Consider the following 72,089-nt stretch of genomic DNA (forward strand, 5'->3'; position numbering starts at 1 on the left):
AGGGGTTTTCTAACCCGTACCCACCCATAACTCTTATATTAGTCTCCCATACCCACATTTTCATAGCCACTTTTTTCCACTTCCATCCTATGCTTGTATGGATGTTAGAAAACATCTATTTTATAGCTGTCGATTATATTTATATATTCTTTTCATATTTTAATAATCAGATTCTTGATTTAATCAATTCAATTGGCACTCTAATAATAATTAATTAAAATTTTTAATATATATATATAAAACTAGTTCAACTATTAGTTTTTTTGTTTCGGTTTTATATTTTTTATCAGTTTCAAATGGTTTGTTCAAAAGTTAGTATGATTCTTATATTTAGATCAGTATACCTATAATCATCAATTTAATCTATCGGTTTGGTCCAATTTAAGTAATACTGTTTCCAGTTTATTTTAATTTGTTCTATATTTATGTGGATAAAAAAATTATGTAAAAAATATATTTATAAAAAAATTTAAAACATGAATTAAATTTAGTTGAAATGAAACGAAAAAGTTGAGGATATGAAGAGCTTGTTGTCTTAGATTAAGTCTCGAAATGTATGTTGTTTTAAGATTGATTATGGATTTATTTATTTTTATAAGTTTCATAGAAAACTAAAAAAAAAACACTTTTCTAATAATATTTATTATTTTTTTAAAATAAATTATTTTTAAATTTTTTGTAACTAAAGAGGTGTTAGTTAACTTGTAACAATAACTCGATTTAATAACCTTATGGATGGATTTTCAATTCAAGAATAGAATATGTTGAAATGACAAGGTTTAAACTTGTTCCGTGTAATTCTCAGATCGGAGCTCTATTTATAATATATTTATAAATTATTCAAGAATATAATTCCGGATAATTTTTCGAAATAAAGTGAATTAAGAACATATCTAGGGTTTTATAATTTTAATATATACTTCATATTCTCCAAGCTTTTATTTTTATTTATTATTGGGTACATAACACAATGCTAAACCATGATCACATTCACTTTATATGTTTAATAAACTGTAAACTCTTTTTTTTCTGACCTTAGTTTCTTGAATCTTGATGCTTAGGCGATGAAAAATCCTTCGCCGATGACGTCGCAATAGATGCCGATGGTAATGCGTATGTCACCGATGCTAAAGCCAGCAAAATCTGGAAAGTCGGTGCCCATGGCGAGTTATTGTCTATCATAAGAAACCCACTCTTCACTCCAAGACAGTGGTACAAAACCTTGGTCGCATTGAACGGAATCGTTTACCACCCCGACGGCTATTTGATCGTGATCCACACTTTCAGTGGTAATTTGTTTAAGATCGATCTGGCCAAGGGACATGAAGTGAAGTTGATCGAGGTTGTTGGAGGCACATTAGTCTTTGGTGACGGTCTAGATCTAATCTCTCCGACAAAGCTCGTCGTAGCCGGGAATCCTTCGGGGAGATTGGTGGAGAGCTCTGACGGATGGGAGACGGCTTCCGTGGTGGCGAAGTTTAAGGGGCCCATCCATCGGTTGTCAACGGCGGCGACGGTGAAGGATGGGAAGGTTTATCTCAACCATTTGGTTGGGATGGGGTACCCCAAGAAAACACATGCCCTTGTTGAGGCAGTTTTCTGAAAGTTGGAAAAAAAAGGGGAATAATGGGATTCGTAAATGAAGTTGCAGTTAAGAGTATGTGGACGTTCTACTGAATGTAAAACTCCGAAACCCTTAGTTCGAAATGCCATGCCTTTGCTTCTCCAAAAAATTTTCTTGGAATTTCAGAATGGGTTAATTTTTAAACATCCTCCAACAAAAACTTAAATTCTAGATTGAAATTTATTTTAAATAAAACATTAAATCTATTTTTGTGAAGATATCTAAATTCATGACTGAATTGCTTTCACAACTCAATTAGGACATTAACTTAATTAGGGAATTTATGAAAATATCTCTCCTTAATTAAATAAGTTGAATTATTCGAGGGTAGCAAAATAAAAATATACATATTACAGGATTTGAACTTATGCTAATTAGATTGGTAAAATCTTAAATTTATCACTCAATCAAAATTTTATCTTAATTTATTTTATTCATTTTTATTTTACTATGCACAATGTTTTATCTCCATCAGTTGTATAGATTAATTAATAATGTTGTTAATTGAGTTTGGGTTACGTGTCAACTCAACACTAACTCACAATCGATAATAACACCATAATAAATAATTGTAGTATATTTTGTATTGTTAATCTAATATATTTATGTATTCAAATTTCATTTTACTCACAATTTAATATATTTTTTTTAATTTTAATATCGTGCATATTTTATGTGTTATTATGATTAATTAGTTTCAAACCATACGTTTCATTGTTTATTATATATTATTTTTAAACATACATCTATGTTCTAAATTTGTAATTTCCACACACATATGCATTTGAATGTAATAGGATCTCTAGAAATCATTAAATCTGTAAAAAGAACAACCTATTTTAAATAAAACACTAATAACTCTAACTTTTAATCCAATTAATTGAAGTAGACATTAAACATTATAGAAATAGGTGATAAAAAATTAACTAAAATTTATTTAAAATTCAGCTAATTTAGATGTAAATGCCGATTTTTAAAAAAATTAGGCCTCTAGGCATTTTTTTAATTTAGGAAAATAATTTGTTTTTAGGAGAGAGAAAGGAAAGCATGTTCAGCTGGGTGCGCTTTCTACACAGGTGGCAGGAAATCGCGTCCAGTTGCACACGCTTTCCCTTTCTCTCTCTTAGGGTTGAGTTTTTAATTTTTAGGGTTAGGATTTTAAATATTTTAGGGTTTTAGGTTTTTTAAATTGGTTAAGTTTTTTCGACTAAATCCTCGAAAGTTAATAGGTAGATTTGAGGGGTCAAAGATATGATAATGTGACTATCATCTAAGAAACTCATCCTAGGGAAATCAGGTTTTGGGCTAAGAATGCTTGATACGATCAAGAGTAGAAGTCTCAGTGGAGGTCCCAATCTATAACAGCCCTAACCTTTATCTGTCACCAGAATAGGGTTATAGAGCATTACCAGACTGTACAAAATAAATATGGACATTTCTCCACCTTTATTATTCATATCAAGAATCAATTATATAATACTTATATTGTCCCTTAGAAGGGCCTTCGAAACCCAAAATACACCTTAGAAATGATTCGGGACTAAACTGGATACTCAGGAAATTTTTCCCAATATTTCAAAAATTTTCTTAGGATATACGCCCGTGTGGCTCATACAGCCAAGAGACACGTCCGTGTCTTGGGCCGTGTGGGCACTCGATGTGAGACACACGGCCGTGTCCCAGCCCGTGCCCTTACCTGTGTAACTCTTTGACTTGGATCACACAAGCAACCGCACGCCCGTGTGCTAGGCCGTGTGCTAAAACCTGAGTATTTTGTTTCAAAATTTTAAGGTGCAGGGGACACACGGCCAAACCACCCGCCCGTACGCATGGTCGTGTATCACACACGACTGAGACACACGCCCGTGTCTTTGACCGTGTAGACGAAAATAGGCCATTTTTCTCACCCAATCTTGGTATCAACCTAGGCACAACCATTTACACATTTACAAAACACAATAAGACCTTCAATTCAAACCAATACCAAGTCTTATAACTAACATATCATTACATATATTCAAATATCCAATCTTACCAAATCAACTATATACACATTTATGCATATTTTACTAAATTTACTAAGTCAAATTATACCTCATTATATCTATCAATTAACCATCAACTAACCATCAATTAACCATTTTAAACACACCTCATACATGTTTAATTTACTTATATAAGTTGATTGGAAACTTAAACAAAGTATACATTATAATATTATACAAACCAACTTTACTTAAAAATCATACCAATCCCTATACATGCCATATAAACCATAGTATGTATAACAAAATCCACCGGAGCAAGCTGGATAGTGTGGCTCGATGTGCTGATCCGATCCTCTAATTTCACGTTAATCTACAAAAACATTAAACAACACGATTAAGCTTATCAAAGCTTAGTAAGTTCATTAGGTTAAACATTGATCTTACCGAACTCAATATAATAAATTAAATTGCAAATAAATCATACATTCTTCCTGTCAAACACAACATAAATCAATGAACACACTTCCTTCAAATTAATAACAATAAGAATCAATAAATCTTTCAAATTTCAATTACATAAGTCTTTTACCAATTCTTACTAAATCAAAGAATGACTTACGGATATGAGTACAACGTTTTCTTTGTGCCATAGTCCAACTATGGTCTTACATGTATGTTGCCATAACCTTGCCATGGTCTTACATTCGTAGTGCCATAACTCAGTTATAGTCTTATTATTAGAATGTCATAGCCCAGCTATGGTCTTACATATAAACACTGCCATGGTCCAACCATGGTCTTATGTTTATAGTGCCATAACTTAGTTATGGTCTTATCCGTCAATTCATCCTTTACATTAATGCCATAGCCCAATTATGGTCTTACATATAAATATTTCCATGGTCCAACCACGGTCTTATCTGTCAATTCATCCTTTGTCACAAAACGATTATACTCAATCCCGCGTTTTACTCAATTTAATCATTCAATTGGATTTCACAATTGAACAATAATTTTTATTTTCAACAACAAAAATATGACTAATTACATAATAACATTCATCAATTAGTAAATAAACACTAAAATTTAACCAAACGAACTTACCTGCGCTAATTGTGGAATTGGTAGTAGTCAGGGACTATTCTATTAATTTTTTTTTCTCTCGTTAATCTACGGGCTCTTGATCTAAAATGTAAAATTATTCATTCATTAGCACATATTTTAATTAAAATTACTTCACAATTAATACCCCTTAGTTTTAAAAATTACACAATTAACCCAAATTTTACAGTTTTTACAATTTAGTCCATCACCAATTAACCCATCAAATGAGCTAATTTTTCTCAATTAACATTTTATCTAAATATTCTAAGTTATTACACAGCCTTTGATAAATAGAATTTAATACCAAACCCTAAGATTTAATCTTTTTCACAATTTGGTCTTATAATCAATTTCTATTAAAATTACTTGATAAGATCATCATATAACAAAATTAAAGCCTCAAATCCATGTTAGTTCATCATAAACATCCAAAACTCATCAATGGTAACTTTAAAAGTTACCCATAAAATCAAAAACTAATGAATTAGATAGTTGGACCTAATTGCAAATGTCTTAAAAATACAAAAATTACAAGAAAAAGGCAAGAATTGAACTTACATGAAGTAAAATAAATAAAATATGTTTAAAACCTTCTCCTATGATGTTTTTGGCTGATAAATTGAAGAAAAATAGCCTAGAAAAGTTTAGAATTCAATTTATTTAAGTTAATTTCATAAAATTTACAATTTTTCCCTTTAATCACATGATTTTTATTTTCTTTTCTGCTTATGTCGTCTCATTCCTTTATTTTAGGCATAATTTCTTGTTAAGTCCTTCCTCATTTAACATTTGGGCTATTTTATCACTTTGGCAAGTTTTGCACATTTTTCAATTTAATCTTTTTTAATAAATTAACTATCAAAACGTTAAAATTTTCTAACGAAACTTTAATAATAACTTAATGACACTCGGTAGATATTTATAAAATTACTTATGGCTCGGTTTATGAAATTGAGGTCTCGATACCTCGTTTTCGGAACCTCTTAATAATAAATTCTTTTAAATCACAAATTACTAATTCAAAAGTCTTCTAAAATCATACTTGACTCATAAATAATATTTAAATAATAAAATTTTTTAACTCACTAGTCGGATTTAGTGATCTCAAATCACTGTTTCCGACACCACTGAAAATTGAGATGTTACAAAATCGACTGTCGTGATGTGATCAGGGGTTCGAGTATAACCTGGGCCCAAGTGACGATCGTTACGTGGTCAAGAGTTCAAACTTTTTGGATACCCATAAATGATGTCTTATATATACCAGACATAAGACTGGTGTCATAATTATACAGAAAAACTCTAGGGATTTCTAGTGCTATCAACGTAATGTTTTTCTTTATTTCCAAGCAGTCGATATCTTTAACCTTTCATTCTTATCCGAATGCTGACATTGAAGTCGACACAAGAGGGTTCTCTGGTGGAGAGTGAATGTTTCAGCACAGTAGAGATCAAACTCGGGTCGGAGCGACAGCAATTGTAGTTATTAATGGGTTGTTTAATAATGACAACCGTCGTCGCCCCGAAAAGAGCATCACCTTTACTGCACTCCAATAGTCACTCTACGCTTGAGAGTCCTCTTGCGTCCACAACGATGCTAACTTTCGAATAAAAAGAAAGGTTGAAGGTACCAACTGCTTGGAAATGGAAAAAAATACGTCAATTATAACGGAAATCCATAGAATTTTTCTGTATGATTATGCCCTCAAACATCTGTATGGTATACATAGGGCAACACTTTCGGGTATCCAAAAATTTTGAGCTCATGGCCCCATAACAACCGTCAATTGGCTCATCCGTTATACCTTGTTCCATGACCGCATAATGGTCGTCGATTGAAACCTTCACGTAGACTTCCATCCTTAACCTATAAAGCAAAATCACCCCGGAACCTAAGTTCCCTAAGATAGGCTTCAGAGGTAAAGTGTAACGCCCCTAACCCGTATCCGCTGCCAGAATAGGGTTTCAGAGCATTACTACCACTTGCAAATCACTAAAAAAAATTCACTTAAATACTTATCAATTCAATGCATCAATAAATATATTACCATTCAATCAATGGCTTGGCACTTGCCTAAGCATCAACAACAACACTTGTTAGTGTACTTACACATATTTCATATAAATTCTTATTTTCTCAATATGTCATATTTGAATTTAATACTCGTCTTAACTTACATATTTTCCTTATGTTAACATAAAAAAGATAATCTCATATGTACATGTCATGATACATATCATTCTCTTACCGTTTCTTTAATAACATATATCATTCATTTCATTATATCAACATTTCATGCACCATCATTTCCTTATATCTTAGGTATATTTATTTCGGTAATGGTTCGTATTAAACTTAACATAATTTAAATTCCATGTACCTATACTTATTTCATTTATCTATCTTATAAATTATTTCATACAACTATTTTGTACATTTATTTCCATATGACCAATTCCTGTAAACATTTCACATTACCATTTTGTATAACCAATTCATTTAACCATTTGTTATATTACCTGAATATTAGTTGTTCAACAGATATCTTGGTGTTTCTCTTCCACGATCTTATTTATCTTCGAAATGATGCCATAGTGTCTTTCAACTATGGTCTTACTCATTTTCTGTCATGTTGCCATGGTATCATTCAACCATGGTCTTATTCATTTCCCTGTCACGTTGCCATGGTATCTTTCAACCATGGTCTTACACATTTCATGTCACGTTGCCATGGTATCTTTCAACCATGGTCTTACACATTTCATATCAGGTTGCCATGGTATCTTTCAACCATGGTCTTACACGTTTCATATCAGGTTGTCATGGTATCTTTCAACCATGGTCTTACACATTTCATATCAGGTTGCCATGGTATCTTTCAACCATGGTCTTACACGTTTCATATCAGGTTGTCATGGTATCTTTCAACCATGGTCTTACACATTTTCTATCATAGAGCACACTCCCACGAACCTCATTCTTACAGTGGGATTACCAGTCCAGGCTAAATCCCTGTAATATAAACTCATAGGGTATTGTCGGGATTACCAGTCCAGGCTAAATCCCCTGCAACGACAATTACTCTAATGAGCTTAGATCTGAATTACTAGTCCAGGCTAAATTCAGACCCTAATTCGGATTACCCGTCCGGGCTAAATCCATTTTACACATATTCTTCGGGAGGGCTATATCAGGTTAGGATCACCCGTCCGGGCTAGATCCTTTTTACCGTCAATTCCTTTTCAGAGATCCATCGAATTTTCCTTTCATTCAACCGGGATTTCTTCCCATTTTATCAAATATATCAATGTTTCATCAATTTTCATATAATGAACATTCAAATCATATTCATATCAAAAACATGCATTTCAAGCATTTAAGAATATAATTCAAGTTACACGAACTTACCTCATTGATTGTTCGTGTTTATGATTTCATTATTCTGATATATTTTCTTTTCCATGATCAAGTCTCGTATTTGTGTCGTCCGGATCTTTATAAATAAATTTGATCATCATTTTCATTCATTTCATATTCTAATGTATTTAATTAATGCTCCAGGCAAAAATTACCATTTTGCCCCTAAACTTTTAATTAATGATGATTTCATCCTTAGGGTCAAAAAAATAAAATTCTTGCAATTTAATCCTTATTTCCAGCTATTATTATCATACATATCGATAACAGTCCATGAATTCTATAAAATATCAAAATTTTTCACAATTTCAACACTTTTCAATTTAATCCCTAAAACATGTTTTCCCCCGATCTTGAACTGAATTGATAATTTCGTTAAATTTTGTAATTTAAATAATAAAATAATCTATTTCATGCAATTTAGTCATTTCTGACATTTTTACAAAATTGCCCATAAAGTTTTACTTTTATTCAATTTAGTCCCTAAGCCTAAAACATGCAAATTAGCCATGCTAGATGAATATTCATACATATTTTCCTCCTCCTCCTCTCCATTCCACATCCTTAATTTATATAACATGCAACAAGTAACATTATCAATAATTTCACTATTTACTTATATGTACATTCAAAACTGTCCATTTGCGTCATAGTCACTAAATTATTTATATATTAAGCTACAGAACTCGAAATTAAGATCCGTTAATTTTTCCTGAAACTAGACTCACATGTATTCTTACCATAAAATTTTCAGAATTTTTAGTTTAGCCAATTAGTACAGTTTATTCATTAAAGTCTCCCCTGTTTTGCTATTTGGCAGTTCTGACCACTCTTCACTAAAGTTTAATTATCTCTTTAAAAAGAATTCAAATGATGTTATAATTTGTTTCTTATAAAAACAGACTCATTAAGGAATTTAACCATATAAAGTATGTAACAAAATTATTTTTGTATAAGTTTTAGTGATTTTTCCAAGTCAGAACAAGGGATCTTGAAATCATTCTGAACCAGTCTCACAAAAATAAAAATATCTTAGAATACAGAATGACTTTACTTTCTCTATTTATTTTATATAAAAATATACTCAATAAGATTTAATTCCATATCACTTTTAGCTTCTAATTCAATTTCTATCATTTTTGGTGATTTTTCAAAGTTAGCCTATTACTACTGTCTAAAACTACTTTAGTGCAACATATTGATTACCAAGTTTATAACACTCCTTTTTCCATTTTCTACTATATTTCCCATTATTTTCTCTCATTTCCCTTCACTAATATATCAAAAACATGGAACCATATAAAAGAAAACTCTACATTAACATCAATTCCATGCTTTTTCAACAATATTAGACTTAAAAATATATTGAAATCTTAATGTTCTTACCTTTTCTTATTAACTTCAATCTTTAACTTGATTTTTCTCTCTCCTCCAGCTTCTATTTCTTGAATCCAACTTGATATTCTTGCTCCCCATCATCTCCTTGCTATCTTTCTCTCTTGATGGCTATGGAAATTCTTTCAATTTTTAGGTGAGAATAATGAATTTTTGGTGAAAGGACTAAATTGTAAAGAAAGAAAACTTCTTTTCTTCTTACTCTTTCTCACGTTGGTTTGCATGGAAAGGAAAGATGATGAAAATTCTTCATCTTTCTTTCCTTATATACTAAATAAATAATAATAAAATAATATTAAATATCTCATAAAATATTAATAAAATAATATTTATCTAATTAATTAATTTAAATTATCATCAACATAATCATTACATTCTAGAATTCTCTCTCTTACTAATTAAGCATTTTGCCCTTCATGATCTTTTAGAATTCCATCCTTGAGTCATCATTTAATTTGGTAAAATTGCAATTTAGTCCCTCATAATTCTTCACTTATTCAATTTGGTCCTAATTTATCCATTTTCCTTAGTTTCTAGATCATTCTACCCTTAAAATATTTACACTATTGGTCCTTCAACTTTTCATATTTACACTTTAACCCCTTAAGTCTTGAGTATTTACTCTTAGGTAACAAAACTTTTCTGACTTTTACAATTTAGTCCTTTCCTGAATCAAGATATCATAATTTACTTCCCAATGTTGCCATAACTCAAAACTTCCCTTTTTATCACTTTATTTCCTTATTTTATTATATCAAGGATAATATATTACTGTAAAGATTTTCGGCTATTACATAAAGGTCCCCACTCGACATGATATATGAAATTTGTACTGCTTAGAGCGATATTGCATCACCGACGACTCAAGAATACCTCGAACATTAAGGAAATATTTTTAGTGACCAAAATTGTTAACACTCAGAAATGTTTTATAGAGAATGGATGGAGGGTGGGGGAGAAGATGTTTGAAGGAGGATGAAGCTTGGTGTGTGAGACCCCTTTTATAGGTGTAAGGAAGGGTTGGATTACATAGTAAAAGTTTCCCGCAACCGAAAATGCACTGCAGGACTAGACGAATATATTCAAAACATGCTTAAAATGGCTAAAAAATACAAAGCATCAAATACTTTGGGCAGAAGAAATATTTAAAGAAAACTCCCTGAACTGGGCGTGCTTACTTTAACATTTATCTTTCCTGTTAAAAGTTAAAGTAACTTTGCAGAATACTTGGGGAGCACGATATGAGGTGCAGAATACCTAAAGAGTACCGGTGAGATGAAATTATATGACTTCTAAAAGCGTTGTGAATGATAATACTTGGCACTTGCATCATATCAATTCAACGAATGCGTATATTCATAAACGAATTTCAAAGCACGTATTCTCTTTCTCCCTATATTATTTCTTATAAAAGGGATGTAATTTTCATAACTTAGACACACAACAAATTAATATCAAACTACCAAAAAGGTGTGTTTTGAAATCCATTCTGTGTACTACTTTGGACAATCTTGTACTTTTTTTTGCGTTTGTTCATCCAAGTCGTGGCCGATATTGAAATGAGTCAACGAGTGAAATCTGTTATTTATTATAATGATCAAATCTGTAATACAGAGATCGAGGTTGTGTTTGTAAGAGCGAAGTCCATGGAATAGGCATTCAATCCTACCATTCAATTGCGTGAGCTACAGAAAAAAATCAGTAGGAAAGTCAGGGGATCAACTCGAGGAAGAATTTCAAAGTTACAATGTAGATATCTTGCTTCCGTTAATGAAAGGGACCGATTTTTTTTATGTTATCAAAAACTCAATTGAGTACATTTTTTTTTCATAAAAGTTGAATTGATTTTATAATATTTTACTAAGGACTTTTTAATATTTTAATCTTTAATTAATTGTATATGAAATTATTCAATGAATTCACTAAATATATGTGCGTAAAAAATCTTAAAATTTAAATAAAAACAATTATTTTTGTCACAAGTTAAAGACATTTTTTTCTTTTATTAAAATTTTAATCAACATTTGTTTTCTTTTATTAAGGCTCCGTTTATTTCATTGAAAATGATTTACTTTTCTGGAAAAATTAATATTTTTTGTTGTTTGGTAGATTTCTTAAAAATATTTCATAAAAGTTGTTTTCAATGAAACAAACATACATTTGAGATTTTTTATTTTTTTATTATTTAATTGAATTTATTTTTATCTATAATTTTATAGTTTACATTGTTTTTGCATATATTAAAAATATTATGTTAAATTCAAGTTCATTACAATGCCATTTTTTAATTACATGGCTACCAAGTTAGTATTTTTTATTTAAAAATGTGACATCAACAAAATTGACAAAAAAATTTAATGATGTCAACAATTGGACTTGATTTTCAAATTTGAAAAGTAAATGGACTAAATTCTTGAAAATAAAAGTACAAAGACTAAATTGCAAATCTATGAAGTGTATATGGACTTATGACATATTTTAACCTTTATACTACAAAACATTTATTATTAATATATTTATAATTGTAATAAATATTTATTATTAAAATATAAATATTGACTATTTTCAATAATATGTGAACAATATTATTTAAAATTATTTTTTAAATTTATTATTAAAATAAAATTGAAATATTAAATAATTTATTAAAAAATAAATTATATTTATTATATTAATAATTTATTATATGACTAAATATCAATAATTAAATATGTATGTTTAATAATATTAAAAAATAATATTTTAATATTTTTAAATATTTTTAAAAATAAAATTTATTACCAATATAATAATATTAAGCTTGATTTAAGTTAATTTTTATATAAAAATAAAATTATCTATAAATGATCTCTTTTCTGGAAAATGACTTAGTTTTTACAAAAGGAAAAGTCATTTTACAGGAAAAATGGCTTATTTTACGTTGACCTGTAAGTTATTTTCCGTTGACCAAGCTGTTTTCTGTAAAACAAACACAGGAAAATGTAGAAAATATTTTCTGTAAAACTTTTTACATATAAATAAACGGACCCTAAAGTTATACTTAGTTAACTGAGCCCCACCAATGAGTATAATCAAATTAATGAGGTGACAAAATATATATATAACATATATTTATATTAAAAAATTATATTATTTTGATTGAAATAAAAAAATTAAGGTTAGTCATATTAAAATTTGATATTTTTGGTTTAAATTTTTTTATTACAGATTTTATATAAATAATAGAAAGATAAAAAAATGATAAAATTTGCAACTCGAGCAGAGCTTAGGAGAGTATACCATGTTATAAAATCTAATTAAAATAAGAAAAAAATCTTATAAGAAATCAATATTATTTATTAAAAAATATAAAAAATAATTATGAAATTGAAAAAGGGGTCTGGACAGAAAGTTCGTCTTTTTCTATGGCTTGTAGCCAAATAGAGGCTTCTTACTAATTCTAAACGAGTTAGGAGAGGATTTGGACAAAGTAATGCGTGTCTTCTTTGTGGGCATGACACTAAGGATATTCTGCATGTTCTCTGTGATTGCTCGATGGCTAAGGAAGCTTGGAGGCTAGTTGTTCTTGCAGAGAAGCTTTCCAGGTTTTTTTTTTTTTGACTCCTTGCAAATTTGGTTTTACACTAACCTTTGTTGTCATGATAAGTTGCAGGTTAAGAAAGTTACCTGGTCGTGCCTATTTGGGATAGTTTCTTGGAGACTTTGGAAGAATATGAATCTTTTCATCTTCCAAAACATTAATAGGACGGTATATGAGACCATTAAAACCTTCTCAGTTGGGCCCAACATTTTGAACCTTTTCTAGCCGAAGCCAAATATACTGCAACCAATTCTGGAATTTGTCATCACTTGGCTGATAATTGGGTTTATCTTTTTTTCTAATGGGGCAGTCGCTAGAGATTCAGGAAATGCCTCAGCGGGAAGGGTGATTAGAGATCAAAGTGACAATTGGATTTTAGGGTTCACTCATTATCTGGGTAGATGCTCACCTCTGGAGGCAGAACTTTGGGGCATCCTTGATGGAGTTATTATTTTATTAAGCAAGGGTTATAAAAAATTCCGGATTCGGATTTATAATCTAGAAGTGGTTAAGGTATTGTCCATGGAAGTATCAGTGGATTCAGGCATTACCGTGCTCAGAAGAGTTAAACGACTTTTGCATTCTAAAAGCCAATGGGAAGTATGTCACTAGGGAATGTAATTTAATCGCTGACCAATTGACAAAGATCAGTCTTTCTTGGAAATCACCTCTTCAGCTTTTTGAAGTACCTTCTGATTTGGATGATACGATTATTCAGCAAGAAAAAACTTTTAGAATCTCTTAGGAGGTTTTAAGTTGTAATTTCATTTTTTTTCACCAAAAAAAAAAGAGTCTGGAGTTTTATTGGTTTTTATTTACCTAATAACATTTAATTCCATTTAAAACTCTTACATCTTAATTCTAAGTTTGTCTACATTTAATTCCATTTAAATTTTGGTTTATTATACTATTTAGTATTTAAGTTTGACAATTTTTTCTAATGTGATATATGTATTATTTTTTGGTTTAATGTGTATTTGATAAAAGTTATACTTTTGGTACTCAAAAGTAATAATATTGATTTTTTAATATTTAAATTTGTGTTTTAAGGTTGATTTGATGAAAGTTGATTGTTAATATCATTATGTTTGAATGGAATACATTTAATTTTAATTGTGAAATTGTTTAATTTTTTAAATACAATCTTATGACTATAATTTCTTCAATTTTTAAGGTTGATTTAATAAAAATTAATTACTAATATTATTAGTTAATTATGAATTTTCAACCATGAATTTAAAAACTACAAATGTATAACTTTTGTCAAATACGAGTACTACTTTGGACAAAAAATTACAGATACCAAATTAAAAAAAAAATATCAAACTCAGGTACAAAATGATATATTAAATCTCAAATTTTAAATTAATCTTTCAACTTTAAAACTTTTAATCTATTCATGTTAATTAAGTCCATTTATTAATCTCACCACTAGTTCAAATCTAGTCGGAACATATTTAAAATAAGTGGATAAAATTGCAAACACTTACGTACTTATCAGCAATTTTGAATTTGATGTTCTCTTAAATTTAAAGGCATTGTTTGTTATTTTAACATATTAAATTCAATAGTAAACACACATGTCTTACTATTTCATCCATTTATTTTTGAAATGCTTGAGGTCTAAATAGATGGAAATAACTTATTAACACAATATTTAATATTTAGTGCACTCAATTAAAATATTTTAAAGTTTGGGAGCCAACTTGAAATATGAACCATTATTTGAAGATATTTACTGTAATTAAATCAAAATATATTTAAAAAATATAATGTACGTTTTAAGCTTGAGTCGAAAATAATTTTGTAGTTTTTTTATGAAAAGATAAAATTACGATCAAAATAATATTTATTAATTTATAAAATAAGGGTTTTTTGGTAACTTTACAATTGAGTTGAGACTCGATTAATGGATGACACCAATTTGATCAAAATGTCGAGTACTATATTAGATTTTATCACACCCAAGACGTGGGTGAAAGAATATTTTATAGGCACAATAATTAATTTGACCCTCCAACTTCATAAAAAAAATCATTTTAACCCTCTATTTATATTTTTACATTTTTTCCCTTAAATTTACATTCTTTTATAAAATCAACTCAAAAATAGATAAAAAGTTAACCTTTTTCTACCATGTTGATGTGGCATACACACTGGTTGCCACATGAATAACACATAAGCATTTAATTAATTTTTTAAATTTTAAAATATTATAATTTAAAAAATTAAAAAGTATAAAAGATATTTTTAAAAAATATTTTAGATGTAAAAGATCAATTAAATGCCGATATGTATTCATATGACAATTCACATGTATGTCACATTAATAAAATTAACAAAAATTAACTTTTTCATCTATTTTGAGGTGATTTGACAAAAAATACAAGTTGAAAGATTAAAATAATTTTTTTAATAAAGTTAGAGGGTCAAATATATCATTATACTTTTTTTATATTTTAAAAAATGGATTAATAAAATAATTTCAATAAATGATGGAGAGAGTGACAATATATTTCTATATGGATTTGTTGGGTTTTAATTTTTCAATTTTCAAATAATTTTTTTTCAGTTATTCTATTTGAAAAAAAAACTATTATAATAATATTATTTACTGGGTTAATGTTGAGAAATATTAATCTATATATTATTATAATATTTGAAGTTAATACCGTTAACACCGTTAATAAATATTAAATGAATGAATAAAAATTCTGATTAACATCAATAACATGATTCACGTAGGGTTATTTAATAATTAAATTATGTTATAGGATTGAAGATGTTTAGGTATTTACGTATTAGGAGTGAGGGTGTAGCTAACTTTAGATATTAATCATGTTTTAATAATAAATTTATATTTTAATCTAATACAAATCATGTAGCTTCAATTACTCGAATTGAATCCATGCATTTATGTCAACATAAATACCTCTCTCGAGTATTTAACCCACCCCCACAAAAGTCATCATATTTTCCCACCAAATGATTCCGCTTTCACATTGACCCAGGAATACCCTATTAATAATAATTTCCCAGGCCTTCAAAAATGGACCTCTATAGCAGCGATGGCCAAATTGATGCGAATCGTCTTGTGAATCGACTTAACGATATCCCTCACCGGCGACTCGATGTTAGCCGCTTCCAACTCGTCCTCGCAGGGAGACACAGACGCGGAATCGGCGGAGAGTTCTTCGATGATGTGGTTGGCGTTGTGCTCGGTGATGGCTTCCATGGCTTTCTGATCCGAGTCGATGATGTCCTCGAAGTTCTTGACGCAAGTCCAGAGGATCTCGCCGTATTCGGGGGTGGTGGATGGATCTTTCATGATAATATTAGCTTTGTCCAAGGCTTCTTTCACCTTCTGGTTGGTCGCCTCGATACCCACCCTGAGGATGGAAATGGGATCCACGGCGGTCCTGTCGGTCATCAAGGGAGAAAGCAGCTGGATACAATCGACGGGTTCATCGGTGGCGGAGCAGACTTTCTGAAGGCCGGAATGAAAGTTGCCTGGCATTATGGAAACCGGTTTTGCCATATGGGTATCCAAGGTGATGAAAGAGGGTTCAGGCCCGGGGGCAGCTGAAACGGAGAAGGAGAAGAGACATGAGAGGGACAGGAGGAGAAAGACGTACTGGTTCATCTTCTCAATTGTCTCTTCTCTTCTCTTCTCTTCACTTGGTAGGAAATGGGAGGAGAGGATTTGTGGAAATCAATGGCATATTTTGAAGCATTTTATAGGCATCGGATAGTGCTTCAAAATACCATCTTGGTGCGCATCCGGCGTCAAATCTAATTTTAGTGTTTACCCGGTATGAGTTTGTTGAAAAAATACAGCTCAACAATTTTGTTTCTAAAAAAAAAAATTAAGTTATAAGTGTACTGTTTTTTAGTGAATAAATTTTATATCATTAATTTTATTATTTTAAAATAGTTTTTTTTTAATTTCCAATTGAATTTAGAATTTTTTTTTTGTTAATTTTCTACCTACTAAACTCAATTAAAATTTTTATGGATGTTTGTTTACATTTACATGTATTCATTTCGAGTTATAAGTTAGAATTAAGAAAATATCAACGAAACAATAAAGCCTTGGCACGGTCAATAAAAGCTCAAGTATTAGATATTAAGTATATTAATTTGCGTCTCACCATATACAATTGTGTATGTATAAATCTAAATAAGATAATATACTTATAATTACATCCACAGTTATAGTGGTTAGGTTATTTATTGTCTCCCATAGTTAGCATTCAAATATTAACAACATTTTTTTTAATTTACAAAACTTCTAATAGAGTACAAATATTAAATTAAACAATTAACTCAAATAAATACAACCTAAACAATTAAATAGATGAGACTCAAATATGTGGTCTGTAATATCCAACAACGAAACTAAAATTATACCATGCTCTCCATTAAGAATAAAAATGGTTAGTTTCATGGCCACAAAGAGTACTTTTTTTTGGCTAGCATCTAAGCAGAGGCTTTTAATGAACTCGGAATGTACACGGTGAGGAATTGGGCATATCAGTTCTTATCCTATATGTGGTCATAGTGTTGAGGATATTATTCATGTGCTGCGAGGCTGCCCGACAGCTAAGGAAATATGGCTACATGTGATCCCAACAGAGCAACATCAAAGGTTCTTTTCATTGGTTATTTGCTAACTTTTGTGCCATTTGAGATTGCAAGATCATGGTGTCACTTGGTCACGCCTTTTTGGATTAATCACCTGGTGTATCTGGAAGAATAGAAATCTCTTCATATTCTAGAATGCCACATGGTCAGCAATAGAAGTTGTTAAAGTCTCCATTAGTTGGGCGCAACAATTCGAACTTTATCAAAGTGGATACAAGATCAACAAGTAGAACCCAAATCATAATCTCCATTAGTTGTTAAAGGTTATAGACAAGCAATGATCCAAAACGATAATCTGGATGTGGTTTAGACCTTAAATGATATTGGATTGGAAGATTCAGGTATTACTTTGCTTAGAAGGCTTTGTCGAATCATGAGAACTGAAGAGCAATGACAAATTAAATATGTGCCTAGAGAACATAACACTATTGTGGATCGGTTAGCCAAACTTAGCCTAATATGGAAGTCCTTGAATTTTTAAAACAAGATGATGCGAGTGGTGATTTTAGACAATTGAATTGATGTAATTTGTACCTTTTTTTTCACAAAAAAAAAGTTTAGTTTTATCAAATATTCTCAAATTATTGTTGGGATTTTAAATTTGTATCTAAATGTCAAAACGTTCTAATTGGATTATCAAAATATAAATACTATATCAAGCCGATCATTTTTATTAATCTAGCAATCAGTTTTAGCGTTAAACACTAATTCAAGTCTAATGTAGAGCGTTTTTAAAACATCTTAATTAAATTGTAAATAAGTATGATGTACTATATGGACAACTTGAATGTAACATGTTGGAAAAACATATAATGCCATTAAAATTTAGTAAACATTGATTTTAAACTAAATTTTAATCCAACTAAAAAAATTTAACATTTGACTTTTGGAAAAATGATTTTCAATGAAATTACAATTTTATCTCCACTTAAAATTTTTACTTTATAATATTATATCTAAAATTGACATTTTATCTTCTCAAAAATATTTTTTAACATATAGTAATAATAAACACTATTCAGTATTTCAAAGCACTTATTAAAAATTCTTTTACACCACTTTTCAATCTCAATAATAAATTAACTATTTGTATAATATTTTGTTTTTATGTTTGGTTCCATTGTTATTGGCATGGGAGTGTTAACAATGGGAAGTGGTTAGAAAGATTTTCTTATTTCCACTTTTCTTTATAATTTCAAAAGTTGCTTTTTTTTTCTTCTTTGTTGGTGCTTAATGGTGGTTATTATAGTGGCATGGGTAGTTTTATCATTGAGTGAATCTGTGCTTCAAATGATATATGTCAGCTTATTTCCCCCTTTTTTTTTCTTTTTAATTTTAATTATGGAATATAACTTGAACTTGAGCAAGTTCAATTCAACTATTTGATTATATCTTTAGTGGAATTTGAGTTTAAAATTAGATTTTGATTTAATTCTAATAAAGTATCGAGTTTAAAATTTCGAGTCGAATTTAAGTTCAAATCTTACAATATTCGAATTTGGCTCCGCTTAATAACAATTCTATTAAGAACTCACCTGTAACACTTTAAAGTTTGGGACAATTTAAAATTTGAACAATAATTTAAAGATGCAGGATGCAATTAACCCTAAAAAATGCACATAAAAATTTTGACCAGTAAAATTATTAAAAGCTTTTAACTTCAAATGAGTTCCAATCAATGAAAACCTAGCGTCGTAGGTCTGCTCTTCTTTTTTTTTTTTTTTTTTTTTGGCTTTGTGAAAATGCGGTTATTCTTATTATTTTTCTTTATTGTTCTTTGATTTCTTTAATATTAAGTCTCTAAGTTCGAAGTTTTGTTCCTTCGTTCCTTCTTTAATCATCTTTTCTTAAGAGTTTATTATTTTTATCAAATCTTTAGTTTATTTTGGACCTAAGTCACCTTCGATGTAAATTTGTTGTTTTAGATAATGAAAAAAACCATTTCCTTTTTTGCTTGGAGTTTTGTGTGTGTGTTTTTTTATGTTGTGTAGTAATGATGTAAAGAGAATATGTAGGAGAGTTCTAATGGTTAAAGATTTACAAATGATCACAAAATTGAGATAGATCGTGGTTTAAACATAGAATTTAGTTTAATCTCATTTTGTATTGTTATGTTGTGTAATAATGATGTAAAGAGAATATGTAGGAGAGTTCTAATGGTTAAGATTTACAAATGATCACAAAATTAAATCGATTTTAATTTAAGCTCATTTTGTATTGTTACCTTTTTAGTAAGGGCGTAGGTATAGGGATACTTTTAAATTTTATTTGTTGCATAGACAATTTAGATTTAATATATTAAAAATAACACTCATAAATTTATTTGCTTTGTTTGTTTTTTAATACATTGGATCTAAGATGCTTAAGCAATAGGTATGGACACAATTACGATTTGATCGATATGTTTTAAACATGTTTTATGTTAGATCCAAAATGATATTTTGCAACATTTAGTAGGAGTATTATATATTCACCATGTTTTAGTATATGAGTTAGCAATGAACTAATTTTAATTGGTAATTTTTAGCCACTCACATGCTTGTTTTGAGAAAAGAGGAGGAATATTTTTCGTTTATTTTGAAAATATCTTATTTTTTTTACAAAAGTTTTTACCCATATTTCTAATTTCAAGTTTAAATATAAACTATTCTTTATTTTATGTCTATCTATTATAATACATATGTAATAAATAAGTTTTTTCTCATGTGTGGAGTATGCCTTGCATTTTTGGCTGAAATAAAGTTGACATCCCAGCGAGGAAGAGGCATCATCCCGATGAGAAGAGACTTCTCGTCCCAACAACACGACAAAAAGTGTCCCAACAAGACAACAACCACATCACGACAGGGTGACGTGTTATGCAATTTTTTCTATTTTCTTCTTTCAATCAAATTCTGATTATTTGTCTCAATCGAACTCTGATTAGTGTAGGTTATTTTAATATTATTTGACCTACAAATTTAGCCTATAAACAGACATTTTTCCACCCTAGAAAAATAACCCATAACATATTTAGTATTAGCTTTTACAAGCTTTCAGTGAATTTTATATTTACGTTTTGAGGGTTCTTATTTTTGAGTTTTGAGGTTTAGTTTTATTTCCATCTTTTGTACTTTTCGTTTTTGCCGTTATAGTGAAATTATCTTTACCTGTTGTTTTTTATCCTCTTCGGAGGGGTTTTTTCACGTAAAATATTTATTTTCGATCTTTTCAATTTCTTTGTTATTTTACTTATTCGTTGCTTAATCATGTTTATCCCTAACAAACTAGCATCTGAGTTAGTTTTTTTTTTTGTAATCAACCCATTTAGAGATGGTAAATCAAAGTTTGATATCGACAAGATCGACGACATCACAAATTTCAATTTATGACAAGTTCACATGTGAGCAATTTTGATCCAGAGTAATCTTGAGAGGATCCTTGTAAGAAAACCGGACGACATGGAACAATCAGAATAGGATAGGTTAGATAAGAAAGCTTTATCCTTAATTCAATTATGCTTAACAAATAATGTGTCTTAAGAGGTTTTGAAGGAAAAAACAACATATACGTTATGGAATAAACTGGAAGCCTTGTACATGACGAAATCCTTGACCAACAGGTTAGTATTAAAACATCTTTACACGTTCAGAATGGCCGAATGTGAGTCTATTAGAACTCATATTAGTGAGTTTATTACCCTTCTTAATGATTTAAAGAATCTTGAAGCAGAGATTGATGATGATTATCAAGCTATATTGTTGTTATGCTCATTGTCATCTTCTTATAAAATTTTCAAGGAAACTTTGATTTATGGGAGAGATCATCTCTCATTTGAGAACGTGAAGGGGAATCTGCTGAGCAAGGATAAACTCGACAACGAGTTAGGCCCAAACAAAAAGTCAGACGAGCAAACCTTAGTTCTAGTGTTGGAAAATCATGTTTAGAAAAGCAGTAGAAAATAAATTTAGGGAAAAACCAAAGTTTTAAATTTTTTTTCCAAAATAAGAACTTGGTTGTGATATCTAAAGTAATAAAAACTTAATCAAAATTGCACCTTTTCGATTTGTTTAGGATGAACGCTTCAACTAAGTAGTCTTCTCCACTATACTCAAGCTCACGTCTGCCAAATGTGGGCTCGCTTCAAATAAAAAAATTCACAAAAATTACCAATAGGGTAATTTCATAATTTCTCTAAACTTTTGGGTCAAATTATAAATAAGAAAAATATCTCTATAATTTTTCTGAAATAATTTCTTTAGAGAATTTTCTCCCTACAACTTTTCTCTTGAACTCAAGTGTGTGAAATAATGACACAAGACTCTCTTTATATAGGAAGATTTTAGAGGGTTCAACTATGATTGAACTTAATTACTTTAATATTAAATTAATATAATATTTTTCAAGATAATTATTAGATTAAATTCAATATTAAATCTTATTAAATTAATAGAATATTTATCTAAAAGATAAACATTAAATTAAATTAAATATTAAGATAAATATTAAATTAAAGTTAATATTAAATCTATTAAAATAAAATTATTTTTGGAGTAGTTAATCTAAAATCAAATTCTCTAGTAGAGTCCCAGTAGGAGTGTCATTCTTTCATTGCTCAACCACCAAAGACTCACCGCTGTCGACTATTTGCCGGCCACTGGAATATCACTGTCTTAGCCACCGACACCCCAAGTTGGTTCGATTTCTGCCGATTCGATCCGGACCAGTGACGGCCTAACTGATCCGACCTAGCCATCGTTTGGATTGTTGGCCCGATTTCAAATACCAGACTCGATTCGACCAAGTTTTGGGTCTTGGTTTCAGTTTTGGGCTCTCGAGCCCAATTTACGATTTTAGGTCCAATTTTCAAGTTTAATTACCCATTAGACCAATTGTTCGACTTAAAAATTAATTTCTAAAAATATCATATTAATTTTAATTAATTTGATTAATTTAATTTTACTTGATCAAAATTAATTTTTTTAAAAATCACTTAGATTTTCTAAATTAATTTTTTAAGAAAACTCTTTAATCAAATTCTCTAGTTGAACAATTCTTATGATCGCCAAATTTAATTCCACATCGAATAAATTGACTCAATTAAATTATTTTCAAAGTCGTAGAATTTCCTTCTGATTTAAAAACAATCTGATCGAGCTTTTATTGAGCTAGCGGAGGGACCAATCAGATATATACAGTTAAGCTTTAGTAATTGCAATTATATCCAGAAGTATCGTTTCGATAATTTACAATTACCATGATTGAAAACTTCTTATTGTATACTCTTTACGAAAATAATTCATCCAACTGCTTTGTCTAATGACCTCGTCAAGTGTGTGTTGCCTTCATATGATATCATTGATTCTTTTGAGTTAAATTTGTTCACTCAATACAATTCTATTTTATCTCATTGTCACCCTTGTATCTTATTAATGATTAATATATCATTGTCAACAAATAATTGTGATAAATTGCTCCTTCGAGAACAAGCAACCTGTGGTTACTTTCCATATTCATTAATCCATACAATGCCAATGAGAGAATATCATTAACTCTTTAATTGAGCTACGACTTCCACTATTTCTAATAAAGTCATGCCATACACAAGTCATGTACCCAACATACCAACTATTAGCTCGATCATCTTTAGAGCATAAGCCTCCATTTATATTAAAGCACATGAGTTACATACACATGGTTAGTGACTAACTCAAGATTTAAGTAAATCATACTATGAACGTCACAAGTGAATTAATTCATAAACGGATTCAGAGTTAATTCATCTTGGGCCGAGTCGAATGTATCATTTTTTCAATGAATACATCTATGTCTCTACCCGTGGAGTCAACTGCTCCGATAACCAAGACTAGCCATCTCCTCACTTTGGTTCTTTTATGGGGTTATGGACTTGTTTAGATTATCTATTGTAGTAGTTTGTCTTTCTCGCAATATAAGCATTCTTACAATGCCACTTATAATTAATTTGAACTTAGACAATCAATGAGCTAATATTTGCTTATTACAATTTTACTATTCATACAAAATATGAAAGACAAAAATACAAAAGACATAATAGTGAAATGTGAAACTAATTTTATTTATTTACTTATTCGTCATTCAAATAAATAGAAAACAATTACATGTTTACTACAATATGGGCATATTTTCCAATATCTAGTTGCAAGAGGCAAACAACAATCCAGAAAGATAGAATAAAACAGGTCTAAAGCAAGATCCAAATCTAAAAACCGTGACAAATACTATGGCTATGGAAAAAAGAAAGGCCACGTTAAGGCAGAATGTTGGAAACTTCAAAATAAAATAAAAAAGGGATGTCGAAAGTAACGAGAAAGATAAGCAGAACATTTAAGTTTTTGATGCTAGTGTAGTAGAAAATAGATATGATGATTTATTATTGGTATCGACGAGTGAAAGCTCCAATCATACTTCTGAATGGATTCTAGATTCAGGGTGCTCCTACCATATGTGTCCCAACAGAGACTGGTTCTTCACGTACAGTTTAGTTGAAGATGCAGTTGTGTTGATAGGGAATAATTCTTCATGTAAGATAACTAATGTACGAACCGTACAAATTAGGATGTACAACGGAATTATTCGAACACTATAAGATGTCAGGCATGTTCTTGACTTAAAGAAAAATATCATCTCATTAAGAATTTTTGATTCTAACAGTTGTAGAATAGTCATTGAATCAAATAACTTAAAAGTCTCTCGTAGAGCTCTCGTTGTGATGAGAAGACAGAAAAAAAGGTAGCTTATATGTTCTACAAGGTCTACAATAATTGGTGCGACTGCAATTATTCAAGGACAACCAAAATCGTCGCTACATCGAAACGAGGAAGACCTCGACGTCGTGACGATGTGACGTCCTAACGAGAACACTCTCCACGTCAAGACGACACGACGTGGTTTTTCGTCTACTGATTTTGATTCAACCAAACTTTGGCACATACTTTTGGGTCATATGAGTGAGAAAGTATAACAGACTTGTGCAACAGAGGTATTCTTAAAAACACTAGAGTTTGTAAGTTAGGTTTTTGTGAGCATTGTGTTTTCGGGAAGCAAACTGAGTTAGTTTTGATTTGGCAGTGCACAAGTCAAAGATTAGAAGTTTTACAACTTCTAAGCACAACTTTGACTCAGTTGATATCCTGCATAGTTTGAGATAGGCTCGTGGCGAGCTTTGACAAAAAAGACGTTATGAAAATAAGAGTTAAGGTGGATATTTATGGAGTATGCCTCACATTTTTGGCCGAAACAGAGTTGACATCCCGATAAGGAAAAGGCGTCGTCTCGACGATGTGACCATCAACGTCTCGATGAGAAGAGATGTCTCGTCCTGACGACGCAATGAAGGGTGTCCCGATGAGGCAACAACCACGTCATGATGAGGCAACGTGTTATGCAATTTTTTCAGTTTTTTTCTTTCAATCAAATTCTGATTATTTGTCCCAGTCGAAGTCTGATTAGTGTAGGTTATTTTAATATTATTTGACCTACGAATTTAGCCTATAAATAGACCATTTTCCACCCTAGAAAAATAACCCATAACACATTTAGTATTAGCTTTTACAAGCTTTTAGGGAATTTTGTGTTTACATTTTAAAGGTTCTTATTTTTGGGTTTTGGGGTTTAGTTTTATCTCTATCTTTTATACTTTTTTTTGCCGTTATAGTGAAATTATCTTTACTCATGGTTTTTTATCCTCTTCGGGGGGTTTTCACATAAAATATTTATGTTCGATCTTTTTAATTTCTTTGTTATTTTACTTTTTCATTGCTTAATCGAGTTTATCCCAAACGTTATGTTATTTTATTAGTAAGCAAATGTGTCATTAGTGTTTAAATTGATGACTACGCTAATGAAATGTTTAATGTTATACTTTGGTGAGTCAATTATAATATTTTGAAATTTAGAGACCAATTTAAAATTTGGACAATAGTTCAAAGGTGTTAGATGGAAATGAACCCTTTTGAAAAGATGGTTGCGGTTGAAAACGCTGCGTTTTGATATGGCAGAGGCAAAGGAGTGGAACGTTGTCGTCTAGCGTAATTCTAGAATTTTGGATGGTATATTTTAATTTTGTGTAGTATATTAGGAAAGCTTAAACCCCAAACACAACCCTGGTGGCTGATAGCCTTCAAAGTTCGAACTCAAAACGAGAGAGAGAAATGAAGTTCAGGAGTCTGATTCCGTCGGGTTCGTGGCTGGTGAGGAAGCTTTGCACCGAGACCGCCGAGAATGCGATGGCTCCAGCGGTGAGGGCGGCGGCGGCTCGAAACAGAAACATTCTGTATTCGAGGCTGTCGGCTTTAGGAGCGACGGGAGGGACGGTGGCGGAGGCGTTAAACGGTTACATAATGGAAGGGAAGAAGATTAGGAAAGATGAGCTGAGCCGCTGTGTGAAAGAGATGCGCAAGTACCGTCGTTACCAGCACTCCCTTGATGTACTTCCCATTTTCCCCCTTTCTGAAGCCTAATAAGCATTTCCTTTAATTTTCGTTTGCATATGAAGATGGAAAAAAAAACTAGTTATTTAATTCGAACTTATCTATTATTTGATTTGTTTATTATGGTTTATTATAATGTAGATTATGGATTGGATGGAGAAGAGGAATATGCATTTCTCGCATGTTGATCATGCTGTACGTTTGGATCTTATTGCAAAAACCAAAGGACTTGGGGCTGCTGAGGATTACTTAAGCGCCCTTCCTCCAAATGCCAAGAACAAATTTACTTATGGCTCTCTCTTGAATTGCTATTGCAATAATCTTATGGAGGACAAGGCATTGGCCCTTTTTAAGAAAATGGATGAATTGAAGTTCATTGATAATTGTTTACCTTTCAACAATCTCATGTGCTTGTATATGAGATTGGGGCGACCTCAGAAGGTGCCCCAACTTGTCGATGAAATGAAGCGCTGTGACATTCCCCGGGGTAGCTTCACGTACATTCTTTGGATGCAGAGCTATGCAGAGTTAAATGACATTGAGGGAGCGGAGAATGTTTTGATGGAGTTGTCAAATGATAGTGAAGATAAGTGTACTTGGAGAACATATAGTAATCTGGCTGCAATGTATGTCAAGGCTGGTCAGTTTGAGAAAGCTGAGGCATGTCTTAAGAAGTTAGAGAAAGATAATATGCCTCGTCAGCGCGAGGCTTACCATTATCTGATTAGCTTGTATGCCGGTACTTCGAATCGAGATGAGGTTTATCGGCTATGGGAAGATCTGAAACAGCGTTATCCTACTGTTAACAATGCAAGCTATCTTATTATGGTTCAGGCACTTGCTAATCTAAAGGATTTCAAGGGTTTGAAGAAATGTTTTGAGGAGTGGGACACTAGTTGCTCTTCGTATGATAGGAGGTTGGTAACTAGTACCATCCGTGGTTTTCTATCGGGTGACATGCTCGAGGAAGCCGAAGTCGTTTTGGATAATGCTATGAAGAGAAGTAAAGGTCCTTATACTAAGGCTCAAGAGTATTTCATGGTTTACTTCTTAAGGAAATGTCGCTTTGACATGGCTTTGAAGCATATGGAAGCAGTGGTTTCTGAGGTCAAGGACTGGAGCCCTGTTAATCCCGAAACCACGACTGCTTTTTTCGATTATTTCATGAGTGAGGGTGATGTTAAGGCTGCCGAGGAGTTCTGCAAGCATCTAAAGAATAACAATTGTCTTGATTCCGAGGTGTACCATCAGTTGCTAAGACTTTATGTTGCTGCTGGTAAGGTGGCTCCAGACATGCGCCGAAGGTTGGAGGATGATGGGATTGAAATCAGCAAAGAGCTCGAGGATTTGCTTGTAAAGGTTTGCCCAGAGTAATGTTGTATTCTGAAGCTGTTAACAACCTATATTCATTTAGGATAATCTTGAGTCTATTCCATGATCTCTGGTGGCTAGTTTCGGTCTAGTTTTTTTTTTGCGAACTGTGATATTCCAGTTGGTTCAATGACGTTCCAAAGTACCTCATTTATAGAGATGTAGAACTTGCTATGAAAATGAACATTAGGAAAAAGGGACATCAATGATGTAGCGAATTTGGATCATTCTTAAAAATTACAAGGTCTTGTCAGTGATATGTAAGTTGCATCTCATCCATCCACTTTTATATTATGTACTAAATGCTATGTTCTTTCTTTAGCCAATCAAACAGATTAATTCTGAGGACCTTGAGTAATACATTTAAAAATTAAATCCTCGTGTGTAATGTTGTTCAAGTTTAGTTTGATTTGAAATATGATTTTAAAATTTTACTCAAATCCATTCACATATTTGTAAACGTTTAATTTAAGCCTGTTTTAGGTGTGCCCCTTATTATTTTAGATATAATTTTTTTTAATATCATCTTTAATATTTTAAATGGTCATTCTTTTTATTAAAATTTTAAAATTGAACAATTTAACCTATTTTTAAATATTCACATAGTATTGTATTATTATATATAAATTATATAATATATAAAAAATAAAAATAGTTTACAAAAATATAAAATGAATTGAGCTCCAGCTTAAATCTTACTTATTTATCAAACAACTCTTAAATTTTTTTGATCAAACTTAATTTTCGAATCTCGTATTTTTTTTGTGAACTCAGACTACGAAAAAAATCTAACATCGTGTAATTAGAAGAAATTTTAATTTCTTAAATCTAACTAGCAAAGTGAAATTAGGTAGCTGCAAGAATAACACTGTTAATTCTTGAATCTAACTAGCAAAGTAAAATTGTATAGCAGCAAGAATAACACTGTTAAGCTAAGTACTAGCATTTTCTTATGGTGAAATTTCCTAGCAAGTCCCTCTTTTATAGAGACCAGATCAAATTAGTCCTTTACTATTTAAATTAATCAATTTAGTTCATGTAATATTATAAAAATCAAATGTCAAATGTTAATAGTTATTTTTTAATTTTTAAAAATATCATTTACTAAGTTAATATCTTTAAAACTTTTATAATTCTATAAATGAAATATTTTATTTGGAGTTGAATTACAATTCAAAAATTAATTTTCATGTTATTTTTTAAGCATTAAATAATAATTCTATTACAGTTTAGTCTTATTTAAACAGAAAATAAGGTTAAATATCTGGTATTTATAATAGAGGGATCTGATAGGCAGTTTCACCATTTTCTCATTAAGGTTAAAGGGCTTTAAGGTTGGGTTTGAGCGGACCATACCCGATTCACAAAACAGATCTGATCTGAGGCCTATGTCCAGATCCTCTGTGTCGAGGCGTGATTTATATAGGTCCTTGTTCCAGACAAATATCAGATCCTTTCCCAGTCGTTCCCTTAACTTTCAGAGCTTACTTTAGTCGCCGTCGGGCTCTAAAGCAACGGCAGCTAAATTTAATCATTGAAGATGAAGATCAGAGATGCTGCACTTTGCTTACTGATCTTAGTTTACAGTGTTTCAGCTGCTTCTGCAAATTCCGTCCACGGCTGTGGCGGATTCGTTGAGGTAAAAACTTCTTTAACACTTCCTTTTTATTTTTCTGTTCATTTCTTTGATGCGGAAATGATAAGGAGGTTTCGAGAAATGATGTTTTTCGAATCTTTATTATCTTGTTTCTTGGAAATCAAGACGACTGTTAGTAGAGAAGGATTTTTGTCGTGTGCGTGTGTTTCTCGATCTGAATTCTTTGATTTCAGCTACGATGCGATGCTCGTTTTTGACCGTCTATTAGAATTTCTTCTTGTTATTGCCGTCGTTTAAACTGAACATGAATGGATCATTTTGTAGGCGAGCTCGTCTGTGATTAAATCGAGGAAGGAAACTGAGACGAAGTTGGATTATTCTCACATCACCGTACGGACTTAGCGATTTTGTTCATTTTGTCTTTTGGATTGTGTTCCTTTTTTTTTTTTAAAAAAATCTAATTTCCAGAGTCTATCAATGCTTATTTGTAGGTTGAGCTTCGCACTGTAGATGGGCTAGTGAAGGAAAGAACTCAGTGTGCTCCAAATGGATACTACTTCATTCCAGTATATGATAAGGTTAGTCTGCTAATACTCACTTAGATTCTGGGCGTTTATTATGTCTATGTGAATTCACATTTGAGATTTTGGGGGCTGTGTTTTGCTTAACTACTTCAACCTAATGCCCGCATAAGAATATTTATGCAATTATGTTATCCAAATCTTTTAATCCACTGGTTTGCAACCCATTTTTATAGTATTTTCCCAATTCTATTTGCATGTTCAAAACCATACCGTATGTGGTGCCTACGCATGCTTGCTCAAACAATGTATATGAGAATGTAGTTCCCTGTTGGACTCATTGGTATAGTTTATGTTTACAGGGTTCTTTTGTTATTAAAATCAGTGGACCAGAAGGATGGTTTTGGGACCCTGACAAGGTTTGGTTCATTGTTATTACGATAGATTTTCTTACAGGCTACGCTTCCTTTATTTTCTTGATATATCGGTGTTCCTATGCTTAAAGCTAAAAGTTATTCTGTAGGTTCCTGTTGTTATTGATGAAAATAGTTGCAACGATAATGAAGATATCAATTTCCGGTTTACAGGGTTTGTTTAATAACTCGCATTCTTTAGTTGTTTATTTTTATTTCAGCTAGATTATGTGCAATCTGTGTTCCACTCTTTTATCATGCGCTGAATGTCAGTGCCAATAACTGTATGTATATTTATTTGTTGCAGGTTTACCCTATCTGGTAGGGTTATGGGAGCTGTTGGTGGGCAGAGCTGCTCACTTAAGAATGGTGGTCCTGCAAATGTGAATGTGGACCTTTTATCTCCTAATGATGATCTCATATCTTCAGAATTAACAATGCCAGATGGAAGCTACTTGTTCAAAAATATTATTCCAGGTATGGATGCTGCCATGTTACTTTCTTGCAAGTATTGTTATGTTCATCTGTTGCTTAAATCATTGTAAATTAATTTTTTTTTCTGTTAGTTCATTTTTATTTAGTTTGTGGTTTTTGTGAATCAAAGCAAACAAAAACCATGTTCTCATAAAATTTGACAGAATGGATGTTAACAAGATAATTTAAATTCATCTACTAGAATAATGTACAGGGTAACTTGGTCATACTTACTCCTCTGTTCCACTATATGTGAACTCTTCACCTACCAGAATAATTTGCATTTAGAAACCTCTCTCTTACCGTTTTTAACTTTTCATGTATCCTTCTTATGGTACAGGAAAGTACAAATTACATGCTTCACATCCTGATTTGAAAATTGAAGTTAGAGGTTCCACAGAGGTTTTGTATATTTCCTCAACTCCATTTCTGCTTTGTTTTGTGTTCTATGATATGCCAACCACTTGGAAATGCACTTATTTCAGGTGGAACTGGGATTTCAAAACGGTATTGTTGAAGACATTTTCTTTGTTGCTGGGTACAACATCCATGGTTCTGTGGTTGCCCAGGTGCTAAGTAACAACTGTTGAGAGCCCAATATTGTTTATTAATCTTGTGATACATCTTACCATTAAGTGTCTATGCATGAGCATTGCGCTCTAAAGATTTAAAAGATAATTCGAGTAATTGTTTCTTTTCACCCTTACACACCCTTACACATGCATAATGCATTAGTGCATGAGTTTTGTAGAAATCAGAGTATTTTGATACTAAATAGAACATAAATCAGAGTTTTTATATACAACCTATGACACTACTTTAGGAAACTCTAAGTTAGGAAAGATACTAAATAGGAGATATGATCCCTTAAAATAAGGGATTTTAATAAAAAAAATATCTACAAAATATTCCTAAAATATTTACAGAATATTCCTACACTCTCCCTCGAGCTAAAGAATATACATTGTATAATCCCAGCTTGAATAGGAATTTATTGAACACAGGTTTTGGCAAAGCCTTGGTAAGAATGTCTGCAATCTGTCCTTCTGAAGGAATGTAAGAAAGAGTGGCTGTCTTTTTGTTGACTTGATCAGCAATAAAATGCCTATCAATTTCAACATGCTTTGTTCGGTCATGTTGAATTGGGTTCTTGGCAATCTGAATGGCAGATTGATTATCACACAAAACTTCAAAGTGATCCTCCTGATTTGTGCCAAGTTCTTTTAGTAATTTAAGTAGCCAAATTCCTTCGCATATCCCCAAAGCTAGTGCTCTAAATTCAGCTTCAGCACTACTTCTTGAAACAACAGATTGTTTCTTACTTCTCCAAGTTGTAAGGTTACCCCAAACAAAAGTGCAGTACCCACTAGTGGATCTTCTTTCAGTGAGATCTCCAGCCCAACTAGAGTCTGTAAAAATCTTAACAGTTCTGTCTTGTGTCTTCTTAAACATTAAGCCGTGTCCTGGAGTTTTCTTCAAGTACTTGAGAATTCTATTTGCTGCTGCCATATGCTCTTCAGTAGGATTAGTCATGTGTTGACTTATCACATTTACGGGAAAAGCTATATTTGGCCTTGTCAAGGATAAGTAGATTAGTTTCCCAACTAACCTTTGAAATTTCTCTCTGTCTACTAAGGACTCATCTTCTTTATTGAATCTCAAGTTTGCCTCCATTGGTGTATCAGCCGGCTTACAGCCAAGAAAATCAGTTTCTTTGAGTAAATCAAGTACATACTTTCTCTGGTTGATCACAAGTCCTTCTTTTGATCTTGCCACCTCCATTCCTAGGAAATACCTTAGCTTTCCCAAGTCCTTGGTTTCGAATTCCCTGTTTAACAACTTCTTCAAATTGCTAATCTCTTCCTCATCATCTCCAGTAAGAATGATGTCATCCACATACACAATTAGGATAGCTTTCTTATTTGTAGAAGTTACCTTGATGAAAAGTGCATGATCGGCAACGGACTGCTTGTAGCCATTTTGAAGAATGACTTTAGTGAACCTCTCGAACAAAGCTCTGGGTGATTGTTTTAACCCGTATAGAGACTTGTTGAGCTTGCAAACCTTGTTGCTACCTTCAATAGACTTTGAGTTAGGTGGCAATTGCATATAGACTTCTTCCTCAAGCTTGCCATTAAGAAATGCGTTTTTTACATCAAGTTGGTGTAATTTCCAATCGCAATTTACAGCCAAACTTAGGAGTACTCGAATAGTGTTAAGCTTTGCCACAGGTGCAAAGTTTTCTGTGAAGTCTATCCCATATGTTTGCGTGAAACCTCTGGCCACTAGTCTAGCTTTGTATCGTTGGATACTGCCATTGGAGTTATACTTTACAGCAAAGATCCATTTACAGCCGACGGCTTTTTTTCCTTGAGGAAGGTCTGTAATGGTCCAAGTAGCATTTTTCTCTAGTGCACAAATTTCCTCTTCAACAGCCCTTCTCCATTTTGGATCCTTTAGAGCTTTAGCTATGCTTGTGGGAACATGTTCTTTATCCAAAGTTGCTGTAAATGCTTGAAAAGACGGCATCAATGAATTATAACCAGTAAATTTTTCAATAGGATGCTTGGTGCACTGTCTAACCCCTTTTCTAATAGTAATAGGAAAGTCATCTAGAGTAGTGGACTTACTGATTTCTTCTTCCATTTCGGCAGCTGGACCCAAATCCTATTCTCGGCAAGAATCAGATTGCAAAACAGTCTCAGGGATATGTCTTCTTTTTCTTGTGTAGACACGAAGCTGTTTGGGTGGTGGTGTTTTTTGAAGACTGTCAATTGGAGTAGGTGTATTTTTAGGAAGAGTGTTTAAAGTGGGTGTAGGTGAGTTAGTCATAGGTACTACAGGAGAATCAATGGGAGCATTCACAGGTGACAGATCTGCAGGTAATGGCGAACAAGATGGCAATTCTGAAGGTTGAGAATGAAGATTAGGAGGAGATACCTGTTGTGGCTGAAAATCACTCCATGTTTCCCCCTGAATTTCAGCCTGAGTGAAATAGGAATCCTGCTCATAAAATGTTATATCCATAGTGGTGAAAAATCGTTTAGAAGGAGGATGATAGCATTTATAACCCTTCTTAAGTGAAGAATACCCAACCAATACACATTTTAAAGACTTAGGATCTAACTTGGACTTATTAGTAGCAATATTTTGGATAAAAACAGTGCAGCCAAAAATTTTAAGTGGCAGAATGGAGGAGATAGGCTTAAAATGAGGAAAGTGTTGCAAAAATATAGATTGAGGCGTTTGAAATTTTGAAACCTTACTAGGCATCCGGTTGATTAAATATGTGGCAGTTAATAAAGCTTTCCCCCACAAATATTTAGGAACATTAGTGGTAAATAGAAGAGAACGAGTAACTTCAAGAAGGTGCCTATTTTTTCTTTTGGCAATGCCGTTTTGCTGTGGGGTTCCAACACAAGAACTAATTTGAACTATGCCATTTTCCTTAAAAAAATCACCTAAAGACCTAGCAAAGAATTCACTGCCATTATCAGATTTAAAGAGCTGGATTTTAGACCCAAATTGAGTGAGAACCATGTTATAAAATTGCACAAAAACACTAGCAGTTTCAGATTTATCTTTCAGCAAATAAGTCCAAGTTATCCTACTGTGATCATCAATAAAAGTGATAAACTACTTACAATTATCAGCATTCTTCACCCGAGAAGGGCCCCAAATATCACTATGGATCAAAGCAAAAGGGTAAGAAGGCTTGTATGTAGAAGGAAAATAAGATGATTTAATTTGTTTGGCAAGAGAGCAAACTTTGCAAGAAAAAGAATTAGGCCTTTTATTAATGAATAGAGCAGGAAACAATTTTGCAAGGTATTGAAAACTAGGATGGCTTAAACGAAAGTGCCATAACATAACAGTATCAACTTTTCCTAAAGCGGTAAATGACTTGGAGATCTCGATTTTAGGAGAGGTAGGGAGGATGTAGATACCATTATGCAAGCTGGCCTTACCAATCATCTTCTTCGAGTTCAGTGTCTGCAAAGTACAATCACGATCATTAAAAATTACAGAGCAGTGCAAGTCTGTGGACAATTTACTAGCAGAGATGAGATTGCACGCCAGATTTGGTACAAAGAGAACATTTTTAAGTGCAATCTGTTCATTGAGAATAACAGTGCCATGTCCCTCTATTTTGCACAAGGTACCATCAGCCGTTTTGACAGCTTTACCAAAGGTATGGAAAAAATTGTGAAACAATGCCTTGTTACCAGTCATATGATCCGTAGCGCCAGAATCGAGGATCCAATTAGGAGTCAACTGGGAGGAGAAAAATGCAGTAGAAGAAAGGTTACCTTCTGGATCTTTTATGACCAGATTACCCTCACAAGACCCTTGAAACTTTCCAAATAGTTTTTGAAGTTCAGCAATCTGTTCTTTAGTGAAACTAGTGACAGAGGTGGCAACGACAAGGCTTGATTTATTATCTCGAGAGTGCTTGGACTTCCAGTCCTGAGGCTTATCATGAAGCTTCCAACACTTCTCCTTAGAGTGGCCGGGCTTTTTGCAATGATCACACCAAGGTCTCCCCCGTTTGGAAGAGGGAGATGATTGATGGGTCAGTAAGACAGATCTTTCAGAAGTGGAATATGGTTCATCAGACAGCATCACACACCTTCGGCTTTCTTCCTTCTTGACCATAGAGAAAGCCTCTCGAAAGGAGGGAAGAGGAGAAATAGCCAGGACCCTGCCGCGAACCTCGTCCAGGTCCTTATTTAAGCCTTGGAGAAATTGAAAAAGTCTTCGTTGAGTAACAATTTGCTGATAAAGAGCAACATCTCTTGGATCTACCCAATCATAATGTGCATACAAATCTAATTGTTGCCAAAGAGCAATAAGGGTATTGTAGTAGAGAGTAACAGGCATGGTTCCTTGTTGAAGGGTGGCTGCTTGATCTTCAACATGATATAATTCAGCAATGTTATCCGTGCTAGAGTAGGTTTCGCGGACTGCACTCCAAATTTCAGCGGCTGTGGTGTAAAGAAGAAAGTTTCTGCTTATACTCGGAGTCATGGAATTAAGGAGCCAAGTCATAACCTGACCATTGTCACGCATCCACTTAGCAAAACCAGCATCAGTCACAGCAGGCTTCTTGATTTCACCAGTAATGTAGTCCAATCTTTCTCTGCCCAGGAGAAAAATCTTAACCGATTGGGACCATTCAAGAAAATTGTTGCCATTCAATCGATGGCAGGTGATAGTCAGACCAGACGAATCTGATGGAGCATCGGAACCAGAAAAATTTTCTGGATTTGAAGTAATCTCCGAAGTAGGAGGAGTTTCGGACATGGTCTAGGTTGAAAAAGAAATCGTAACCTAAGCTGATACCATGTAGAAATCAGAGTATTTTGATACTAAATAGAACATAAATCAGAGTTTTTATATACAACCTATGACACTACTTTAGGAAACTCTAAGTTAGGAAAGATACTAAATAGGAGATATGATCCCTTAAAATAAGGGATTTTAATAAAAAAAATATCTACAAAATATTCCTAAAATATTTATAGAATATTCCTACAAGTTTATATGTTTTCTCTACCCTCTGACAGTCATGTCATTGTTTTGGCAGGGAAATCCCATTTTGGGAGTCCATATATATTTATATTCTGATGATGTCATTGAGGTAGATTGTCCCCAAGGTTCTGGTAATGCTCCTGAACAAAGAAAAGCTCTATGTCATGCTGTCTCTGATGCTGATGGGATGTTCACATTCAAATCAATTCCTTGCGGTAAACCAATCTAAATGCACATCTCCACTCATTCTACTTTTGTAATTGAATTTAAGGCTGATTACTGATCAGCTGGATAGGGGATACATCGTTAAAGTATTTGTGCGTATAATTCATTAAATGTTATCTGGTACCAATTTGTTATCAACTTTGGAATCAGTCTGTATTATTGGCATGATTGACTTGCTTAATGATACTGAGCTAAGGTTGCTCTGTTCACAGAGTTGGGCTTAAGATATATTGCCAGTAGTTGTTATTTCTATGGATGTTGCTATTTTCCTGTTCATTTTAGATTTTTAGTGCTTATTTGGAAAGCTTTTGGTTATTAAGCTAAGTTTCAATTTTATGCTTACCCTGAAGATTTCTATAGTTTAGAGCTTTTTGGTCACATGCTGATTAAGGTCTTTCTTATCAAGCATTTTTTCTCCCTAATAAATTGCTTATTGTATATCTTTTCCATTGAAGAGTATTTGTATCAAGCTGAACGGATGCTGGTAGCTTGACAACAGATAATAACAGAACTTATTCTGCCATTCATTGGTACAAAAGGTTTGATTTAATCTAAGTTAACGACTTTGACCAACTTACAGGGCTTTATGAACTCATACCATACTACAAGGGTGAAAATACAGTGTTTGATGTCTCACCCTCTGTCGTGTCAGTGTCAATAGGGCATCAACAAGTAGCAGTTCCCCAAAAGTTTGAGGTATGGTACTTCTGTTGCTACATGCACAAATGTTTGTCTTCTGTAGCAATATGTTCCAGTATTCTAGATTTTAGGCCGACTTTTCCTTTTTTTTTAAGAGAAATTTAAGCTAAGATAAACAGCTTGATCTTTGTCTTCTAAATCTGTTTTGTCAAAATTATTTTTAGTATACCACCCTGGCACCTTCTGTTTTTCCCGATATATGTATATATATATACTTGTTCTCTATCTGTCTCAAACATAAATTTCGCATTGTTATCCTGATAATCACTTATGGAAATATAATATTGTAGAAGTTTGTCCTTGTGCTTCTTGTTCTCTGCAAAGCAGAGTATAATATTGTACATAAATATTGTTCTATGAGACAGTTTCTTTGTTCCCAGGCCTCAAAGCAATTCCTTATGTCACAAAATACAGTTTGTCCTTGTGCTTCTTGTTTTCTGCAAAGCAGAGTGTTTCTTTGACAGCATATCAACATTGATTTTCTTTAGTTCTGTCATTGAGTGTTCAGCATTGCCATGTTTCTTGTGTTTTTTCATGATATAAATGTTTAAGTGAATTATCTTCTTCTTATTTAAATGTAGGTTACTGGTTTCTCTATTGGGGGACGTGTTGTTGATGCAAATGACGTTGGGGTGGAAGGTGTTAAAATTCTAGTTGATGGTCAAGAAAGGTCTATCACTGATAAAGAAGGTTATTACAAGCTAGATCAGGTATGGCTAGACTTTTTCCAAATATTAAGGGCTTATTTGGATCCAAGTATCTTAGCTCTTTGCAAAATATTTCAATCACGGATATCCTATCTTCTGTTAATTGAGGATTTTAGCTTATCATAGTTACTAAGTTAAGAAAAGTATGACCATGGAATTTGGTCCAGATTCGCACTAGTGGCAAAAAATTAGACATATATCACAGTTCGTACCTATTATGGCAACTGATGTGAGTTCCCTGTTTTTTATCTGCTTTTCTTTTTAAAGTTATGTGTGTTGAGAAAATATCTTAATGTAGCTGCATACAGACTTGATAAATTTAATTATGGGCATTTGACGCATTTTTCCCTAACATTTCTCACTGTTATTGCTCTAGGTTACATCAAATCACTATACGATAGAGGCCATAAAGGAGCATTTCAAGTTCAACAAGTTGAAGGATTACTTGGTAAAGCATATCATATAAAATTTACATTTGTTTCCTGAATCTGTGATATGACTTCCACCCTGGTGAACTGTTATAACTTTTGTTGATTCTGCACTGCATTAGGATGACCAAGGATGACCTGTTCCTTATTAATTTTTTTTTAATTATAGGTTAAGCCAAATATGGCTTCAGTTTCAGACATTAAAGCAGTTTCATACGATGTTTGTGGTGTAGTACGGACGGTTGACTCAGGTTACAAGGCAAAGGTAACTTCAAGAATTGCTTTTTTTTCTTTATCAGTTACTGTTTTTCTGGCATATCTTGTTTTAATATTGTCATGTTTCGGATCCTAGGTAGCTTTGACCCATGGACCAGAAAATGTCAAGCCACAAGTAAAACATACAGATGAAAGTAGAAAGTTCTGCTTTGAGGTATGCAACTAGAAGAGCCAGACTCCGTTTTTATGATTAACAGGATTGAGTTGTAGTAGGAAATTTTCTTATAGTTTGTGAAATTTAGAGATTCTGAAATCTAGTTGGGTAGTCTCATTGTTGCAGGATTCTGAATTGTAGTATTTAACACATTTCTTGCATTTTAATGTCATTTTTTGATGAGTGCCTTTTTTCTTTCAATCTTCAAAACCTTTCAGGTTCCACCAGGTGAATATCGCATTTCTGCTCTGAGTGCTGCGCCTGAGAGTTCCCCTGAGCTTCTCTTTTTACCTGCTTATGCTGATGTTGTGGTGAACGGTCCAATATTTAATGTGGAATTTTCACAGGTAAATTTTTTGTTCACTAGAAAAGTTGGAATTCTATTTGTCTTGAGAGAAGAATATTTCTTTTTTTTTTTAATTTTCTATTTTCATTTCCAAAAAACAGGTTTTGTTTTTTACTTAAAAAATGCGTTTATTGAATGAAAAAAAAGTTTTTCCTAATGCAAAATAATTAATTATATTTTATATCCTGTACATATATATCTTTTCACAAAAAGAATCATTAAAGAAACAAAGAAAAATATCCAACGAAATCATCCCTTGCATGTGATTTCAAATATTCAAACTGTGTTTTAATTTCATAAACTTTTGTATGAAATATTTGAGTGTTAAGGGAGGAAAGGGATAATGAATAGTTCAAAATAACAATAATATCTAATGAGAAAAAGAAAGGGTTATGAAAACAATTAATATTTTAATAGCTTTTGATTAAAAATAAATTTATATATATTAATGGTTTCAGCAGGCAAAAATATAATGAACATCTTATTTCTCATAATTTAAAACATCCTTTTCTTTTTCCTTTGCAAATTTTCTCATTTTTGAATTACCAAAACACATTTCCATTCTTATTTCCTATTTCTCAAAGAATGAAATGAATTGGATCCTATTTTCTGAAATCAAACACAACCTAAGTTTTGATTATCTTATGCACTATTATTGAAGCTTGTATCCAAGTATAAATTATATATGCTATTGTATCCTACATTCTTAAGATGTTCTGGTTCCACTTTTTTTTCACTTGGTTTGTAGCTTGGGTTAAATGTTAAGCTGGTCGATTAGTAAAGATTATGAACAAACTTAGAGAAAAGATTATTGTTATTCTGCTAATTAGTTTACAGCTATAAAGAGAGGAATTAACACAAACAAGGAAACAATCCCTAAAAAACAGTAACTTCCTAAGTAACTTCCTAAGAATCAGTGACTGTGATTAGTTTCTATTTACTAGGCAGCTCCTAGTAATAAGGTAAGTTTTCTGTTCTTAATCTTAGGAATTCCAACACTCCCCCTCAAGCTGGAGTGTAGATGTTTATCAAACCCAGCTTGCCAATAAGTTTCTCAAACATGTTTCTGTTCAAACTTTTAGTTAACACGCCTGTAACTTGTTGTCTAGTAGGCAGGTAGGTGATGCACACTTCTCCTGAGTGTATTTTTTCTTTTATAAAGTGGCGATCTATTTCCACATGTTTGGTGCGATCGTGATGCACAGGATTATGTGCTATGCTGACAGCTGCCTAGTTGTCACAGTACATCTTCATAGGCCTGGTGTAAGGCACTTTTAGTTCCTCCATAAGTATTTGTATCCAAACTCCTCCGCATATACCATGAGATAGTGCTCGATACTCTGCCTCTGCACTGCTGCGTGCTACAATAGACTATTTTTTGCTTCTCTACGTCACGAGTTTACCCCAAACATAACTACAATAGCCACTTGTAGAGCGTCTATCGTTAACAGAACCTACCCAGTCTGCATCAGTGTAGACTTCCACATTCTGGTTGGCAGTTTTCTTGAAATGCATGCCTTTACCGTGAGTTTCTTTCAGATACCTTAATATTCTATATGCAGCTTCCTGGTGCTGCTCCCTCGGGGCATGCATGTACTGACTGATAACACTTACACTGAAGGCTATGTCTGGACGGGTGTGAGATAGGTAGATAAGTCTTCCTACTAGTCGTTGATATCTCCCCCTGTCGATTTCTTCTCCATATCAGTTCCCAATTTAAGGTTAAATTCCATAGGAGTTTCGGCTGGTTTGCATCCCATCAAACCAACTTCTGACAGTAGATCAAGAACATATTTCCTTTGGGAGATGGAAATACTTGTTTTGGACCTTGCTACCTCCATACCAAGAAAGTATTTAAGATTCCCCAAGTCTTTAAGCTCGAACTCTGTACCAAGGAATTCTTTCAACCTCACAATTTCGCTTGAGTCATCTCCTGTTAATATTATCTCTTCCACATAAACTATGAGGATGTAGCATTTCCCCTTTTTCGAGTGCTTGTAGAACATGGTGTGGTCTGTGCTTGTCCTTGAATGTAATTTCTGTTGGTCATAGCTTTTGCAAATCGGCTGAACCACGCTTGTGGAGATTGTGTCAGCCCATACAAAGACTTCTTCAACTTACACACTTGGCCCTTGCTTTCTTCAAACCCGAGTTGGAAATCCATTGACACTTCCTCATTTAATTCCCCGTTGAGGAAAGCATTCTTTACATCCAATTGAGTAAAGTGCCAATCAAGGTTGGCACCAAGAGATAGGAGGACTTGAATGGTGTTTAGCTTGGCAACCGGTGCAAACGTCTCGTCGTAATCAAGACCATAAGTTTGGGTGAAGCCCTTAGCCACAAGTCGAGTCTTGTATCGGTCAATACGGCCATCGGGTTTAAATTTCGTAGTGAAGATCCATTTGCATCCTACTGTTTTTTTCCCTCAGGTAGATCCGAGACTTCTCATGTTTCATTGTTTTTGAGGGCCTTCATTTCTTCCATCACAGCTTGTCTCCACTCAGCTGATTCAAGAGCCTCTTTTATATTTTTTGGAGTTTTTACATAATCAACATTAGTCACAAAAGCTTTGTAAGACATAGATAAATTTTCATAGGACACAAACCGAGAAATAGGGTGTTGAGTACAGCTCCTTGTGCCCTTTCGAACTGCAATTGGAAGATAGATGGATGCTGATGGAGGTGAGACTTCTGTTTCAGAACAGTCCTCGGTTGGGGATGCAATTGGCACTGCTGTATCAGTTTCAGGAGAACGATTCCGTCGAGAGTAAACCTGTATTTCGGGAACCTGTTTTTGCTGTTTTCCTTGATCAGGGGGCTGTTGCACTTCGGTGGTGGTATTGTTATTGGGAAGGATCGTGCTAACTTCTTGCTGCATAGGGGAAACAATATCTAAATCTGGGATTACCATAGCACCTTGATTGTTAGTCTTGTTTGTGATAGTAGTGGTAGGATCATGAGGTATAATGAGGAGAGTATTAAGGGTCTCATCTTCATTGAAAGTCTCCCCCTGAAGATGAGATGCTGCAAGGTATGGTTCATTTTCAAAGAATGTAACATCCCGAGAGACAAACATTCGGCGCAAGGTTGGTGAGTAACGCTTATAGCCTTTTTGTGTGGGGGAATATCTAATGAAGATGCAGGTGTGGGCTCGAGGGTCAAGTTTGGATTGATTTGGTTGATGGTTATGGACAAAAGCTTTGCAACCGAATATTTTGGCTGGAAGATTAGGAACACGAAATAGAGGAAAGGCCTTTAGAAGGGTATTTAGAGGTGTTTGGAAATTGAGGACCTTTGATGGCATTCGGTTTATGAGATAGCAGGCAGTGAGGACAGCCTCTCCTCACAAGTATTTTGGAACATTCATGGTGAACATTATGGCTCAAGCCACAGCAAGGAGATGTCGATTTTTTCTCTCGGAGATCCTGTTTTGTTGAGGAGTGTCAGGACAAGAGCTTTGGTGTATGATGCCTTGGTTAGAAAGGTATGGGCTTAGGATAGAGTTAAAGTATTCTCTCCCATTGTTAGTGTGGAGAGTATGTATGGTAGAGTTGAACTGGGTTCGAACCATTGAGTGAAAATTTTGAATTACTTTGGGTGTTTTAGATTTTTCTTTGAGGAGATAGACTCAACAGACCTTAGTGTGATCATTAATGAATGTTATATACCACCTAGCCCCCGTAATATTTTTCACTCGGCTGGCTCCCCATAGGTCACTGTGGATCAATGAAAATGGTTGGGACTGGATATATGGTTTTAATGGGTATGGCACACGGGTATGTTTGGATAATTGGCAAATTTCACACTTCAAGGAATTAATACTTTTATTTTGAAATAACAACGGAAGATGTTTATTCAAATACAAAAAGTTTGGATGCCCTAACCTACGGTGCCATAACATAATCGTGTCGTCTTTTGAAGTGGATAGAGCCAATCCTCCTTGTGTGCTGTCTTTATTCCAAACATATAGTCCATCATCAACTTTAGCAATGCCAATCATCCTCCCCGATTTCTGTTCCTGTATCACACAACCAATTGCAGAAAATTCAGCAAGAACTTTTTCATCCTTAGTAAGTTTACTGATTGAAAGTAAATTGCAGGACAAGTTTAGGACATGTAGGACTTTATCGAGAGAAAAATTCTCTGTTATTTGTACTTCTTCTACTCCAGCCACAGGTGAGTAAGAACCATCAGCTAAGCGAATTCGGGACTTGTCATGACAAGGGGTGTAGGTGTGAAACAAAGTGAGTTACCTGTCATGTGATCGGAGGCACCCGAATCGAGTATCCTAGAGGATTGATTATTAGATTCAAAAGCAAAATTGAGGGCAGTACCTTGGGTGGCTAGAGATCCATGAGCAGTGGAAGTACCAAGTATCTTATGGAGAGTCTCAAGTTGGGTTTTGGTTAGGCGAACATCGAGAACATCCTCTGCAGCAGTGGAGGATAACAGGGCAATCTTATTATCCTTTTGTTTTTTTTCAGGATAGCCATGGAGTTTGAAGCACTTTTCCCTTGTATGACCAACACGGTTGCAGTGGTTACACCATGGTCTGGTTGATCCAGAATCATTTCCAGCACGTGGTTTTTGTGGCTGTGGACCTCTGGAGATGAGGGCAGAGGTCTCAGTAGGCCGGTTGCCAAGAGGTGTCACAGGTTTAGGTTCCTTTAAGTCTCCCATCATGACAAGATGGCGTTTTTCTTCTCTTCTAACTTTTGCAAATGCTTCACCGATGGTTGGGAGAGGTGATCTGCCCTGAATTCGGCCACGGACCTCATCTAACTCATGGTTTAGTCTTGCTAGAAAACTCATAAAGACGTTCATTGTTGAGGTGAGTCATAAACTTGGTGTGTTCCAAGCCTTCACCCCAATCTACCTCGTAGTACATATCCAGTTCCTGCAACAAAATTTTCAGATTGTTGTAGTAGTGAGTTACTTCGAGTGTCCCTTGTTGGATATCCTTTAACTTAAGCTTGATCTCAAATACTTGGGAGGCGTTTCCAAGATCCGAGTAGTTTTCTTTGATTGCATTCCACATGTCTTTTGCAGTTTTGAAAAGGAGATAGGTGCAGCTTATATGGCCTTCCATTGAATTAATTATCCAAGCCATTACAATCGAGTTGTTGAGTTACCAAGTGGCATAAGTCGGGTCAGCTGTGGTTGGTCGTGGAATTTCTCCGTTGATGTACCCTAATTTGCCACGACCACGAATCACCGTAAGGACCGATTGAGACCATTGCAAGAAGTTCTTCCCATCTAGCTGATGATTGGTGATTATAAGAGAGGAATTAAGTTCACCTTGAGTGATTCCCTGATTGACATTCTGAGTTATTTGTGAAGTCTCAGTTTCAGACAGAGTTTCATTGACGTCACCCATGGGAGGAGGACTAAACTGGAGGGATTTTTAGGAAGGGAGATTAGAGACGAATGAGCAGTATCGAATGAATCGTAAGGCTCTTGATATCATGAACAAACTTCGAGAAAAGATTATTGTTATTCTGCTAATTAGTTTACAGCTATAAAGAGAGGAATTAACACAAACAAGGAAACAATCCCTAAAAAATAGTAACTTCCTAAGAATTAGTGACTGAGATTAGTTTCTATTTACAAGGTAACTCCTAGTAATAAGGTAAGTTTTCTGTCCTTAATCTTAGGAATTCCAACAGATTATAAGGGTTCTCAACTCTCAAGTCTCTATAAGTGCAGATTGTAGTGACTATAGTGTTATTCCTTCTAAGAATTATGTAATATTTCTCTCTCAAAAATTTTAAACCAAGTTGTAAACTAGTCTAGAGTAGGTGTTCTAGATTCTTCACAAATGGGTTTGTTTGATGGCAGCAAAGAAACTTGTGTGTTGGTGGTGCGATCTGGGTGAAAATAGTTTTAACTGATGCTTTTTTTGCCCTTGACATGATTAGGCACTCGTCAATGTCCGTGGTACAGTAGTTTGCAAGGAGAAATGCGGTGCTTCTGTTTCTGTTACCCTTGTCAGATTAGCCGGAAAACATAATGAAAGGAAAAAAATAGTGAGTTTGACTGAAGAGAGAAGCCAATTTCATTTTCCTGATGTTTTGCCAGGAAAGTACAGACTTGAGGTAGGGTGCCTTATTCCTCAACTCTTTGTATTAGTTGATGTTCAAATAATCTTGCATGTATGGTTTGATTTATAAATTCTGCTGATACTTAAACATTATTCATCTTTTTAGGTCAAACACACATCTCCAGGAGCTGTGTCCAAGGAAGATAACTGGTGCTGGGAGCAAAGCTTCATTGACGTGGATGTTGGTTCTGAGGATATTGAAGGCATTAAATTTGTTCAAAAGGGTTATTGGGTTAATGTTGTCTCTACCCATCATGTAGATGCATACTTGACACAGCAAGATGATTCACCTATCAATTTGAAAATTAAGGTTATTTAGTAAAATTCTTGTCTCTCCCGAGTAAAAACTTAAAGGACTATATTTAAATACTATTGAGTTTTTCTATAAGGAATTCACACCTACTCATGCAATTGCAGAAAGGTTCCCAGCATATTTGTGTCAAATCCCCTGGAGTGCATGAACTGCATTTTGTTAACTCATGTATTTTCTTTGGAAGCTCGTCAATGAAGATTGATACATCTAACCCATTGGTAGAGAATTATACTTCATTTTTTTTTTTGACATACAATTTACAGTTCTTTTCTTAATGTATTAATTATTGGCTTAAATTATTTCATTCCTGTAGCCTATCTATCTCAAAGGTGAGAAGTATCTCCTTAGCGGACAAATCAATGTAAATCCCAGTTCATCCAATGACTTGCCTGTGGAAATAGTTATGAACATTCTGAATAGTGAAGGCACGATTATGTATAGCACGAATGCCAAACTTGCATCCGGTGCAAATGATCAAATGACTGCTGTATATGAGTATTCTGTGTGGGCCAATCTTGGAGAAAAGCTTACTTTTCTTCCTATGGACCCCAGGTATTTCTTGATTCATTTGTGTAAATTGTACACTATTTTGTCATTTTCTTATAGCTGAAATGCACAGACATTATCCATTATAGAATTTCAAAGCAATATATTTCATATAAAGTGTGGTCTACTCTACTATGCCATTTTTGCATATTCACATGGATTGTCTTTGCTAAACAGTATTATCTCCTAAATGCATTTTAACCACTGTGAAAATGAATAACATGTCTTGTTTTCTCTCCTTTTTGTAGTTTGATATTTTCTCCTAATACCGATAAATATGTGTAACATCTCCATAATCACGATATTTCATTTCAACTAGAAATTTTTGTTAAATGATTAAGTGATTCTAACTTTTCATGCTCACATTATTTCCTTGAAAAAAATGGAATTATGGTCACCCTTTGTTCTATCATGGTCTGTAGGAAGGCAATGCTATGAGTTTATTCACTTGCTTCGGCCTTACTTGTGGTTGTTAGAAACTTCCAGGCTATCATGCTTGTTTATATTTGCCCATGAGTGTAAGGATTTCATTGTTGCCAGAACTTTCAATGTATGAAACATCAGTACTTAGATATTTTTATTTGACTGATTGTCATACATAACTTTAATAGTTTCTTTGGTGTTTGAAAATGAGAATTTCCGAGGATGTTAAAGAGTTGCTAGTATATGCAAGTGATATATGATGGGTTTTATAGATATGAGTTGTATTCCATGTAATGAGATCGGAATGAAGTAACATTTAGAGTTGACTATTACCCATAAATCTTCCTATAGAAGCCGTTTTGAATTACATGTGATCTCTTTAAATTCGATCTCACTATTGGTGCATAGTTTATAACTAGTGCGGTGGTTTTTTGCAGGAATAATGGAGAAAAGAAGTTTCTTTTCTATCCTAGACTACACCATGTAAGCATCAAATGGACTAACTTACATACAACTTCTGCAATGTTAAAACTATGTTCATATTGGTGAATTATTTGCACTGTTTCTTAGGTTTCGGTGACAAATGATGGTTGTCAAGCTTCAGTGCCTCCATTCTCTGGTCGACTAGGGCTATACTTGGAGGGATCAGTTTCTCCCGCTATTTCTGGTGTTCATATACAGATTATTGCTGGGGACGAGGGCAGCATTACTTCAGTCAAGAAAGGAGGAGTAGTGCTTGAAACTGCTACAGAGGCAGAGGGGTCTTATGTTGCAGGACCTTTGTATGATGACATAACTTACAATATCAGGGCTTCGAAGGTAGGGGGAATGTTTATTCTGGTATTATTTCTTCTCAACGTCAGCTTGAAGTCAATGTGTGTTAAACTCCTTTTTCAAATTTAACGACTAACATAGCATCATCTTGGTGTCATTTTGTATTTTTGGCATTTGTTTATGTAAACGCATTAGTCTTATAATGGATATTCAAAATGATAGTTTTCTGTTCTTCAGTTAAATGACTTGATACCTCCCTTTTTTTTTTGTGACGAGTAACCATGATATTTTCTTGTTTTTAATTGATAACTATGAGAACTTTTATCTTCAAGACTGGGTGGAGATATGGGCTGTGTTGGTAGTCTTTTGGCCTACGTTGAATATGTGATGCATGTCTGCAGTTTCTCTTTTTGTCATTCTCACTAAATTAGTTAGTATTTGGAGTCATAGAAAATAAAATAAGTATTTGAGTGGGGAAGTTTCTTGTTTGAAGAGCAGTGCTGGCAATTGAGTCTTATTTTAGATCAGGTAGTGATGGTGTGTATGTCAACCATTTCATTGGTAGAGGAGAGAGGCATGTTCTCTAAAAGGTAGTAAATCTAGTAATGGTTGCAGCTGTTACAAAGTGCTAGCCTGCACACTTGTGATCTATGTTATCTAGACTCTTCAGTTTTTTTTTGCAAGTACTTGTGTCTGACCCATATTTGGACTGGATTATGGGTGCATGGTCTTCTAAATACATGAAAAAGCTTAAGAACTTGTCTGCCCCAAGTCTAAATAACATAGCTTGTGATTACTAACAATAAATGGAATGGGCATGTGATACATAGAAGATGGGACTGGGTGAACTGAACTTCTAGCTTTAGATACATGGATGCCTTTAATTTGGTTTTCTGTTATTAGATGGAAAATAAGCTTTCATCCTTTGGATGGATGTAAATACTCCAAGATCTAAAGCATCATGGATCCACAAATTCTCATATGGTTTTGCGGGTACAGTTTCAGTATGAATTTGTAATAATTAAGACAAAAGTACTGTTTAGCTGATTTTTATCATCTTCGATGTGTAACTTCTTTTTTGTGCAACTTATTGTTACATTTCCTGATGTGTCTCTTATTTGGTGCAGCCTGGATTTCATCTCAAACAAGTAGGGCCATATTCTTTTTCTTGTCAGAAGCTTAGTCAAATATCTGTGAAAATATATTCCAAGGATGATGCGACTGAACCTATGCCATCTGTTCTGTTGTCACTGAGTGGGGATGATGGGTATAGGAATAACTCTATGTCAGGGACTGGTGGAATATTTGTCTTTGAGAACTTGTTTCCAGGAAGCTTCTATCTTCGGCCTCTGCTAAAGGTACCTAATCATTTTTCTTCTGATTAGAACGTTCAATTTCTTAAGTTAGTTGAAACTGCAATCGGAATCTAGGCATTTGGTTAATCTGAGGTAAATCACGATCATATGCACATTATAGACAGAAATATTTAGGAGGAGTTTTAAACTGGTTTTCTGTTCGATTTAATTACTCCAACAAGTGATCTCTATTTACTCTTGCAGGAGTATGCTTTCTCACCTTCAGCACAGGCAATAGAACTTGGCTCTGGAGAATCTAGAGAAGTTGTTTTCCATGCTACACGTGTTGCTTACAGGTTTTTCTTTTGCTTTAACTCCCCAGTTGCCTTTTTGGCATTGTAAACATTTAAGCGCATGCTTCAATGGTATTATTGAAGATAAGTTTTTTATATATTTTTCCTGGCTCTTATTTACATTAAATTGTCTTAAATTTAAGTTTTTTAATTTAGGTGATATGTTCAGCATTTTTTCCAACTCTCCTTTATAGTTGAGTTACAATCCAAACTTCTAAGATTCTCTGCTACATCACTGCAAATCATAGTATATATTTCTTGAAAATGTCTAGCTTATGTCAGACCCGAAGTACTGTGCATGGGTTTAAGGCAGTTTAATTTCTCTGCAGTGCAATGGGCACGGTAACTTTGTTGTCTGGCCAACCAAAAGAAGGTGTCTCAATTGAGGCCCGCTCAGAGTCAAAAGGCTACTATGAGGAGACAGTAACTGATTCATCTGGGGGTTATCGTCTGCGAGGACTGGTTCCTGACGCATTGTATTCAATCAAAGTTGTGAAGAAGGATGGCTTGGGTAGTGCTAAAATTGAGCGAGCATCTCCTGAATCTGTTCCTGTAAAGGTTGGTTCTATTTGCTGGAGCTTTTTCCCCCTTTTTTGGGTTTTTGTCTTAATTCTTAAATGTGTTTAAGCTCTTTTAAGACCTTAAATGTTATTTTGTATGAAGCTTTTGTTGTATCAATGTTTGAATTTGACATCATCACAATTGTAGTTGGAACTGAAGTTATATAATTCATGATCAACTGGGTGAAGCTTCTTCAAAATCGAAATCTCATTTTTTTCAGAAAATCATTTCCATCGACAATACTAGGGCTACTAAGTTTTAAACTTCTGATGTGTATGTGATTGATTAATCACTTTCCAGGTTGGGAATAACGATATCAAGGGACTGGAATTTTTGGTCTTTGAAGAACCAGAGGTGACTATCTTAAGTGGCCATGTTGAAGCGAATAGGACTGGGGAATTACATTCTCATTTATTGGTAGAAATCAAGTCAGCTGGTGACACGTCTAAAGTAGAGTCTGTCTTCCAACTGCCATTATCCAACTTCTTCCAGGTAAAGGACTTGCCAAGGGGAAAACATACCGTTCAGCTCAAATCCAATCTCCCTTCTAGCACTCATAAATTCGAGTCGGAGGTTATTGAGGTTGACCTAGAGAAGAATGCTCAAGTTCATGTCGGTCCCCTGAAATATAGTGTGGAGGAGTATCATCACAAACAGGTTTGTTTAATTTTGTTAAAATCATGCATGTGTTCCCTTTTTTCCAAATGATTATGCAACTGTGTATAACAAAAGAGTGGTCCTACTAAAACTACAATGATGTTTGATTATATATGTACTTACTGTTTACCATCGAACTTTCCTTTTTTTGCTTGTCTTGCTTACCAATAGGAATTAACTCCGGCACCGGTATTCCCTCTTATTGTTGGAGTTTCAGTGATCATTCTCTTTCTCAGCATTCCAAGGTAACTTGAATATCCTTTGACCCCCCCTTCTTTCCCTCATATGCCTTAAAAGATTTTATATTTATGTGGATAATTTCTGATAATGTTCTCCTGTGTTTTATACTTTTTCTTAAAAAGACTAAAGGACATTTACCAAGCCGCCACGGGAATACCAACACCTGGTTTTATGACAACTGCAAAAAAAGAACCACGGAAGCCAGTTGTGAGAAAGAAGACTTTTTGAAGAACCCTTTTCCACCAAAGGGATGCGACTTTGGGGCTCAGAAAGAGTGTTAAAAAGTTTATATTTCATTCATTCCCCCGCAACCCCCCACCCCCCCCCCAAAAAAAAAAAAACCCGAGAGTTTTAGTAGATGATAAAACTAATTTGGATGATAGCAGTAACATCTTGGAGAACGTCACTTTGATGAGTTCATTCATAGGCTTTATTAGCTTTGTAGGATTGAACCTGACTGTATCATTGTAGAAGCAAATGAACATAGATGTCAATGAACTAAGTAGCCCAACTCAGCAGTCTTTTGGGTTGAAATATTTTTGAGCTTGGCTCATTTGGGTTCGAGGGTTGATTTCTTTCGAGTTGGGTCATTATAGATTTATCTTATTTCAAAGTCATCTGTTTGGATTAGGGTTTTGATCAACTTTGGTACCATAGTTAATGATGAAATCAAATTGGGTTGAGTTTAAATTTTGGTGGAACAGGTTTAGGGAAGGAAGGGAAAGTAGAAATGCCACAGGCATCCGTACCAGCAAAATTATATAATATGATATGGAAGTTAATTCAGTTATATTTTAAGCAGCTACCAGCTGTAAAAGGAAATATCTTTTGATTTTAGTTTCAGGCTTGGGAATGAAATGGAACTCATGAGACATGAAATTGTAAGACAGTATAGAAACTGAAGTTTCCGGATAATTAATGATGCGTACATGCTTGTATTGTTAGCAAGGAAATAACTTGTTGCCAGGCATAATTAAAATGAAAGCAAATATATTATCAAGAACTAATGATGATGTATTAACTAGCTCTACTACAATTAAATTTTCCTTGAAAACCTCATTCAGTCTTCACCCTGAAATCAGATCATATCGAGAACTGAGTAGTATTGAAAAAAAAAAAGAAAACAAATTGAATAAGAAATCAATTTAAGTTGACTGTTGAATTGTTTTTTTTAAATATTCTAATATTTAATTTAATTGAAATCAGATTGCCAAACAACTTATGATTGATACTTGTGTTTTTTTCTTTGGTAAGGGTAGAAAGTAAGAGAACTGAGTGATAGGGAGGAGACAATAAAAGAGGTAAAAGCATTGTATAGGTTTTTGTATTAGAGGTTTTTGTATTAGAAGTTAGATTGTATTTTGTCTTTTTGATAAAAAAATTGACAAATTAATTTATGTATGTTGGATCAAATTTCAAACTAGTTTACTGTTAAAAACTGTTTTTTGTACATTAAAATGAGAGACATATGACATGTCAAGTGTAATTATTTAGTATTTTGTCAACTACTTTAGTTTTTATTAGTAAAAATAAATGATATTTTTAACAAAAAAAACTTATTTTTAATTTAATGTATTAGGACCAATTTTTTAATTTTTTAAGTAAAGAAATAAAATATAATTTAATTTTTTCAAAAAGAGATCTTCATAATACTTTTACCCGATAAAAAAACAACGGATGGAAATATGTTATCCCTAAGATTTGGGGTCCAAAGACAAGATTTCATCAAACAACCATTTAATTTTGGAGATTTGTCTCCTCACTTTTGAAACCCCATTTCTCTCTATTTGTCCCTAAATACAATATTTTATATTACATAATTAATATTTATATCACGTTTAAGTTGAACATGTCAAAACCCTAATGTTTTTTTTTGCATTGACTTGCCCCATGCCCATGTGCACCACTTCTAATGGGGTCGAGAAACGTGATTGTTTATTCACAAAAATATTTAAAAAAGCAAAACTAAAAAGTTTAGCTCTATCTTACCACCCATATCCAACAGTGGAAGGGATGAGAGCAGTTTCGGGTCAAGCTGCTCCTTTTTATTATTTATTCATCATCTAAATATTTAATTTATAAAATTCATGATTAATATATTAAAAATAATAATCCAAATCATATCACTAAATGTTATAAGAATAAATAGATTCGACCACTTTAACAAATTTTAGAAAATAGATCAATAATGATTAAAATTTAAAATATTTTTGTTAAAATAATCTATGAGTGTCAATCTTCTAGAAAAGTTTACTCTCAATGAAAGAAAGCAAGAGAGAAAAGAGGCGGGAGGAATTCTTGTTTATTTTTATTAATTAATGCTTTTGGTTCCGGTCTTGATAAAAAGAATAAGTTATTAAGATATATTGACTTTCTTTTCTTTCTTTTTGTTAATTTTAAAAACTAATTAATTATTCACATAACATTTATAGCATAATCAATGTGTATGACACGTTAATTTTTATATTTATTTTAGATGATTTGATGAATTTTTTTGTAAAATTAGTAGGCCAAATAAGTTATTTTGCCAAATGAAAATTATAATGATATCAAGTTTTCTTAAAGTTTAAATTATCTTATTATACATAAGTTGTAGATTCAATCTTTGTATTTTAATCTGTTCAATTTTAGTCGATGTACTATTTGAGTTGATGAATTTTAATTTCTATATTTTTTTAATTTTAAAATTTCAGTTCTGATCCAAAAGGTAGCAATTAAATTTATTTGGTTAAATTCTACTATTAGCCTTATATTATGAGTAAGTTATAAACTTAATTCATATTCTTCAATTTGATTATTCTTAGTTCCTATACTTTTTGAATTTTGAAATTTCAGTCTTAACGCAAGCGATAATTGTTAAATTCATAAAATGATATTTTTTATGAGTAATATGTAAAAATAATAAATTTATATGGCATTACACGTGTAATAATACATTTACTAAATAAAATTTAACTGATATTATTTAATCAGGATTTAAATTTCAAAATTAAAAAATATAAAAACTAAAAATAATTAAAGTAAAGTAAAAAAACAAAATTCATAATTTACGCAGGATTAATAACAAAATTAAACCATTCTTAAATATATAATTGGATAAGGGGGAACAGCCATGGTCCCTTTTGTTGATGGTACAATTCAAACCCCTCCCAAGTGCTAATAATTCAATTCAATCCTTCAAACACATTTCCTATATGAAAAAAGAAAACATATTTTGTCACTAAAAAAACAATATAATCAATTATAATACACCATTTTTAGCTTTGGCCATAAAATTTTAAAAACTTACTTAGGTATTATCACAATTTTTTATTTCGCACCCTTTATGTTATAAAAAAGGGCATTGTGTAAATATATTATTAATATTCAAAGATTTGACCAAACAATGTTATAGGCATAAAAAAGGGCTGAGTCTGAATACGTAGCGAAGACTGTAGTCAAAATTTAGGCCTCCGCTCTAAATACTAGGCAGCTGCCGATTTCACACTACACAAACAACTATATAATCACAGCTTTTAATAATATATTTTAAATTAAAATAATTTATATATATATATCTCTTCTTTTAACTACCAAGCGTAGCCACGAAGGAACTTGGACTAAAACAATTTCAAGTTAGTATAATATTTAATTACAAAAATTTATGTAAAAGTATGGAGTATGCTTAGCATTTCACATTGAAATAAAGAATAACATCATAATATCGGAGAACACGACGAGAAGAAAATCTTCATCCCAACATCGTGACAAGATATAGAAATATGCACTTGATTCCTTAGACAATAATTTTGAAATTATTTCCTAATTAGACCCTAATGATTTAATAGTATATTGCATTAATTAGTATTTAAAGTGTATCTAAGGTAAGTGAGCGTCAAGTAACATGTAACCTTTATAAGTCTCCTTAAAGCCACTAGAATTGGTGTGTGAGTTAGACCTAGATAAAAAAAATAACACAGTTAAGAGAGAATTCTATGTTTTAGCTTGAAGGGTTTTTCATTTAGAGTTTCAAATTTTTTTCTTTGTTTTAATTCTCTCCATCTTTTATTTTTCTCTTATTAGTAAAATTTCTTTTTGTCCGTGATTTTTTTTTATCATTTTAAAGGAATTTTTCCACATAAAATTTGTATATTTGATCCTTTAAAAATTTTCATTATTTTACGTGTTTGTTGCTTATAAAGATTTATCCCTATTAAAAAATAAACATTTTATAATATTAGAAAACAATTATCAACTTGAATTCCAGAAACTATTAAAGGGGATTTAGGCCAATTTTATACAATTATATATATTTATACAAAAATTTAAAAAAACATTATTATATAATTTTACTTTTAGAAAACTATTAAAGGGGATTTTTATGGAAAACTAGACGTGTTCTCGATGATCACCTGTCTTTGATTATTTTAAAAAATAAAAATATATTAACAATTGGATCCCCAACCGTTAGAATTTTTAACCATTGGGATCACCGGGTACTTCAAAGAAAAAACCAACAGTTATTGCTTCCAATGGTCTAATTTTTATTTATTATATAGTCTCTTAAGTTTCAATTTTTTTTTTCATTCAATCCTATTCATCTATTCTCTATTTTTTTATTCTAATATCTTAAATTTCTCTGAAATTCTTCTTCTTCCAAATTTCTATCCTAATTGTTTATAATTTGTTAGATTTTCATCATTTTAAAAATTTTAAAACTGTCCATGGCTCTAATTCATTTAGATCACAAATACATTTTTGACATCTAATTACAAATGGTAAGCAAAATTATTATATTTTTATTTTAATTAATATCATTATTAAGTTGTTAATATTATTTTTAAAATTTTTCTATGTTTATATAGTTAGGATGAAGATCAAATTATTGAAACATATATACACAATTTAAGTGTGAGAGCACCGCGTGTTATTGAACAACACTTCAAAGAGACGGGATTCCTGCACGTGTTCTGTATGCTTGGCGGGACTAAATTGGAGTCTGTACTTATCAGTGCTTGTTGGAAAGATGGAGACCTAAAACACATACACTCAAGGATGTGGTATTATAACTCAGTCTATCGGTTGATGGGTCAGTTGTTACGAGGGTAGTCGTGTTGGTGATTGGAGCGCAATTTGCCACCAACAATTAGACAAAGTATAGGACACGTTTAGTGGTAACCGGATAGATATGAAATGGTTAGAAGATAATTTCTCACATCTTGAAAACTCTTCTAGTGTCGATTTGATAATTCTATTATTGAAGGGGGTTTAATATGGCAATTAAACCATCCCAATGGTTAGTGGACGGCAATGGAGAAAAATAAATTAGTTAAAACATGTTATAATGGTAATTTCGTAATTTAATTGAAATTAAGTTAAAAACAAAATTTAAGAAGACACCACCTTCTTAATTTTCACTTGTTTTGACTGAAAACACCATGAGAGTAAAAGCTTGGAGGTTCGACTAGCACATTTCCTTGCATGAGTGAGTTTTTGAGTCCTGTTTTTAATAAATTTTATATTTTTGAGATCGTTACAAATAGGTCTAGCTAAACCGTACCTTTATTTTTAAAACTGTTAAAAATTTTGAATGTTTTCATTGATGAATATTGATTGATCTTGATGTTAATGATGTGTTTGAAGTCTTGGTTGGTATTTTGGATTGTTTTATAATGTGATTTTTATTAGTTTTTAGTTAAAGGATTAAATTGTTAAAATGTTAAAAACTTCATGGTATAATGGTGAAATAGTGATATTTTAGGGACTATTTTGAAGCCTTAAATATTGGGCCAGATATGGTGATTTTCAAAAGAGGCTAAATTGACGATTTTTGGGTTAAGGGACTGAATCGCATAAAGTGTAAAAATTAGGGGTAATTGTGTGATTTTTGTAAATACAAGGGTACAAATTTTAGAATTTATAAATATATGAAATTTAAGCTAATAAATGAAATAAATTATATTTTAGATCAAGATTCTATTGATATAAGAGGAAACGGAAAAGTAGCGGAGTAGTATCTGAACTTCTACAACCATTGCAATTTAGCCCAGGTAAATTCATAGTGATTTGTTTTAGAAATTGTAATTACTTGTGTTAGATTACTAATTTCTAGATAATTGGTGTATTTAAGTGTGAAGTTACTTTGGTTATGTGACAGCTCTAAATTGACCCTAGTCGGAAAGTGGTTTCGGGACCGCTAAACCGAGTCACCGAATTATTTGCATATAATATTTATTGTCTAAAATATGTGAATATGAATGTGTGAAAGTTTTAAGCTTCGATTTAGTCGATTGCATGTGAATTTAGTTAATAGGACTTATGTGTGACACTTTTAAAATGTGATAGGTTAATCTATAAGGATCTATTAATGCATATTAGAAAATGCTTGTACTTGCATGTCAAATTACCCAAAATTTTAGGTAGTGGCTGGCCATGCTATGGGTTAAAACATATTATAAACATTTCGTGTTAATATTTTGTGTTAGAAATAATAAAATAAAATGTTAGTAATAAAGTAATGGAAATTGGGGGGTGATGAAAACAAAGTGAGAGTTTGGTTCTTCTTGGCCGAAAAACCAGGTAAAAGAAAGAAAGAAAGGTTTGAAGAAGTTCGGCCATGCTTGTAACTAGGTTGAGGTATGTTTGATGTTATTCCATGAAATTCATGCATATTTTTAGTTGTTAGTTTAAATTCTACCTAGCCCATGGTTTAAATTTTTGCTATTTGATGGAGATGATACTCGGCCATGGATGTTGTCTTTCTTGGTTGGTGTTTGATGTTGTGGTGATGAGGCATGAAGATGATTGAGTTTGAGTGCTTAATAAAAAGGATTGGATGTGAGTGTGTGTGAGAATTTGAAAAGGATGGGTCTTAGCAACTTCATGAGGTGTTCGGCCATGGTGCTAAAATGTTGTATTTGTGTTTAAACTTAAAATTATTTAGTTATATGGTTAGTATAGGTATGGATGACCGAATATGAGAGCATGAATAGATGAAGAGTTTTGTAATTATAAACAAAAGTGGTTAATTGATATGTGGTAAATGTTAAGTGTTAAATGAAATGGAAATGATATCATATTGGAATATGTATATTCGACCACATGAATGAATACATAGATTGATGTTGCATATATTCGGCCTTTAATTAAGGATGTAGGTGATAGTGATAGATTGATGTTGCACATTCGGCTATAGGTAAGCATATTGATGATTTTATCTTGACTTAGATAATCGGCTAAAGGAGAATATTGGCTAATATGTTGAATTTGATTCATGATTTCATATATATATGACTCTAATGTCTAATGTATATATGGGCTAAGTACCTTGAGTTTCTTTTTGGTGTTCAAAATGATTAAATCAATTTATTTGTTAAATTAAGCTTAAGAGCAAAGGGGAACTAAATCTGATAAAAGAAAGGAAAAAGTAATTGAATAGCCGTTGAAGTCGCTCGACAACATCCGAGGTAAGTCTTCGAGTAATGGAACTTAGTTTATGATTTGATTAAGTCATGACATATAAGCATAACAAATAAACGGTGATATAATGATTCTACTTGAATTATATATTGAGGTAATTGGTTTATACTTATGACGGGCAGCCGAATGCGTATAGAGATTATGTTATAAAGCCAATCAAAATCATGCCTTTTGTATGTGGCTATTGAGCCGAAAATGGTAATGGTTGATAAGTGTCTTGTGTTTGAATTCTAGTAATGAAAATGAAATATAGATGTGTTATGATTTATTGATATATGTGCATGATTATTCGGATGATAACCGGACTAAGATCCGAAGGCATTTGTGCTAGTGACTATATCCGGGCTAAGTCCCGAAGGCATTTGTGCGAGTTACTATATCCGGGCTAAGTCCCGAAGGCATTTGTGCGAGTTGTTATATCCGGCTAAATCCCGAAGGTACTTGGGTTTGGAAATGAGCGATCTTGCTGTAATAATTGCAATTAATACGCTCATAAAATCCAAACGATAAGATATGTTTCGTATATGCATCGGAAAGTTGACTCCTTTTAAATAGTATTCGCTCAATTGATTAACAAACTTCCGGCCTTAGTTTTGATCCCTTGTGTATAAATGTACTGGTTGAAGCGTGAAGTAAGTATGATTTTGGGAACATGCGTATATGCAATTATTCATTTAGTCATATGAACGCTATACTTTAATCGTAAATAATTTCATTACTTAAACTTACTAAGCATTAAAATGCTTATTCTGTTGCTTTGATTCTCTGTTTTATAGATTTTGTTCGTCAGCTATCGGACTCGGGAGTGTCAAAGTTGAAGTCGTCCACACTATCAAAGCCCTTTTGGTACTCTTTTAGTTGAACTTTGATAATAGCATGTATAGGACTGACCTTTGTTATTAATCAAGTACCTTTTGGTAATGTATATATTCGGATAGCCATGCGAAAATGGCTTATATATATTTTGAGCATAGCATTATAATCATTTTGTATATTGTTCATTGAGTGGTATGGAAATGCTTGGTAATAATTAGCCATTGGAATGGTTAATCACGATCATTTTGGTGCTATGTATGACAAATGGCTAGTTGATTCATGGAAAACTATGAAATAGGTGAAATTTACCTTAAACTAGATGCTAATAGCAGCAGTGATGTGAGTTTGAAAAATCACTAAAAATAGTAGAAATGTAATTAAATAATGAATAAATTATGTAATCGAATCTTGATGAGTCTATTTTCATATGAAAGAAACAGAACGACTATATGAGCCGTATTTTATGAGATGTTTAAGTTTTCGTGAAACAGAGCGATTTTTGGATCCCCTGTTCTGACTTTGGAAATTCACTATAAATTAAACAGAGATAATTAGAAGTCATGCTTTATATGTACAGATTCCTTTTTGAGTCTAGTTTCATTAGAAACAAATGGCATAAGTATTGAAGCCCTGTACAGGGAGATATTTAAGTCGTAATGCATGAAGGTCAGAGTAGTAGAACCCTGAAACAGGGGAGATTTTAACTAATAAACTGTACTAATTGGCCCGACCAAAAATTCTAGAAAAAAATTTGTAGATGGATATATGAGTCTAGTTTCAGGAAAAATTTACGGAATTGGTTTTCGAGTTTTGGAACTCGATATATGATTTTTAAAGTGACTGTGATGCAGTTAGCCAGCTTGTTTGGAAATTTTAAAATGAACTGTGTAAGCAAATGAATTAAGTCCGTTAACACCCCGTGTTCGACTCCGGTAACGGTCTCGGGTACGGGGCGTTATAGGTTATTTGTATAACAAGGTAAATTGCAAATATTTATGGTAACATGTAATGGAGAAGGGATTGTTTTTGTTAGTGGTATTCCTTGGATTTGTAATAAATTATATGTGAATGAAATGAGTTATATCATGTATATGTAAATGAAGAAGTACTCTTGTTTGCACAACTATGCCTCTGAATACACTTTGGTTTCCCTGTTTGCATAATTATGCCCCTGAATACACTTTCGGTGCCCCTGTTCGCACATCTATGCCTTTGACTGCATATAGTGCCCCTGTTTTGCATCTATGATGCCCCTGAAAATGGAGTAATGATCGAGTATATGAATCGAGTATTGGTGATTTAATCTAAATGATATGAAGGATTACATGGAATTGGTATATTCTTGTTATGATAAATTTTCTAAGAAGTTATTCATTTGATTTGGTTGATTATGAGAACTTATGTGCAATGCAATTTGAGGATTTTAGTTAGTGTGTTATATATTTAAGTGTTTATATTAACTAAAACAAGTCAAGTAAATATTAAACTATGATCTTTTTAAGCTATTTAAGCTTATTATAGCTTATTATTATTTTTCTAATGTTATTTTGTAGATAATAGTTGCAGATTGATCGGAAGGATCGACCTTAAAGCTCACACTATCCAGTTATTTTGGTAGCTTTTGTATCTCTTTTTGGGTTATGGTATGTATATAGGTTTTGTTGTGAATTTGTTAATGTTAATAGTCATGGATGATGATGAAGATTAGCTAAATTCTTTTGAGTATGATTTGTAATGTTAGAGTAGGTAATCTTTATGCATAGATGAATATCTCAAAGTGTATTTGGTAATTTTGTGGTATGTTTAAAATGTTTCAATGTGGTTGGTTATAAATTGAGGTACCTATGGATGATATATTGGTTAGAAGTTAGGATGATTATTTTGACATGTTTTAAGTATGTGTTTTGAGTGTTTTGGTCATAAGATGGTTTGTGTTATAGGTGTACCTTGTTGGGAAAGTTCAGTGTAGAGTTAGCTTGCTTTAAGGGGTAATTTGTTAGTACACAGCCTGGGACACAGGCTGTCACATGGTTGTGTGTCACACATGGTACCCCACACGGCCGTATGTGCTTTATTGTTTTAGGTTCAGGTTTTACATGGTTTGAGACACGGTCGCGTGTCTCAAGTTAGTAGGTTACACAGGCTAGCACACGGCTTGCTACACGATCGCGTGAGCCAAGTCAGTGAGTCACACAGTTTGACACACAGGCTAGGACACGGCCTGGTATACGACCATGAATTTTTAAGTTTTTCTTAAAATTTATGTTTTGATTCATTTTGGTCCCTGATTGCTTTCAAACTAATTTTAGGGCCTCGTAAACCCGAATTAAGGCCCATGTGCATATTTATTCTATGAAATGATTGAATAATTGTTTTGAATTAAAATAAATTGTTCTATTCGGTTTTGTAACACTCTGATCCTTAATCCGGCAACAGATACAAGATATAGGTGTTACAATAAGGTTGATGAGTGAAAATATGTTTCTTTGACAACCGATGTTATCAAAAAATGACGCATCCCATTCAATACGAAATTTATGCATTCCGCTAAGTTCGTTGTCATATGCTCGTATCGTAGACCTCCATCATTTGATTGAGCCCACTATTCCTTAAGTATCTCATCAAGGTATTCAACACTTGATACATGCTTGGATGGGGTGAAATTTATTAAATTCCAATAACCAAAGTTGTCAATTTCCAAGTTTGAAAAATCAATCGAATTGCGACAACTTTTTGGATGGAATTTTCTGGGTTCAAATGTCTTCATAGTGTTCGAAGATCTATCTCTTAGCTTCAAAACGTACTTTGAATCACTTGATTTCGAGTCTGGGTACTCAAGTTATGATTGTTTTAGTGAAGACTACGAGAACAAAATTTCTAGTTGGGATTAGTATGGAAATTACGAGTTTCAAGCTTTTAATTCGAATTTAAATCATATTGGGTTCGATTTTGAGTCCTAAATTTTATTTTATATGAACCCAATATTGTATTTATTAGGTCTTATTATTTCATTATATATTTATTCCAAAATTTGGATATTTTGTAAGTATTTTAAATTTTGTAGGAGTTTTATATTTTTTAGTCAACAAGAAAGTTTGATTTAAAACTACTTTTTTTTTTACTAAAAACTACTTCTTGTTTAAATTAATTATAGTTTTAATATATTTTAGAGTTTTATTTGGATGTTGTAACACCTTTATACTCGACCAAATTATCGAGCCAAGTATAGAAATGTCACGATGAAAGTCAAAATAATAATTAACTGAAGTTTATTTAAATTTGAATATTTCACATATATTACTTTGATTATTTATCTTCGTATAACTAGTAATAAGACTCGAGGTGACCCAAATTAAGTTTTTCCGAGTTTGCAAGGCTTAAAATGTAAGTTTCTTGTTAAAACAGAGGTTAAGTATCGATACCAAGCATGAGTTATATGTATCACAGTGACGGTATGTATCCATACCAAATTAAGCCAATAACTTCCAAAGTTTTGAGATAATTTCCCAAGGTATAGATACATACGTTGAAGTATCAATACATACCTCTAAGTATCAATACTTAAGCCATGGCATCAATACCTAATCTGCTCTTTATTAATGAGATGCAAGGGAATTTAACCAAAATCCAAACTTCACAAATTAGTCCTTGCAAATAAAAAATTTCAATTCCAACTCAACCAATTCACAAAATAGACATATAAACCAACCATTTCATCAATATAGTTTAGTAAAATACCATCATACTCAAACTTTAATTAACCCTTTTACTTAGTAGGTTTTACAAAATTTACATTTTTATACTTTTTACTAAGTTCCATAGTATATTACCTATGTACATTCCATTCTATACCAAAATACATTACATACACTCAACAAGCTTGGCAATGTGATGAGATGAGCAATATTTGACCTCGATACTAGCCCTTCGTGTAACGCCCCCTTACCCGAGACCGTCGTCGGAGTCGAGCATGAGACATTACTAAACTTATTTTAGCATTTAAACAAGTTCAAACAATTCTCGTAGTAAACTGTCCATCTGCGTCACAGTCGCTAAAAAATCATATCTCGAGTTACGAAACTCGAAATCAAATTGTGTAAATTTTTCCTGAAACTAGACTCATATATCTACTTAATAATTTTTTTTCTAGAATTTTTGGTAGGGCTAATTAGTACAGTTTATTAGTTAAATCTCCCCTGTTTCAGGGTTCGGATACTATGACCCCTGTGCACTACGAATCAAATTTCTTCCTGTACAGAGGTCCAATGACCATGTCATTTGTTTCTCTTAAAAATATACTCAATAAGGAATCCATAAATATAAAGTGTGAGTCCTAATTATTTCTACAAAATTTATGATGAATTTCTAAAGTCAGAATAGGGAATCCAGAAATCGCTCTGACCCTGTTTCACCAAAACGTAAATATCTCATAAAATACAACTCTTTTACCTATTTTGTTTCTTCCACATGAAAATATATTCATTAAGATTAAATTCCATATTTTATTCATCATCTAATTATGTCTATACTATTTTTAGTGATTTTTCAAACTCACGTTACTGCTGCTGTGTGATTCTATTTTATAGCCAATTTCACCATTTTATTGATTTCCATAGATTAGTTAGCACATAAAATATACGTGTTATAAATATAATCTTGATTAGCCACTCAATAGCTAATCATTCTCAAACATTTCCATGCCATCCATGAGCCATATCATAAGATTATATACACAAAATGATTATAATGCTATACATGCCATATTCCCAAAATATACAAGTCATTATACCGAAATAGTTTTTTGATAGTGTGAGCGCGCCTCCGATCGTTCCCGATCTCCTAGCCGGCTTGAAAAAAATACAAAGAATAGAGAGGAGGGAGTAAGCATAATTGCTTCGTAAGTTCACATGTAAATAGCAAGTAACATAACCATGCAATAATACGAAATCCATATTTGCATAATATCACCAAAGCATTCATATCATATTTCTCATTCATGATCCTACCATATTATTGTTATAGTGAAGTCTCAACCCGAGGGTTAAGTACATACCTGTACAAATTTTCTCATTCAGCACACTTACCAACATGTCACCTTCGTTTTAGGTACTCACCTTATCCACTTAAGATTTACCCGTTGAACACATCGGAATATGATTCGAATACACGGATTTCATGCACATAAGTGCCATACCCACAGCTAGACAAACTCAATAGCCTGCGGAAATTATGTAGCCAAGCTACCATGTAACCCGCCCTTAAGTGAACTCGGACTCAACTCAACGAGCTCGGGCGTTCGCATCCATAAGTGAACTCAGACTCAACTCAACGAGCTCGGAACTCAAATATCTTAGTGACGTGTCACTTGTATTCTAATCTATTCCCAAGGTTCAAACGGGATTTTTCCTTAATCACACATCTTTGCCGTCTTCCACGGAATATCGAAATCAATACTCGGTAGCGATTCATATTTAACACGTAGCATACATAATTTGCATATTACTCAATAATAACCACAAAGCATAATATTTCATGATATTAATCATCATATCATATAAATAACATTAAATTACTTAAAATGACAATTATGTTACTACATTTACACCTGAACTTACCTCGGTACAAAATAAATAAATTTTGTAATTTAGTCCACAATCTTTTCCTTTCTCCGATCAAGGTCGATTCCACGTCTTTCTTGGTTATGGAGCTTGGAAGCTTGAAACAAACCCTAGCTATGGAGAACCCTTGAAATTTCGTCCTAATGAAGAAGATGGACGTATTTTTCCATCTTTTTCCCTTTTTTAATCTTTTAATTACCAAATGACTAAAATACCCTTCATTAAAAACTTTGGTTATCTCTACTTATGTATTTCCACTTTTATCCATGAAAACCTAATGGTATAATTACCATTTAAGGACCTCTACTTCAATTATGCTCTTCAATTAAATCCTTTAACATCTAAAACTCATATTTATCTACTTTTGCAATTAAGTCCTAATAGGCAAATTAGACATGCAATTCATGAAATTTTCTATCGATATTCTAACACATGCATCTAATCACTCAATAAATTATAAAAATTAATCGGAATAAATTTTTCTACTTCAGAATTGTGGTTTCGAAACCACTATTCCATTTAGGCCCTAATTGGGATATCACACTTAGGATCTACTTTACCTACACGTTAAAAGAAGCACGTTAAGCCGGGGAAGACTTAGTAAGGACTAGTTTGGCAATGCTTTTGAAAAGTGCTGTGAAAAAGTGCTTTTGAGAAGTGCTTTTGAAAAGTTTGGTTTAAAATTTGAGTGTTTAGCATTGCTGTTAAAAAGTGCTTTTGAGAAATAAAATGACCATTTTAGACATGTTATTATAAAGTAACAAATATGTATTTAAATAATATTTAAATTAGTTAATATTATTATATTTTAGTAAGAATATAAAAAAATTATTATAACTTCTTGTTAATATTTTAATATATAAAATATAAATTTTAAATATTTTTAAGCAATAAATATTAATTAGAATATATAAACTATATTTTAAATATTTAAATATAACTATTAAATATTTGTAATTAGTATTTTAAAAATTATTTTTTTTAATTTTAATTAATGATTTTAACACATTTGTAATTAAGTACCAAGAAAAAAAGAGAAAGTACTATGTTATTGGAGGGGTGAAAAAGTAATTAAGCATTAAAAGTGCTTTTGGGAGAGGAAAAGCTAAACAATTTAGCTTCTCCTTTTCAGAATTGCTTTTCAAAAGCGCTTCTGAAAAGCTAAAAATTTCAGCCAAAAGCAGCTTGTTCTGTACAGCTTTTCTTCCAGAAGTGCTTTCGGAGTCAGAAGTGCTTTTGAAAAGCAATGCAGAACTGGCCCTAAGTAGCATAAGAATCTTAATCATTAGTATAATAATTTCTATTAGCCAACTTATAAGTTATTCCATACTTCTAATTCTTTTCTTTATCATCAAATAATGAACTTTTTCAATGTAATTACTTACTAAAACTTACCTTCCCATTTAATTATATTCCTTGATCACATTACATTTAGTAGCCCATCATAGACTAAATAGAACGCTTAGGATATACAGAAAAAATATAGACTTGCAAGGAAGTGCATTAACAGAACAGAGGCACACGAAGTGTGTTTTTTAATCAGAGGACACCATAATGCTAAGTTAAACAGAGTGCACCGTAGTGCAATACAGAACAAAGGGCGCACTAAATATCCTTAATGGCATGCATCTGTATCCTAATGGTTCTCATCTCAACTACGTGGGCAATACTTTTAAGCACTAAATCAATCATTTAAACAACAATGCAATGTAACTTTTCTTTTACACAATTTAGTCCTTAATTCCAAAGGCATAACATAACTTGTTAATTTATTACACATCAATGTTTATAACATTATAACTTCGGTTGTCTTTCTATTAAAATTCTTTTCAACATTTGCATTACTCACATATGTTTTGTCTTCTTTATAATTTAGTCCTTTTCTCAATTACCACTATAAACATTTATCCAAATTTCATAATGTAATTCAAAACATAAACTTTCATGTAGAACCTTTTTTCATAGTTACTATGTATAACAATAATAGTTTCACATTAGGCTATTTAATAACATAATTTATACCTAATCCTAAACTAAGCATGGTAAAATTCTTCAAGTACTTACAACAAAAACTTGAATGGTAGATTTTTCATTCCCTCTATTCCTTGATCAACCCTTTTCCTTTATCTTCAATTTGGTCTTTTACATTCTTCTTGTTTTCTTCAATTCCATATAAAAAATACAATATTTTCATGTTAAAAACTATAATCAAATAAATTTTCTATGCTATTTATTGAAATAAACATGTATGTCATGAAAAGTTAATCATCTATTACCTCAATCACTTGGAACCAAAACCTAATTCTCTCTCCTTCAACATATATGAAGAGTTTCTTCTCATAAAATTTAGGTCTCTACTAGTCTTCTCTATTGAATTGCTAAGAAAACATCAAAGAAATGAATGAAATTAAGCTTGGAATGGCTTGAAAATGGTGGAAGAACTTGCTTGGAATAAAAATAAAAGTTTGGATGGGGAGGAATGGTAGAGATGTTGACTTCTCAAGCAAGAATTGAAGAATTCTCATCCTTTATTCGATCTTTCTACATATTTGCAACTTAATAAAAATAAAAGAATTCTCATGATTTTTAATTAAAATGGTTAATTTGCAACTTAATCCTCTAGCTACACATATTTATAATTTGACCTCTAATCATTATGTCTCATAATATCTTATTTAACTAGTTACCATTTTATCCTTCATCTTTTCTAAAATACCAAGCATGAATCATACCTTAGGTATAATTTCATCTTCGTCCTTCTTTTCTTTCCACAAACTCCAACGATTTTTCTTAACTTTTAATTTTCCTACTTTTGCCACAATATTTTCTACTCTACTACAATTTAATCCTTGTCTCAAATAAATTTTCTTATTTAGGAAATATTTTCAGATTTCTTATTAGCTCAAAATACTTCCTAAATCATCACTCAAATTTCATATTTTGTCTACTTTGAAAATTCTCTACTATTTTCTAACTTGATATACTACTATACCCAGCTCCGAGGCATAATGCAAATGTTGCAGATGTACTTAGCTAGCCTATCTAAACGCCTCTTCATTGTTCATTAGATACACAATTCATAACTCATTTAACAACTTGTCTATTTTAAGTTAATAAAATTTTCTTTGAGTTTTTCTCTTCAAAAATTTCTTTTGAGTTTTCTTTTAAAAGAGTTTTAACAATCTTTTCAAATTGTGAGATTATTTTCAAGTTTTTTCTTGCCAAGTTTTCTTTTTTAGAGGAAAAATTAGAGTCTTTTGAAGGAGGTTGTGGATTCCTCTTATTTCCAAGGCCCCTTAGGACTTCTACACGTCACTTTTCATCTTTTCTATATATCTTCTTTCATTTCTTTATTATTATGTTATGTTCTTATTTAATTGTTTCTAATCTTTGTTTTGGATTCCTTATTCTTTTTCTATCTTAATTATTTATTTTAATTGCTACCCTTTTAATTCTTAAATTTGACTTGGATTTGTTTGTATTTTAAGTTGTATTAAACTTTGAGTTCTCCTTCATTTGTTTAGAGCCCTAAGCCAAATTCGTGACTTGGACAAATTTATGATCTTGTTCCACACACTGCCTTTATCAACACTAATTTTTTTATTGCCTGCAAATTCTCTAACATTTCATAGAATTGATGTTAGATGAACTCGTACCTTGTCAAAGAAAATAAAAAGTATATCCAAGAATGCAAACAATTTGTTAAAGAATTATATAGAAAATAATATTTACTACGTACTCATGTTCATAACATATCGTCACTTATCATCCTTGTGAAATCAACCAATTTAGTTTGACTCAATATGATGTATACAATATTTATGGTGTGTACGATCCCATAAGTTTCCATGCTAAACAATCACAGCTTGTATTCTGGGTACCTTATAAAAAATGATGCATATATCAGGTTGCGACATGATATGCCTTCTCAAGTTAGTTAAGAAGAAGTCCCAAGCATAAACAAATTCTTATTCAACAATTACAAAAGCTATTGACAAAATTTTTCGATTATCGTCCTATGCAACAACCAACAACAAGTGATGCTCATATCTCCCTTACATAAATGTGTCGTCAATTTGGACCAATGGTTTACAATATCGAAATACCTTAATGCATGGCTTGAATGTTTAAAAAAGATGATGGAAATTCTTTTCCCTTAGACCATTCACCTTTCATGATATGTAGGTTTCGTTTGAATCTTGATGACGGTACTTGAGACGTGTTGATTCAATACCTTCAACCATTGCCACAAATCATTATATGATTTATCCCACCCATTATGCAACTTTTCATTATCTTCTATTTTGTAACTCTTGTCTTGTAGTATGACATAGTGTAATTGTACTCATTACGGATATTAGCAATCAAAATTGACATAAGAATATTAAGAATCATTTTCACAATAGGTAAGACAATGTCTGAGATAACGGAAGGTTTTAATTTCAGATGATCCTGTGACATACCTGTAACAACACAAGTATTTTACCATAGGTATGGCAATGTTAAAGATAAGGTTAGAATCCAATTTCAAATGATCTTGTGGCATACCTGCAATAACCTAGTTTTCTTTCTCATGGATGCCATGATTTTCCATGGACATCTAGTGTCAAGCATTTGACACTTCGTCTCACATTTTTTGACTCGTGATTTTGTAACATGGAAGTTGACACCATGCTTTATGTTATACCATTTCACTATAGCAACAACAACGTCTTTGAAGGAAAACTCCATTCCAACTTGTAAATCATCAAAAATTGTATAAGCACTTGAATGACTCGGTCTTCTATGAGGAAGTTTTGAAAATTCTAACCCACCTTCAACATGCATGTCTATATTAAGCATGGACTGAAGATTCATATGTAACACCCCTAACCCGTATCCATCGTCGAAATAAGGTTACGAAATATTATCGGAGTTTACATTTTAGAACTAAAAAAATTAGTACATTTAATTCATATCATCAATCACAGCAAAATCAATCAATAGCATACATATTGTCCATTATACGAGCCCTCGAGACCATAAAAACACATTAGAAACAAATCGGGACTAAATAAAAAACATATAGAAATTTCAGGGAAAAGATGAAAATTTTACAAACTGCAGGGGTCACACAGTCGTGTGACTCACACGACCAAGAGACACGCCAGTGTGACTCACATGACCAAGAGACACGTCCATGTCTTAGGCCGTGTAGGCATTCAAAATAGGAACATGCGACCGTGTCCCAGCCCGTGTCTGTACCCGTGTTAACTCACTGATTTAGGTCACATGGACAAACCACATGACCGTGTGCCAGGCTGTGTACCCTTAAAATAACCTTACACGCCCATGTGTTAGGCCGTATAAAACCTGACTTGCAACCCTTTAAAAACTACAGGGGACACACGGCCGTGTTACCTCGCCATGTGTCACACATGACCGTGTTACCTGGTAGTGTGTCACACATTGCTGAGACAAACGCCCGTGTCTCTGCCTGTGCGGATGAAAATAATCTATTTTACAAGCCATTTTTCTCACTTTTTTCAACATGTACCTATAATCCCTTTTGTACATATACCTAAGCCCTTAAAAGGCACCAAAACCATGCATAATCAAGCCAAACACATATGGTACAATAACATCCAACCAATATGCCTAAAGGCACCTCAAATGACAACATTAAAAAATGTATAACCATGTATTCAATTTGGCCAAAATAATTGATTAACTTCTAACTAAGTTTGCATCATTACAGAACATGTAAATTACGTACCAAAACATATCGTTTGGTACCAACTTTACCACATAATTATTAGTATCAAAATACATAAATGCTTACTATCACAAAACACCAATTCACAACAAGTTATATGTCATATATAATATGCACATTCAACTACATTTCTATCTACCATCATTCAACCATAACAAGTCATATATCAACCATTACAAGGCTACATATGTAACACCCCTAACCTGTATCCGTCGCCAGAAAAAGGGTTACAAGGCATTACCAGAAAAAGGTTCTACGAGACCTTAAAACATGTTTAAGAATGGTTCGGGACTAAACCGATCACAATTAAAAATTTCTGAACACTCAGAAAAATTTTACATTCCTAGGTCACACGCCCGTGTAAGCAGACCATGTGCCTCACACGACTACTAGACATGCCCGTGTCATAGGCCGTGTGAAAACAGAGCATACATACTGACTTGCACCACACGGCTGAAGACGTGCCCATGTGCATTGGCTGTGGTCGAAACTAACTTGGGTTACACGTCTAACCACACGCCCGTGTGTCTAGCGGTGTACCCTTCGAAATGGCCACACACGCCCATGTGCCAAAGCTGTGTGCCTCACACGACTACCAAACACGCTCGTGTGTCTAGGCCATGCTCCAGACTGACTTAAAATTGTAAGACTACCCCAATGGACACACGGCCGTACGTGTCTCTGCCCGTGTGGAAAAAAATAGGCCATTTGAAAAGCCAATTTGCTATCCTACAATCATGCATATAAATCAACCAATTTGGCATCATTTCAAGTCATTTGTAAGCAACCAAAACTCACCAAAACATATACATAACATACCATATATAATCAACCATTTCAACTAATTATTTCCATATTCAAATTATACCAAATTATTATGCTAAAAATCATCACAATTTACCATTACTCAAACATTGATAACTAACTAAAACAACATCCATTTAACCATATCTACCACACCAAAACAAGCCAACATATAAAGGCATTATTTGCATCATATATATCACTTATCAAGCACTTAACTTAAGCCAATTTAATTGGCTAAAACATATCAACATTTACATCATTAACAAGCCAAATCACATGGCTAACATCATAGTTCAAAACATACCAAAATGACACTAGCCTATAGATGCCATATACCATATATACAAGCTTCAAAAGTACCAAAAAATGATCGATAGTGTAACGATGCTCCTAACGATCCCTAAGTCCAAGCTAGCTTTGATTATCTATAAAACATAAAAAAATAACACACAGTAAGCTTCATAGCTTAGTAAGTTCGTATTTAAGCAATTCAATTCATCAAATAAATATAATTCAATCTTATACACATTACTAGAACAATATCTCATTAACACAAACCTTCTTATCATGTCTCAAAACATGATTCATTAATATCTCATTGATCTTTCTCACCGAAATGCTCAAAAAAGTTCTGTACGTACCTGTACCATCTCGTACTAATCTTTTCCTTAAACAAGTCATTCTTTTATCCGTTGAACCATTAGGGAAAGAAATCGATTACTCACGAATCACAATTAATAAGTACCTATACCATGCCCCGTAGCCAAATCAAGGTAACTTATCCCGGAGTACCTATACCATGGCCCGTAGCCAAATCAAAATAACTCCTCTCAAAATACTTATATCATGGCCCGTAGCCAAATCAAGGTATTATTCGCACCCGAAGTTCTATATCATGGCCCGAAGCCAATGCATTAACTTAATGACATTACATTATCATCATCACTATACTTAAAGTTTAACTGAGAAGTTTCGCTTGTTGATTTCATCGTTGAATAGTTCAGTATAATCTTATTCACAATTCAAACATTATCTGCAATCTTATAAACACATTTTATGCAATATTAAAGTATATAACATTCATTTATAATGAAATGAACACCTACGAACTTACCTCGGTCGTAGAAACAACGAAACTAGCCGATTAATCGAGTACATTGTTCTTACCTCGATCTAAGTCCGAGTTCCTCTTTTCTTAATCCATTGTATTTAAAATTGACTCATTTAATCACTTATTCGTTCAATTTCATCCAAAATTATATATTTGGGCATTTTTTCACTTTAGCCCCTAAACTTTCACATCTATTCAATTTAGTCCCTATTTCACAAATACAAGAAATTCAAAGAATTCAATTTAACCCATGCTTGGCCGAATTACCATAGTGCCCTTAGCAACCCATATTTTTCATTTATTTCACAATTCAACGC

The 72,089-nt window shown here is 32.8% G+C and overlaps 3 protein-coding genes across 3 annotated transcripts in view; all 3 read left to right on the forward strand.

Annotated features, from left to right (window-relative positions):
* The window catches only part of LOC107926848 (uncharacterized), a 3,040-nt gene extending 1,431 nt beyond the window's left edge, over positions 1 to 1,609 (forward strand). The window contains exon 2 of the mRNA XM_016857790.2: positions 1,062 to 1,609. Within this exon, the coding sequence (XP_016713279.1) occupies positions 1,062 to 1,603 (542 nt within the window). The 3' untranslated portion in view covers positions 1,604 to 1,609. The remainder of the gene's footprint in view (positions 1 to 1,061) is intronic.
* Positions 1,610 to 25,854: 24,245 nt separating this feature from the next.
* Positions 25,855 to 27,900, forward strand: LOC107926850 (pentatricopeptide repeat-containing protein At1g02370, mitochondrial). Its single transcript, XM_016857792.2, has 2 exons — positions 25,855 to 26,200; positions 26,345 to 27,900. The coding sequence occupies exons 1-2, from the start codon at positions 25,925 to 25,927 to the stop codon at positions 27,575 to 27,577; spliced, it is 1,509 nt and encodes a 502-aa protein (XP_016713281.2). The 5' UTR covers positions 25,855 to 25,924; the 3' UTR covers positions 27,578 to 27,900.
* Positions 27,901 to 28,931: 1,031 nt separating this feature from the next.
* On the forward strand, positions 28,932 to 50,824 carry LOC107926887 (nodal modulator 1). Its single transcript, XM_016857826.2, has 27 exons — positions 28,932 to 29,213; positions 29,496 to 29,561; positions 29,663 to 29,749; positions 30,055 to 30,111; positions 30,216 to 30,280; positions 30,413 to 30,582; positions 30,920 to 30,981; positions 31,065 to 31,148; positions 36,167 to 36,326; positions 36,917 to 37,032; positions 37,617 to 37,745; positions 38,119 to 38,190; positions 38,340 to 38,435; positions 38,523 to 38,600; positions 38,819 to 38,947; positions 44,864 to 45,040; positions 45,152 to 45,355; positions 45,463 to 45,576; positions 45,672 to 45,910; positions 46,765 to 46,810; positions 46,898 to 47,146; positions 48,229 to 48,459; positions 48,661 to 48,752; positions 49,079 to 49,307; positions 49,611 to 49,967; positions 50,139 to 50,212; positions 50,330 to 50,824. Exons 1-27 carry the CDS (start codon positions 29,115 to 29,117, stop codon positions 50,433 to 50,435), a joined length of 3,588 nt encoding a protein of 1,195 aa, XP_016713315.1. The 5' UTR covers positions 28,932 to 29,114; the 3' UTR covers positions 50,436 to 50,824.
* Positions 50,825 to 72,089: the final 21,265 nt, after the last annotated feature.

Source organism: Gossypium hirsutum, chromosome A08 (assembly GCF_007990345.1).
Source record: "Gossypium hirsutum isolate 1008001.06 chromosome A08, Gossypium_hirsutum_v2.1, whole genome shotgun sequence".
NCBI lineage: Eukaryota > Viridiplantae > Streptophyta > Magnoliopsida > Malvales > Malvaceae > Gossypium > Gossypium hirsutum.

Coding starts and splice junctions, on each gene's coding strand:
- LOC107926850 (XM_016857792.2), top strand. CDS start 25,925: ATGAAGTTCAGGAGTCTGATTCCGTCGGGTTCGTGGCTGGTGAGGAAG. Junction 26,201..26,344: donor GTTACCAGCACTCCCTTGAT/GTACTTCCCATT, acceptor ATTATAATGTAG/ATTATGGATTGGATGGAGAA.
- LOC107926887 (XM_016857826.2), top strand. CDS start 29,115: ATGAAGATCAGAGATGCTGCACTTTGCTTACTGATCTTAGTTTACAGT. Junction 30,281..30,412: donor ATCAATTTCCGGTTTACAGG/GTTTGTTTAATA, acceptor TATTTGTTGCAG/GTTTACCCTATCTGGTAGGG. Junction 49,968..50,138: donor AGGAGTATCATCACAAACAG/GTTTGTTTAATT, acceptor GCTTACCAATAG/GAATTAACTCCGGCACCGGT.